Raw genomic sequence first — 72,089 nt, forward strand, 5'->3', positions numbered from 1 at the left:
TGGTCAAATTTAAAAAAATTAATTCGCCACGGCGATCTCTTCGTCTTGATCATCCATTTTTCCCACTGATACCAAAACAAAAAGCTGAACGTCCAGAAGCCACCTGCAGAGGGCGCTCTGGAATTCCGCTCTAGAATTCCGCGTTGTCTTTTCTGCTCTCAAAACCACCCGTTGCGCGGAAATACGACTGAATCGGAAATTCCGTTTATGCCGACGCTTTCGGTTTTCCGCGCATGTGGAGCCCAGGCCTTAGAAAAGCATTAAGGTTCCTGCTATTATGTTAAACCTGCGTTAGGCTTCTCTGAAGGTGCCAGAATCATAACTGCCTTTAACCTTTTGAATTCTTCAAAAATATTCCAGGTTAATTTCAGGAAGGTTAATAAATTTAAGCGGAAAACAATTATATTCTTTATTTTGTTCCCCAAGAGATTTTTAATATCATTAATTCTTGCAAAGATACGTTCGCAACAGAAAATTACAGTGACAATTGCATCGACAGGCATTGCTGCTACTACTTTTAGATGGTAGACGAACAGCACATTCAACTTTAAAGTGGCCTATTAGATATTCATAACAAACAAAACGCAATGTGTAACATTAAAGAAAAAAAACGTGGTATGGCTGTAGTGTTGCAAGAGAGTGAAATTATAATTTGGAATAAGTGTACTATGGCTCATGAGTAAAAGCATTCATTCGAAGCACATCCTAGGATTGTGCAAGATTTGAACTGCAACGATAAACTTTTAGGCGAAATCATTTGAATACTGTCTGGGGACTTCCGGCAGACATTACCAGTTATTCCGATGAAATCAACTCATGTTTAAAACAATCGTTTTTATAGCGTAATGTCGAGATAATGCGATTGCACATGCGAGTATGAACGCAAAATAATCTAATCGCATAAGTATTTTCTAAGCAATTGCTGAGTATTGGAAACGGTGCAATTGAACTGTATCAAAATATACAGTACAACAAATAGCCAGACAATTTCTACACTGCCTTTGAGACGAAAAGTGAACTAATTGAAAGTCTATTCCCAGATAAATTTAATTTTTTAAAAATCATAATTGCCTCTGTAATCGCGCCGGTTTTGTAGCAGTTTTGTTTTCGGTAAACATTCCCGAACAGACAGGAATATTTGTGGATCGTCAATTGTCGACTGTCAAATACATATCCTGATGTATGTCGCAAATTGTATTTATTGGTCGCACAAAGTCATTGGGAGTTGACACTTTCTAATGCAGGTTTGATATAAGGAGAAACAGTATTCGTCAACTGTTTAAAACAATTTTGTTGACATACTATCCAACACAATCATTATTTTTTAAGGAGAAACTATATAACTTTCACTTTTGAAGACGTATTTCATAAAGTTTAGCAAACACACAAATGCCAAATCCAGATTTTACACCAGAGATGAATATGAAGCTTTAGTTTTAACTGAAGGTTTTTGCATTTCAATTTCAAATTTGCCACTTAGTTATTATGATATGCCGTCACTTGATAATTGGGCCACCGACTTAGTTAACACTGATTTGCAACGTATAACAACAGAGCAATGACGCTGTCTTAGCTACAATTATTGCGAATAATGAGCCATTACTGACGGCTGGAAGAAAAAGGTCCCCATTGATGCTGAACAAGCCTATACAGTTGTCGATTAAAACAAAGCAGTAAACATTCCAACTGAATTTTTAAATTCCCTGGATACACCAGGAATGCGACTACACGATTTCTGGTTGAAAATAGGCTCAACAATTTATTCTTTTTCGCGATTTAAACCCACCTAAGTTACGCAACGGAACACTTTTCTTCATCAAAAGTCAACAATTTTATCGGGAAAGTTTAAAGGAGAAATGTTTGTGTTGCCACGTAATCCATAATAGCGTCAAAATATTCAAACCCATTTGAAAGGCTTCAATTTTTGATTCGTTTAGCTTTTGCAAAGACCATAAATAGATTCCAAGAACAAACAATGTCTTCTTTCGGTTTGGACTTGAAACATAAATATTTCTCTTATGGGCAACCATATCTCGCCTACTCACACGTGGAAATTTATCATACTTTTCGTATTAGCAAAAGACTGGTTAAGCAAGAACATTGTGCACAACTTAGTGCTTGGACAGTTTTCAGTTTTCAAATAATAGAAACAATAGTTCGAAGTCAATGTTATCAACTTCATTGAAAAAATTTAATTTTTATATTTTTTTAATTTAGTTAGTGTATTTTGTAAAGAAGTTATTGATTACAAACTATAGAGAAAGCTGAGGTGAATAAAATGTAGTGTAGAATCTAAAAGTGTATGGTGGTTTACGCTTTGTTTCTACATTCGGTTATTTTACAATTAGTTTAGATATTTACTATCACTTTAAATTTATTTTTGTTTTGTTTTTTGCGGAAGTCATACTTACAAAATTTACTAAGCGTAAGTATAGTGCTTTTTACATAGAAAATTTAGTTAGTACTTACTGAATTCAATAAGTAAGTACTTACCGAATTCAATAAGTACTTTCTTCAACCTGCACTGTCAAAAAAAAAAAAAAAAAAAAAAAAAAAAAAAAAAAATCCGAAACGTTTCTGAGTAAAACTTTTCGATACTTGCTTGCAGTTCTGGCTAAGCTTTGTCTATGTTCGCATTACTGCTTATAGAAGTTCCTTAATAAATCAGAACGGTGCTAAGCTTTTTTTGTATCCCTTCCTAAGTTTACACTAATGTTCCAGAAACACGATTAGCTTCAAACGGGAGGATCTTCGAATTTTTCAAGAGGCTTCCGAGATGATTTCAGGAAGGTTATTAACTTTTATCGGAAAACTTTCCGGGTTTTGGCATGAGATGTTACTGGAAGAAATTTGCCACATCAGCTGCCCATAATTTTCCAGTAACATTTAGGAATCGTTTTTACATTGAATTACGCCCATTATCAATCTCATATGTTTTAAAATCTGCTATACTATTTTAAGCTCTATTAAAAATATTTATTTGATTCTATCAAAATAATGAGTAAAAGTTTATTTTAATCCAACTTCTCTGCCACAGCAACGCGTGGCTGGGTCAGCTAGTCTATATATATAAAAATCTCGTGTCACGATGTTTGTTCGGGGTAAACTCCGAAACTACTCAACCGATTTTTCTCAAATTTCATATCAATGTGTCATTTGGTCCAACTTAAAAGATAGGATAGTTTTTATATTTTTTTACTGCAAATTTCATATTAATTATGCAATAATAGTATGAATTAATTGTTTAGTTCTAAAAATTCTTAATAGATGGCGGTGTAGGTTAATTAATCGATATAACTCTAACATCGTATGACTTACTGCTAAAAACACCATGATAAAAAAAGCTCAGAGATGTTGCTTAGAATTTCCATATAACGTTTCGGGATATTACAGGTTATTATTTACTTCCTGAGAAAATCAACTATATTTTTCAAAATGTTTCCTTGAATTGCTACAAATTGCAGATTTCACACCGTTGTGAAAAGTATTTTTCTCCACCAGTATCAAGATTAACTAAACGTATTTAATAGGTGTATCGGTTTCGGATTGATTGCGGTTTGTCCAGATTGACTCAACACCCAATGAGTGCAAAAAGTCATTTGGATCACGAAGCTTTGCAAGAGTTGCAGTGGCAATGCGTGTATTAATGCTTTGAGAGCTTTCTTAGAAAAGCAGGAAGGTTCCAGGCTATTATATTAATCTTGCGTTAGGCTTCTCTGCAGGTGCCAGAATCATAACTGCCCTTTTAACCAAGAAGACTACTGAATTCTTCAAAATTATTCCAGGTTTCTTTCAGGAAAGTTAATGAGTTTAAGCGGAAAACAATTATTTTCTTTATTTTGTTCCCCAGGAAATTTTTAATATCATTAATTCTTGCAAAGATACATTCGCAACAGAAAATTGCAGTGACAATTGCATCGTCAGGCATTGCTGCTACTTTTTTTAGATGGTACACGAACAGCACATTCAGCTTTAAAGTTGCCTATTAGATATTCATAACAAACAAAACACAATGTGTATAATAAAGAAAAAAAAGACGTGGTATGGCTGTAGTGTTGCAAGAGAGTGAAATTATAATTTGGGATGAGTGTACTATGTCTCATGAGTAAAAGCATTCATTCGAAGCACATCATAGGATTATGCAAGATTTGAATGGCAACGATAAACTTTTAGGCGAAATTGTCTGAATACTGTCTGGGGACTTCCGGCAGACATTACCAGTTATTCCGATGAAATCAACGCATGTTTAAAAAAAACGTTTTTTATAGCGTAATGACGAGATAATGCGATTGGCCATGAACATGCGAGTATAAACGCAAAATAACCTAATCGCATAAGTATTTTCTAAGCAATTGCTGAGTATTGGAAACGGTGAAATTGAGCTGTATCAAAATATACAGTACAACAAATAGCCAGACAATTTCTGCACTGCCGTTGAGACGAAAAGTGAACTAATTGAGAGTCCATTTCCAGATAAATTTAATTTTTTAAAAATCATAATTGCCTCTGTAATCGCGCTGGTTTTGTAGCAGTTTTGTTTTTGGTAAACATTCCCGAACAGACAGGAATATTTATGGATCGTCAATTGTCGACTGTCAAATACATATCCTGATGCACGTCGCAAGTTGTATTTATTGGTAGCACAAAGGGAGTTGACACTTTCTAATGCAGGTTTGACATAAGGAGAAACAGGATTCGTCAACTGTTTAAAACAATTTTGACGACATACTATCCAACACAATCATTATTTTTTAAGGAGAAACTATATTACTTTCACGTTTGAAGACGTACTTCATAAAGTTTAACAAACACACGAATGTCCAAATCCAGATTTTACACCAGAGATGAATATGAAGCTTTAGTTTTAACTGGAGGTTTTTGCGTTTCAATTTCAAATTTACAACTTAGTTATTATGATATGCCGTCACTTGATAGTTGGGCCACCGACTTAGTTAACACTGATTTGCAACGTATAACAACAGAGCAATGACTCTGTCTTAGCTACAATTATTGCGAATAATGAGCCATTACTGACGGCTTTAAAAAAAAAAGCTTTCCATTGATGCTGAACAAGTTGTCGATGAAAACAAAGCAGTAAACACAACAAATGAATTTTTAAATTCCCTGGATACACCAGGAATGCGTCTACACGATTTCCGGTTGAAAATTGGCTCAACAATTTATTCTTTTTCGCGATTTAAACCCACCTAAATTACGCAACGGTACACGTTTCTACATAAAGTCAACAATATTTGTCGGAAAAGTTTAAAGGAGAAATGTTTGTGTTGCCACGTAATCCATTATTAGCGTCATAATTTTCAAACACATTTGAAAGGCTTCAATTTTTGATTCGTTTAGCTTTTGCAAAGACCATAAATAGATTTAAAGAACAAAAAATGTCTTCTTTCGGTTTGTTCTTGAAACATAAATATTTCTCTTATGGGCAACGAATTATTGCCTACTCACACGTGGAAAGTTATCATACTTTTCGTATTAGCAAAAGACTGGTTGATCAAGAACATTGTGCACAACTTAGGGCTTAGACAGTTTTTAGTTTTCAAATAATAGAAACAATAGTTCGAAGTCAATGTTATCTACTTCATTGAAAAAATTTAATTTTTATACATTTTTAATTTAGTTAGTGTATTTTGTAAAGAAGTTATTGATTAGAAACTATAGAGAAAGCTAATGTGAATAAAATGTAGTGTAGAATCTAAAAGTGTATGGTGGTTTACGCTTAGTTTCTACATTCGGTTATTTTACAATCAGTTTCGGTATTTACTATCACTTTCATTTTTTTTTTTTTTTTTTTTTTTTGCGGAAGTTATACTTACAAAATTTACTAAGCGTAAGTATAGTGCTTTTTCCATAGAAAATTTAGTTAGTACTTATTGAATTCAATAAGTACTTTCTTCAGCCTGCACGGTAAAAAAAAAAAAAAAAAAAAATCCGAAACGTTACTGAGTAAAAAATTTCGATAATTGCTTGCAGTTCTGGCTAAGCTTTGGCTATGTTTGCATTACTGCTTATAGAAGTTTCTTAATAAATCAGAAAGGTGCTAAGCTTTTTTTTTGTATCCCTTCCTAAGTTTACATTTAAAGTTCCAGAAACACGACTAAGTTCAAACGGGAAGATCTTCGAATTTTTCAAGAGGCTTCCGAGATGATTTCAGGAAGGTTATTAACTTTTATCGGAAAACTTTCCGGGTTTTGGCTTGACATGATATTGGCAGAAATTGGCCACATCAGCTGCCCATAATTTTCCAGGAACATTTAGGAATCGTTTTTAAATTGAATAACGCCCATTATCAATCTCATATGTTATAAAATCGGCTATACTATTTTAAGCTCTATTAAAAATATTTATTTGATTCTATCAAAATAATGAGTTCAAGTTTATTTTAATCCAACTTCTTTGCCACAGCAAAGCGTGGCTGGGTCAGCTAGTATATATATATATATTTGATGCTATGCAAACATGTAAGCTAAACACATTTATCTAGTATAGATTAAAAACATGTTTAAAATCCTTTTAGTCGTCCTGTAGAAACTACATAGGGTATAAAAGTATAATGGATACAAACGTCAGTTGTACAGTAAGCGATGCTTCTAATAAATTCTTCGTAATGTCTTTAAGCTTTAAGCAACGACGCATTAAGCACGTTTTGAATATAAAACGATCCCGTTCGCTATATTAATTTAGTCTGAATTATTAAAACCTTTTAAGCAGTAATTGCGAAAGTTAACTCGAAAGAAGATTCTAGTTAAACGAAAAACACGGAAGAAAAAAAATGCTCAATTAATTTTCAATATTAGCGTCTGGAATTAATAATGGCTTACGTTCCTTAAAAAATGAAACTAGGATCCCCAATTAAACAAATACTTATTTTGAAGATAATTAATGGGTCAGACTGTTATGACGTCCTTGCAAAACTGTTTAATGAACAACAAAAATGGGATTTTGATGTTGTAAAAGAAGAATTACAGTAATCCCATGTACTTTCTCGAAAAAATACTTTCTTCGTTCGAAAAAATTTCACCAACAATTGATATTGATTTTTCAAGTAAATAGTTAGGAAAGGACTTTTTAGGTCAAGTTATTAATAATTATACAAGCACGCCATAAACACATTTACTTCTTCATATTAACTAGATTTCAGGTACGAAAAATCAAATGTTGACAAAAATGCTTTTTAATGGAACAATAGAAAAATTTGACTAGTTGTTTGAAATAATTGAGTGATTTTATGAAATAGAGAATTGGACCTAAGACTTGGAACTCGTCAATCACGAATGATCATAAAACAAGAAAGTCAGAACTTTTACTTGTGTACCACACCGTAAAAACGATTCAGAAAAGTTCCTAGAAAATAATAGGCAGCTGATGTGCTCATTTTCAACTAGCAGCATACCTTACGAAAACCAGTAACCTTTCTGAAATATTGGGAAATATCCCCTGTTAAAGCCAGTCGTGATCCTTCTGAAAAATTAAATAAGTTTAATGTATTTAATTAGAGCTTTCCTGATTTACCAAGAAAGTTCCAGAAGCGTTAGAGCAACCACGGCCAAAGCTACGCAAAAATTGCAAACAAGAACCAAGCGGATTCCTTGCCTGCAATTCCTGCCTCGCAAAACTGCCGCGATCCGGTGACTTATTTGCTCTCATTGGGATCTTAGTCAATCCAGATAGACCGTAATCAGATTGCAGCCGATACACTTAATAACACGCTTAGTCAATCTTTAAACTGGTAGCAAAAAATATTTTTCACTACAGTGCAAAGTCTAAATTTGTGCATATTTTAGCAATTCAGGAAACGCTTTTGCGAACATGATTTTGCGGGGAAATAGGTGAAAACCTCTGAAACCCCGAAACGTTCCATGGAAACAACCAGTTACGTTTCGGGATTTCTTTTACAGTGCAGGATTAAAGACAATGTAGGCTAAACATACTGCATATTTCAATTGTAAGCACGGAGCAAACAGGGGGGGAGGGGGAGGGTCTGTTCATTTTTTGCCCATGCTAAAAGACAAAAACGGAAAAACATTCATTGGAAAGTGCCTCCCCCTGCCCTTTGTCTGGTTTCTGCTTACAATTGATACATGAAGTGTGTTTTATTGTTTTTGGTTCTAGAAAATTACTTTTGTTTAAGATTCATCAATGTATGACAAATCCCAAGTCTCGGGTCCATTTTTTTCATTAAAATTGCTGATTTTGATAATTTAAAAAAAAAATTCTTTAATTAACGTATCGCTGTAACGTCAGGTTTTTGTGTTGCGCAATAATAATGCGTTCTTTTAATTACTACATTTTACTTCTTCATATATATATTTTTTCTATATTCTATTTTCTTCTTGAAAAAAAAATACAAATTATGGCATAAACATAATAATTTTGCAGCTCCATTTCCAAAATTTTGACTTATTTCATCGGAAGGGTCCGCTTTCCAGAAAAATGATTTTTAGCTTAAAACCTTCTTGCGGCTTTTTACCGCTAAATTCTTCTTCTTCTACTTTTTTTTCGGCACTACAGCCTAGGGCAGGCCAAGACCGTCTCAATTAGTTTCCTCCATCCCGCCCTGTCAGAAAGATTTCCTCCATCCACTGAGGCCAACAGTTTTTAAGTCTTACTTACCGAAGATTTACTGTTAAATTACTAACTTCAAAATTTTGATCAGTGCTTTTAGCTCTTAGTTGAAAAGAGGATCCCGTGTAGCTCCAAAACAGGTGAATGCAATATCTTTCTGATATTTTTGCTATAAAGTGGTTACTGATGCGCAGCTACATTGAAATTGTTAGTCGCACAATATCCACATGTGAAGTTTTCAGTAATGTAGAATCTCTATCTCCGATTACGACTTTTATTTGTGTTTAATATTTCCGCAAAAGTCGCTATCATGCCAGGGCTGCTAAGCCGGATTAAAACCGAGTCTGACTCCGATACCTAAAGTTTTTAAGCCTCCGATTTCCACTCCCGACTCTAACTTCTTTGCCCCAAAATCACACCAACTGCGACTCTGATTAGTAGTCCTGACAGAGTTATGGACTTCGAGGCAAAATGACTCCCTCCAACTCCTGGACTTGTAAAGGCTCGGATTCCGGCTTCTTCACTCCAAAATCATTCCGACTCCAGCCATCACTACCTACAAGAAGGCCTCATCAGTGGTTACCTCAAATTAAAGCCTGGATCGAGGGCTTTACCTCAAATGAGCGATGACGTACTAGAAAAATCCTTATTGGGCTGTTTATCTACAAGGGGGCTGTTTAGCTTACTCAAAAATCCTTATTGAGCTGTTTAGCGCTCTCAGCACTCGCCAAAGCGAGTGTCAATATCGAATTAAGTTTCGAATTCATTGACATTTTTTTTTCACTAATGCTACTGTACATCAGAGTTCACTCTGGATTTAGTAAAACTCCTTTTTATAGTTAAATTAATTATGCATACATAAAAGCATTTCAGAAATATTGCACTGTAATGAAGAATAAAGAAGAAATGAAAGTCTTTGATCTTCCATGATCATCTATAATGGATATAATTTACAACATAAAAAGAGGTAAGAAATTTTGCTTTCTTTTTCAAGCCATCAATGGCTCGTTCTTTCTCGCAAATTGCATTTTAGCAATGAAAGAAATGTTTAAAGAACTTTAAAATTTTAGATACTTTGTAACATTTTGCATAAAAGAAATTCTGATCACTAAATTTTTTGTTGTCATTTCAATAACTTTAATAGAATGCAGCTAGTAAATTCACGAAAATTTGTAAGAATAAAGCTAAAAACTTATTTTAATTAATTGGGAAAGGTGAAATTTATGTCGCTAAGGAAGAAAAAACAAGAAGAAAACATTTGACTCACAACTAGAAATAAAAATACTCGGAAAAAAACCGGAAAATTTCCGAAAAAAAAAAACGGGAAAAAACCGTTTTTTTTTTCGAAGAAGTAAATTTTCACTTCGGAAAAATTGAAAAAAAAATTTTTTTTCAACTTTTCAAGGTTTTAATTGAAATTTTCAGCAAAAAGTGATTAGAAATTTTTTCCACTTAAATTCTGATGCAATTTCCTCCCCCCCCGTTTTATGTTAAAATACTGTCTAACCTTAATGCAAGTTTTTGTATGATAATATAATCTGCATATAGATCAAAAAACTTTTAATAATACTTTTTGCAATACAGCTTAAACCAATAACCTCAGTGAAGAATTTATTTTCCTTCTTCATGAAACAAACAAGCATAACATCAACCATAAAACTATGTTTCTGCTGACTGTGCGAATAAAATGTACAGGGTGCGGCAAAAAAAAAAAAAAAAAAAAAAAAAAAAACTCGGGCAAGGAATTTTCCATGAAACTTTATTAAAAATGAATAAATTGACAAAACACAAAAAATAATAATATGAGTAGACCTTTAGCAATCAATAAATTTAATTGGTTTCAAACTAGCAGCTTTTTGCAGTAATAGAGATGCAACTGCTTATTGAATTTTTCATTCAAGAGCCACAAGTCCTTTAATCAATCCTATTCCCTATAAAGCAATTGGTTTAGAGAGTTTACGTGTAGTTTAGGGTAGACCTTCGACTGCTAAATAGGCCATACAGTGTAATAAATGGGATTGAGGTCTAGCAAGTAGAGCGTCCACTCAAAAGTAGACGCTCTACTTGCGTATCTGTATCATGTCAAAAAAAAAAAAAAATGCTTGCACCACTCTCGTCTTTTTTCCCATATGAATCGGTGTGAAGTTCAAGGAAAATGACCAGTTTACATTGCTTAAATGCTCTTAGGCCAACAGAAGTACAATAACTTCTAAAATGTCCTTTTGGTTCACTTTTTGATTCTTTTTACGGCCCTCATACACAAAAAACTACAAATTTTTTTTCGCTTGTGCTGATTCCATCACAGATCAAGCCTGACTTCAGATTTTGGCGTTATTTAACATTTTTTAAGGTTCTTGGCTACAGACCAATTCTTATTGTTCTGGGGGCTATGAGTTGGTTGAATACTATCTCTTTCAGCGTGACCTTGCGGCCGGTCTCAAACGTTTTTGGCATCTTTGGAGTAATACAAATGCCTAAACTTTTTGGAATTCGTAAAACTTCTGTTTGAGCTGTTTTTCCCCTTAGTCGCACTTATCGATCACAAATTCCCATCTTACGAAAGACTGCTCTCGTGGAAACCCAAAGGTTTCATTGAACTCCCTTTTGGATGAACTGACGATTAACTCAAATGTTCTGTTCATTTTGTCAACTTTCGGGACATCGACGATCATTTTCAAGCCATTCGAAACGACATACCGTTTCAAATACTGTTTGCCGGGGCACAACAAGCAAACGAACTGTTGTTCTACTTGGTTAAAAAACTTAAAATAGCAGGTATTTTATTTAAAATTGTAAGAAAACCAAAAAACAATACATAAACTAGGAAATATATTGTAAACTATTCTCTAATTAAGTGAGAGACAAAAATGAATTAGGCACTTATTAAAATGAAATTACCTTTCTTCCATTCGATGATACAATTTTCATCCGATATTTTTTTTGCCACACCCTGTATACTGCCGTGCTAAGCAAAAAAGTGGTATTTGAAGCTGGGCTCAAGCTGAGATATAGTGTTTTAAAGTTTGGCTCTTCCATATATTTGATTCAGATTTCTTTCTTTTTTCTTTTTTTATGTTCTTTATAAAATGACCCTAAAACATTTTATTAATTATGTAAGTTACGAAACAGAGAACAACTTGGTTCTAATAACTCAGTTTTGTTCAAAAGTGCTGGTATGACTACTTTTACTACTGTGCTTAGCACGGCCATATGAATAAACTGAAACTCCAGTTTAAGTTTCAGTTCAGCTTAAGAAAAACCAATTTAGTTTTGATTTGGACTTAGACTGGGTTGGAAAAAATTCAAAAATCAATAGTCTTTATTTTCAGACATTAACATTGTATTATTTTTCTTTCAAAAAAAAAAAGTTTGAAAGTCGAGAATTTCAATTAATATTTCAATTTTCAAAGGCAATCTAAAATGTAAAATGTAATTTTTATGATTAGACACACATTACCCAATATTAATGAATGAACGACGACTGGACTTATTTCTGGTGTTTTGACCATGAAAGCTCTCAGTTATAAAACAAAAAGGTTTTTTTCTAATTAATCTTACCTTTATGTGTATTTCTGTCCAGCAGAAAAAGAAGATGTGTGGATAGCATATATTTTTTAATGCTTAACCCTTTATATGTTCCAAGAAACACAGAGCTATTAAGAAACTCTAATTTTTTTCATAAAAAATCAAAATTTCCATTTTTTTCAAATTTTCCCGAACAAAACACGTAAAAAACCGGTTTTTTTCCGCCACTTCAAAATTTCCGGAAATTTTACATCTCTGCTCACAACTGACCATTCTTTTAATATTGCTTTCTGTTTTGCATGATATTCATTTGATTACGTTGTGTTCTGGATAGTGAAGCATGATTTACATAATTCCCATGTATATTTTCATATTTATGCAGAACGCATTTCATATTCAATTGTAAATATTTTTAGAATACTTTATTGTGATAGCCATAGTGCAAACGCTTCTACAATAGTGGATGGAAAAATTGAAAGATGGTTGTTCCTGTTTAAATATTAGTCTATGATAGTTAAAATTTGATTGTTTCATTTATGTTTACTTCGTTATGATATTGATAATTAAGACATTATTTTTCGAATCTAATAAGACTCCTTAAAAATCATTTGGATATGATACAGCGTATTGAACATTTTGGTTACAGTAATTCTTGTTATTACCTACGTTCTTTCTTGTATATTTGCTCAATTAAAAGAAAAAAAAGTGCGTTAACTTAGAAAATAAACATTTGATTTCTCCTTTTTTATCAATGTTAATATCGTTCCTCTGAGCAACAGTAGGATACCTTAGTGTTATTCATGGGATCAGATGTCTTACGGTTGCTCTGTGGCGACGATATGTTTTGGGAACTACTGTTCTCAAAATGATAGCTTTTTTATGTTCAGAGACATAAATTCATCGGGAAATTTAGTTTGAGTCAGCCTCTTTCGGTCACGTGACGAAACCAGTGATCTGTCTTTCTATATAGGAGGTGGTGCTCCAGTTCTTTTCCCGCAAAATCAGTCTGACGCCGACTCCGATTCAGCAGCCCTGCTTTTGCTGCACCACGTTTCGTTTCTGACTCACATTCTATAGCATTTTTTTTATTTAGCAGCAAGGTTAGTCATCTACCAAGTAGTTCACATGTTTCTCTATTCACACAGCATATTAGCTAAACATCATTACCATTTTAAAGCATATTCTAACCTATACTTGGGGAAAACCTGGCCTAGTAGCATTGTAAAGGCTATACAGATCCAAATCACAGCATTACGACGCTTAAGGTTTGCCCCAAATAAATTGTTTAATTTGTATCATTCATACACTAAAAATCTGAAGACACTTTTTGAACCCTGTTCTTGTTTTAGAAAACTTTGAGGCACACCATTTGTACCTGTTTTCAGAACACTTCTGAGAACATTCATTTGGTTCAGAACACTTTTGAAACGTTGAGAACATTTTTTTAACACCAACACGTGCTACTTCTTTAAGAATACTTCGTAACACACTTTTTACAGTACTTATGGAACACTGTTTGTTTATACCGGTAGTTTTTGTTCTTAATTATACAGCATCGTCCGAGTGCAGCTATCTACCACCTCCGGCAGATGTAGAACCCCTTGAAAGGGACAGGCCGACTTATCCGACATTTTGGTTCCAAGACGTCTGTGGATCCAACCTTGTTTCTTTTGTTTATAGTTACGTTATAATATTCGCTGGTTGCTATGTCGTAAAACAGTTGATGATAAGTTGAGTAAAATGTCGCTTAACACATTTTCAATCATTAAATTTGTCGGTCGTTATCTACACGGTCTTTTTCCAGTACACATTGGAAACACATTCGGATCACTTTAATGCAGAAAAAGGGTTCCAATTCCCTGAATATGCTCCGAAATGAGTTCCGAATGCGTTCCATACAAAAAAAAAAAAAAAAAAAAAAGAAATGTGATTTGAACGTTTCCAAGTCAGAGTAGTTTTTAATTTTAACCTTGCGAACACATTTGAGAACAGATTGGGTAAATCTAGAAAGATAATTTAATTCTCAAATTCAACAACAATGTATTGGGAAATGTTTACTGCGTAATCAACCTCCTTTTCACAAATTGTTTGTTTTCAATTTATATTCTTTGAATCTTCTTCATTTACAGAACCAAAAATTCAAACATCCATCAAGCAACACATTCTATAGCTTGGACACCAGTTTTCTGCAACGAAGCTTTGTACAAATACTAATTTTGCCTCCTGACAACTTTGGAACCAAAATGTCGGATAAGTCAGCTCCCCTTATATAGTAATCTTAGGCCGATGGATCGTCGTCGACCATAAAAGAAAATCCCTTCTTGGGCACCATTAATGGCACAAACAGACGACAAATCGTTGCAAGAAAATTGTCAGTAGTATTATATCAAGAGATTATATTAGATGGTAATTAAGCTGTTGAAATTATACTTGTACGAAGAAAGCAATGATGTCACTAGTCTACCCGAACGTGTTCTAAATCTTCTCTTAAAATATGCCCCCAATCTGTTTTCAAATATGTTCCCACGTTTTAAATATAAAATATCCTGAACCGGGTCACTCTGAACACACTTTTGTGCACATTCAGGAAACTGGAACAATTTTCTGAATCAAAGTGTTTCAAACGTGTTTTCAACGTGCACTAGCAATTTGTAGCGCAGTTCTGACATCAATGTTGTGGTTGTTGTTGTCTTGTGCCAGCTAGGTTGGCAATTTGAGGTGCGGTGTTACACTTTTCCAACTATACCATAACTTGGTGTGAAGTCCGACTTCCACAGCACACACATGCCATAATGACCCGTTTATACGTTGGTAACCATTCACAGCACAACAACTCATTCATACAAAGAAAGGAGAAGGACAGAAGCGAGAAAGTACATCCATACTCGAGCCGGGATTTGAACCCAGGACTTCCCCATCGCGGTAAGACTTCTCTGACCACTAGAAAAGCCGGCTGTTATTGAAATTAATTTTAGCCATAGATATTCCCAAAAACTGGTACAGTGTTTAAACAAATGTTACATAGAGAGTATTATCTACGTCTTCACAGAATAACTGAGTTCTTTTATATTCCTCAACCTGCTAAGAACTTTAAATCAACTTTTTATTTAACTGAAACATTTATTTTGAAAACACGTATTTCAGAGTGAAAGAAAGGTAGTGTAGGTTTTATGTTTACGTGTTTGTTATTAAATGGCATCATTAAAAATACATTTAATATAAACTAAGTTAAAATATATTTCATGTACTTTCATTTTATTTGCAAGCATCAGTTTTGTTTTGATGTCTTTACATCGATTCTTCTGATAAAACTCTAAAAATAACGTAAAAGTAGTCTGCGTCGTAAAATTTCACAGCGAAATTTCTAAGCCAATATACTTATACTCATGAAATCTTGTTTCCTGCAAAAGTTTATGATTGCTGTAGGAAGAGTAATTACGGCGCTAATAATTTCGCCTGCGACCATAAAGTTCGCACTGAAATTTGAGTTAGATAAAAAATATATTTTATGATTTTTTAAATTTATTAATAGTAAAGTTTTACCGCCAATTCTTGACAAATTGCACCAAATATATTTTTTTTCAGTTTTCAAATTTGTACGCATATTAAGTTTTTTACACATTTTCAATCATTAAATTTGTCGGTCTTTATCTACACGGTCATTTCCCAGTACACATTGGAAACACATTCGGATCACTTTAATGCAGAAAAAGGGTTCCAGTTCCCTGAATATGCTCCGAAATGAGTTCCAAATGCGTTCCGTTACAAAAAAAAAAAGAAATGTGATTTGAACGTTTCCAAGTTAGGGTAGTTGTTAAATTTAAACTTGCGAACACATTTGAGAACAGATTGGGTACCACAATCGATAACAGATGAGAGACACAACTGAGAACAGATTAGATGCTACATTTGGGATCGGAAACACATTTAAAAACAAATAGGGTGTTCCAAATATGACTGACACATTTTAAAAATCAATAAAAGTTCAACGGGCAGCGATAGAAATATACCGTTTGCTGCATTATGCTTAGGACAACAGTAAATGTTCAGACAGACAAACTTTCAAAATTAGTTAATGTTCTTCAACAGATGGCACTGCAGGAATTCAGAGGAGGCTGCAGGTGTGTCTATCTGAAAATTTACTGTTTTTCCAAACATATTACAAACAAACAGTGGATTTCTGTCGCTGCCGCTTTTTATTGATTTTTCAAATATATTGGTCATTTCGGCGATCTTTCAAGCTGCGCTTTCTTTTATACCTTTTAAACTACCCGTAGCGCCATCTGTTGAGGAACATCGTAACTAATTTTGAAAGTTTGCCCTTCTGAAAATTTACTATTGTTCCAAGCATAATGCAAACAAACGGAATATTTCTATCGCTACTCGTTTAATTTTTATTGATTTTTTAAATGTATCAGTCATTTTCGGATCACCCTGTATTAGGAACACACTTTCACACCCTTGTCGAAATCATCGCTTTCTTTCGTGCCAGCATGATTTTAGCATCTTTCTTTAATTACCAGTCGATAGAATCCCTCAATGTGCTAATAGTAGATGGCTTGTTGCTACGAATCGGCTGATGATTAAAGTTGGCCTTATGAAAAAAAAAAAAAAAAAAAAAAAAAAAAAAAGAAAAAAAAAAAACATATGTAATAAAAGACTAGGCAATGGATTGTCCCGCATTTGACGTCTGCAACGCGAGATTGCTGTGAACTTTACAGCAAAAACCATTGAAATATGTAAGATCTTTGGAAAAAGATGAATGTTCCATAAATGATTTTGAAATGTACCAAAATGTGTGCTGCTTACTGTTCTAAAAAGGGGGGTGGGTTTCAGCGCTCAAAAAATGGTCTCAAATGCATTCCAAAGTGTTAACAAAGAATGCTGAAACGAATAAGTGATCTGAAAAATGGTCTCAGAAGTCCTTTAAAAAATGTTCCAAAAAATGTGCCTTAAAGTGTTCTAAAAAAGGAGCACAAGTGCTCACAAAGTATTCAAAATATTTCCAAATTGAAGTGTATCTATTGAGGATGTAGGCCTTTTCTGGGATAATTCCAATCTTTGTGTTTCGAACAATTTTCCTCTTACAAACTTGGCAATTTCATCTCTCCAACGACTCAGTGGGCTCTTCCTCGGCATTTTCTTATTTCTCGGTATCCGAAATTGAATTTTAGAAGTCAATCTTTTTAATTTTTTTTCTGGATAAGTGACCAGCCCAGTTTTTCTTTCAAATTCTTTACACTACAAATCAAATCAGATGCTTTGGTTTGACACTAATTCACGTGTTTCGCTTTCTGCTCCTTCAGGAAAATCCTGACATGTATTTCGTAATACATCTCTGGAGTTTCGAAGCGATTGCTCAGCTTTTCTGCTTAATGACTACGTTTCCGAAGCACAAGCTAATTCAGAAAAGTTCTCGGGGGGCCATGGTATCGCGATCAGTTAGGCATCGGCTCGGAGGAAGGTCGCGAGTTCTATACCGGCTGGTTGAAGATCCTCTGTGTAAGATGATGGTGACTGGTGCACAAAAAATCCGTTGTGCACTGTAAAAAAAAAACTGTAAATTTTGCAGAATAAATCCGTATTTTTTACAGAAAAAAACTGTTCGTAATAAAATACAGGATTTCTCTGTTTTTTTGAATCTGTAACCGGTTATAAGCGTTAACTGTTACCATCGCCTCACCGAGTACTTTGTTTTTCTTTGAAATTTCGCCCGCCTGTTTGGATTTTGGTTCTCGTACTCGAGTTTTTTGATCTTATATTTATTTAAAGCGAGTAAGTCTTAAATCGTTTGCAACTTCCATTTCATTGCATCCTAATCAATATTTTATTATTATGTTTTTTTTCCGAATATGCATCTGTTACAGAGGCATATTCGGAAATTTACCCTTGTATACATGTATTTCGTAGTAGTATAGTAAATATTGAAATGTATTTATGAAAGTATAGTTTCATTTTTTAATCTTCCTAAAATAATAAATCAGCTTGAATAAATAATTAAAAATATGGAAGATTTCTGTAAAATAAACGGAAGAAAACTGGCGTCCTGGCTGACAGTTTTTTTCCGTAAATTTTACAGATTTCTTTTTACAGTGTGGTCACAAAGTCTATCAAGTTTCCATTCCAAACCAACATCTCTGAGACGACTGAACCGGGAGTTTTTCGACTTCTGGTTTGGATCAAAATTACTGAAATGTTGATAAATAATCCATCCATCTATCGTGTGCTGTCTGAGCTAAATTGGAATTTTACTTCTGTGGTTCTGAATTTGGTTTAAGCAACTAAAAAATACAGAGTTCAGAAAATTTTCTTACACAAATAAATTGGGTAGCCATTTTTAATTAAGTGCTATTTCTTTCGAATTCTGCCCAAGCATACTTCACATTGTTGTTAAGTTTTTTACGATAATTCTGTAAAAAATCCAAGAACTTTGCAAAATTCTGAAAAAAAAAGGTATTATTTAGGTATTTTGATCAATAGTTTTCTAATATTTTCCTATACGTACCCCTTCATCAATAATTGATCGAAATATGGGGGGAAAATAATCGAAAATTGTTTTTTGAACAAGTTATTTATTGATTTTATATTTAATTTCACTATAAATTTGGTATTAAATTTGTTTTCCAAACAAATATGATCCGTAGTTTGAACACTTAAATGTGTTCCAAAAACACAAAAACTAAAATACTATTGAGAGATAAATAGAGTTCCATGCTTGTCATCAGCCATAGCTGAAGTGTGAAGAAACATCATCTTTTTCTTTTACTAGCCTAAGCACTTCACGCAATACCGCTTGAATAGAGTCATGGACTAGGCTCGAACGAATTAGTTGTGCAAAGGTTATTATTTGCATTTTTAGGGAGTCTAATGATGAAATCGCGAGAGAAAGTTGGTTAATGATAAAATTTTTAAAGTTTCTTCGTAATCTGTCTTCGCAATTTTATGCCCATGGCACCGCTAATGAACTTCAGTTTAAAGACAGCCAATACGAGAGAGAGAATTCGTATAAAAAGAACAGTGGGCAATTTGTAGTTAGAAGGAAAAAGCCGTTGGTGTTTTTAGAGGACTAACTCGCGTATCGAGGTAAAGAAATTCCCAGGGATAAAAACACAACGCTGTTCTCTTCCCTCTCTCCCACTATATATATATATATATATATATATATATATATATATATATATATATATATATATATATATATATATATATATATATATATATATATATATATAATATAGTACATTTTCTAAACTCATAATCCTTAAATCTTATTTTTAGTGCATATTTAGTTTAATTGTTATTATGTGCATTGTCACAATGATAAGAAATTTCTTTTTATTTTAGTGATATTTTCCCATACATAGTCAATATTCATTCGTTAATTTTCATTTTTAACATTATGTATGTTTTTCATTTACGGTTCTTTTAACGAGCCCTCAGTAGGAGTGTTTTTACTTTTAGGTCGGGTAGAAACAGAAGCTAGAACAAATGCAATTTCATCAAGTGATGCATTTTAAGAATTAAGTAACTTAAACATTTATGCCCAATATTTTCTTCTACATTACAAAAAGTATTTTCAATAACACAATATTCATTTGCAATGCAACGTCTTTCATAACAACTCGCTAATTGAAATAAGACTCTCGAGACTGTTTTTACTACATATTTGATACAAGTCTCATTTACTACTTTTATTAACTAAACCAAACTCGTTTTCAGTTAAAACACCCATTAACATAGCTATATATATATCAAACCTTAATGTTTTTAAAGGATGCTAAAAGATAATTAAATTAAATATTTCTTTATCACACATTAATTACTTCTCTTTCAAAAACAATTCGTTTTCTCTCAAATTGTTTACCGAAGAAAACCATTTGTTTAAATCATTTATTACCTATCTGAAGGGCTAGTTCCGTCACGCAATCATGCAATTACGTAAAGAAATTTTAGCAAAAGAAAATTTTATTTACTTTTTTCTTCTGCAGATAAAAACAGAAACGAAAAAATATTTTTTACAAGTTGCATAGTAAAAATGCCGGCAGTGTATTTTTACGTGATTGCAGGATTGACCATGTAGCACAGTGGTGCCCAACATATGACCGGGGGAGGGAGGGAGGGGGTAGACATGGCCCATGAAGTCCCGTGGCCCGTTCTTATGTTCAATGTAAAGAATCTAAAAATATATTCTGGAACCTTCCAAAGCAACAGTTAGGCTTTAATTGGCATTACGAATGATTGTTGCTAATTTGAAGACATAGAATTAGAAATTTGTTTCTAAAAAAGAGTTAGAAATTTCGTATCAATAACATAATCATATACTAAGTATAACAATAAGTTTTTGATTAATAATTTTCTTTCATTTTCGGCGTGTTTGTGTGCATAAAAGAATGTTTAAAAAAAAGGTTGAATTATATTTTAATTTTATATGTTTTGAGGGTCGCAAGATTGATCATAGAATAAGGTGGGACCCTCGGGTAGAAAAAAGGTTGGACTACTGATGAAGAATATTCTAAATAATGACTACCTTTTCTGCTACCTTTTGTAGTAGAAAGTTGCATTTACTTATTGCTTATGAACTCATTCAGCATAGTTCTTGGAATATATAAAGTAATCTCAATTACAACGAATTTTTTTCTACCGATAAATCTGTGAACATTGATGGATTATAAATAATCGGCGACATCACCGATAAATCGGTGCAGCCCTAATGTCAGCCCTTTTTTTTTGAGAACTCATGTTTTTTTGTTTTGATAGACACTTACATATCCACTTAAATATCAAAAATAAATGAATAAATGGTTAAAAAATTAAAAAAGAGATCGATCTAATGCAGTTTAGGGTTTTCAAAATACTCATGTTAGAGACTAGGGAGCAGAAATAGTGCGACTCTGACGCACCTCGTAGGTTTTTGCGAAAGTCTGTAGATTATTTTTTTGCTGGGGGTAGGAAAATATCTAATTTTTTTAAAAGAAAAATAAGTCCTAAAATTTTAGTGAACCAAGACTCGCATCGTATTCTCTGGGAAATAATCCACAAGTAACATGTAATTGTCGTTTTTAAATTTAGCATTTTAGTTTTGTACATTTCTAGGTGCTAATTTAGATTTACAACTAATAAAGAATCAGTTTGTTCTACTGACTAGCTTCAAGTTTTTAATCTGAGTAAGAAAGTGCCGAAAAAAGTTCTGGTGCTGACTTTGAAGATATCTTTAAAAATATCTCTTATGGAATCTACCATATTTTGCTATTTTTTTAAAACTTTCCTTTTAAAAACCACTTTTTTAATTGCGTCATTATCAGAGAATATAAATTCATTATGACCAACTGAAGTATCCTGCTTACAGACCCTAAACATGATAAGGCTGTTATTAAAAACGCAAGAGATAAATAGCGACTGATAATACTTCCCCAAAACAAACAAAATAATTAATAGCCAACAATGGCATTATCTAGAGTAATTCCTTGAACATTCCACACGCAAACGAGCAGGAATGCATATTTATGATTCATCGACAAAGAACGCTCCCTCCAAATTGCCCCAAAAGGGCCCATTCGCTCTTGGTACCACTATTTTTTCCATCCAACAAGTTGAGCTATAAATAGGTATCTAGGAAACACAACGCTACACAAGTGTTATTGCTTACCGCCTTGCTTCTTTGCAGTTTCCAAAGCTTCTAAGTATGTCCATGTGAAAGGAATCGTATATAATGAGATAAGACGCTAAGACACTTGACACGGTTGTGGCTGCTGAGTTATGTTTCAAACATTTCTTCATATTTCTGGCGGATACGAGTTATTTTTTTGTTCGGAAAGAGTATAAATATCGCTCCTGCTTTTGTGTCGATGCTCTCAGGGGTTGTGCGTTTTTTGCAATAAGGGGCAAAAAGAGGAAGAACTAAAAAAAAGTTTGAATAGCAGAAGATAAAGGAATAGCTATGGTATGTTGTATACATGCCAAAGTGCGAAAGATAATTAGTTTTGAAAGTTGCCTGCTTTGGAAATAGGAACTTTTCTCTATTTTGACATATTTTCTCGGAACGTGAAGTAAAAAAAGAAGGTAAAATGCGTAGAAATCTGAACGAAAAACACAATGGTAATAATCAAGACTATGCTTTGTACATTGGAAACACGTTTGGAACACTTTAATTCAGAAAAAGTGTTCCTGTGGCCTTGAATGTGCGCTAAATTATGTTCTGAACGGGCTCCAAATCTGTTGCGAACGTGTCCTGATCCGGATATTTTTAAAATTTAACATTGGAGGCACATTTGGCTACACGTTTGAGGAAGGATATTAGTTAATTATAATCTTGGGGACACATGTTGAGCACAGACTAGGGGCCCATTTCAGAATAGATCGGAAACACATTTGGGGCACGGTTGAGGAAGGATATTAGTTAATTTTAATTTAGGAGATACATGTTTAGCCCAGACTAGAGGCTTACTTAAGAATAGATTGGAAGCACATTTGTGGCACATTTGGAGAAGGATAGTAGTTGATTTTAATTTTGGGGATACATGTTGAGTACAGACTATGCACCGATATCAGAACAGATCGGAAACACATTTGGGTCACATTTGAGAAGGATATTAGTTAATTTTAATCGAGGGGACACGGGTTTAGCACAGACTATGAACATATTTTAGAATAGATTGGAAGCATATTTGTGGCACATTTGAGGAAGGATATTAGTTAATTTTAATCTTGGGGACATGTTGAGTACCGATTAGGCACTCATTTGTGAACTTTTGTGAAATGATCACTTTCTGCCGTACAAACATAATGATAAGTTGTACCCCGTAGGGGTACAACTATGAGCCACCGGGGAAAAATTCTCCTTCCTCTTCTTTCCAACTTAGATTTTTTTTAAATATTTCATTTGAAAGACGAGATGTATAGCTACCATTGCTAAAGTCCTGAAATTTCTAAATCAAAGACGTACATGGAATTTGCATTAAAAACATCGAAAAGTGGCCCATAGTTGGACCATTTTACGGTAGTGTTCCATAAGTGTTGTATATTACAAGGTGCTCTAAGAAATATGACACGTGTTAGAGTTCAAAAAAATTTCTCAAATGTGTTTCCAAAAGTTTTTTATAATGTGCTAAACCAAGTAAATGTTCCAAAAAGTGTGCTTCGAAGTGTTTAAGAAAAGGGAACAGGTGTTCGTCTTTAAAAAGTGCCTGAAGATTTGCAGTTTATCGGTCGCCACTCACCCAGTGACGACTAAACAAAATGAGGCGACTGCAAATGCTAGTATTATTCAACATCCGGTCATCATGTTCCCCAACTCAATCACGATTTAATTGGCATTAATGCAGTTAATTCATTACATTAACCTTTATTTGAAGTGACATTTTTTGTGTTTCGTAGGCTATTTGCTGTCTAGTTACTGTTTTATTTTGGTATGCAAAAAAAATATGACGACTAAAAAAAAGGATGAAGACTTATAAAATTGTTTCTACTCCGTTACTAGAGACCAATAAAAATTCCCAATCTTGATATTTACCAAATATCTGAAAAATTTGCTAAAAACGAAAAACAGGTTCAAAAAACCTTTCAAAAATTCATTTGTTTTTTAAATATAAAAAATTTGAAGTAGTGTTAATACCGGGAAGAGGTGCATTTGTATATATGCTCCGCCAATAGATTTTGGGGGAACATTATGATTCGAACGAAGTTTCACTATGATTTCCAAGTATCAATTTTGGCAACATAGAAATCCCAGCTAGGGCCCTTGCGTGTTCAAATGTGTATATGTTTAGTAAAAACATTTTTGTCGCCATTTAAAGCTACATAAATCCTTAGAAACTCAATAAAAGCTTCTCAAAAACGCACTATTTATTTTTACTCCTATCTATTTATAAAATAAAATAAATAATAATAATAAAAGAGTTTCTAAACAAAAACCAGTCATGCGAGTATTTTGATTGAAAAATATTTTATTTTTTGGTAAAATTTTCATGAATGAGCTGTTAAAAAAAATTAATTTAAAAATTAAAAATTTCAAAATAAATAAATAAATAAATAAAAATGAAAATAAAAAAATAAAAACAAATATGTTTGTATAGTAAAATAAATATTTATTTAATGTACTGAAGTAGAAGAAAATATGCTACCTTTTCAGTTTCTTGTAGCTAGTAAAGGAACTATTGTACCTCGGAAGAAATTTCAATTCAGGTTTCATCTTAAATTTTTATTTTTAGCTGATAGGAATAACTTTTTATTAACTTTTTCTTGATGTTTGTAAATAGCATTTGAGTAACCGAAAATATCCATTTCAACCATCCCCCTCTCATCCTCGAGTCCTTTTTGACAAGATTTGTCTGAACTTTTTTTTATGGAAAAGTGATAATAATTGTAATGTAAATGAAAGAGTAGAAAATCATCCTCTAAAATTAGGAAAACTTTTAAAAACAGGTGATGTATCTGCTTGTCAGTACCTTTCTCCTGTCCTTTTTTTTTTTTTTTTGAAAACAACGATTCAGCGCGAAATGTATTTCCAAAAACATCTGATTAATGATAGTTGAATTACTTTTGCTTTTTATTTTCGTTGTTTTTGAACAAAAGAAATTTAAATAATCTTATACTAAAATCACTCCAAGCATTCTCCCCATTGTCATTCAAAACGTAGAAGTAATTATTTTTTTAATCTTTTTTATACTCAAAAGCTAAAATTTAAATAAGAGTTGTGTCGCTCAATAATTTTATACAATTATATTCAATGGAGGGAAACATTTCTGGCGTACAAAGGCAGGCGTTGCAAGTTTTAGAATTCGACAATAAAGACATATTTAGTATTTACTTTCTTGTGGTCATGACAACGGACGCTTGGAGCTTTTAGTAATTTTTATACTATAAAGTTTGATTTAGGATACGGCTATCAACCCTATCACTCTCAAAACGTTGTCTGGGATATCAACAGATTCACCCAAAAGAACAGTTAACACCCATCTATGGCAATTGGTGAACGTGGAGTCAGGTATAAGAGCAAATCGGTGTCAGAACGCATTCTCTTCTTATTTTACCACCCACACGCAGCTGACTACATACGTATCTAATCGAACATCCATAGCTGGCGGAAGGTGGGAATTTACCAGTACCCAGGCCATGCCACGTGGAGGCATCCACCATTATGGCATACTTACGATAAGGTGTCAACTTCAACAGTATATCTGATATAGCAAAATATTGGTGCGATGATTCACTAAGAAACTTGATTTTCGGAACCAGAAAAGTTCTTGTGACGAAACTTTTTGTAAGTAACATTACATCATGTACAGCGAGATTCCAGCTGAACTTCGTCCTGCTTTTTTGACACTGACTTTACATGGTGTTATTGACTATAAATGGGATAAATTGACTCGACTAAATCCTTTTTTATATTTGTTTTACTTTTTAGAAGTGTTATGGTTTCTAATACTCTGTATAGCATTCGTAGTTCTATATGCTTTCTCTGCTTTTTATGATCCGCAGAGTTCCACTTCGACGTATTTTTACGCTATGTCAATGTCGCCTCTTCGCATTCTTATGTGTGTCCGCATGCGAGAACTGAAGAAACTGTTAAAAAAAATCTTGAACCTTTATCAGATTCTCTCACCGTCGGAGAATCTAAAAATTAAACGAAAAATACGTATCTTCGTTATTATTCTCAATGTAATGACAGTGATTAGAACCAGTTTACACGCATTTCAGGTTTTTCCACACGTAATTCAAGCGTTGTTTGTGTACCAATTTTTAATTGATATACAGGAAGTGTTTGTCATGATCTTCTGCTGTGTATGCATCGTTTTCAAACTTATTTTAGAAAACTATGCAGTACTTGTACATAAGCATAGGCTAATACGTACACGAAAACCAAACCTAGATGATTTACTTCTTATTCATAACGAAATTACAGAAACATTTTTCTCTGCAAGAAATGAATTTGAATATCCAGTGTCTTTAGTTCTTGTAACGAGTTTCTTTGAAGCTTTTTGGAAATTACTTAGGATTGTATATGATACGATGGAGATAAGTACTTTAGAAAGAATACTTGTCGTTGTACCTTTTCTTCGGTTAATGGTGATGCACTGTTGGATCTCATTACTGACCGATGCAGCTGAAGAAGTCAAAATTGCTGTCCATTCCTTGCCGGTAACGAAAAAGAGTACGACTAAAGTTTTACGCTTGTGTGAAAAAGTACATAATCGGCGAATAGAATTCCGTATTTTAGGTACTCTGTCACTCACGAGAAATTTTTTTTGGACTAGTTTTTGTATATTATTTTCTTACGGGATAACGATCGCTACCTTTGGTGAAAGAACATGCGAAGCCCCACAAAAAGACATGAATGACGAAGTAGAATATCTTGCTAATATCACAAGGAAGATTTTTTTTTCATGAGAAAGAGAAAAAAAAAAAGTCCTAAAATTGGTATTTAATATGAAATAAATTGGTTCATCAACAAACTAGTTTAGTGTAGAGACATCATGAAGATTTCTTTTATAATTTGTATATGTATGCTCTTGCAAGTCGGCTAACGTGTACCTCAACTGAAACAATTGCACTGTAAAAAAAATTCTGAAACGTTACTGAGTATTTCCGTGTAACGTTTCGGGATTTCAATGGTTTTTATCCACTTCTTGGAAATATCAAGTTTCATCGTCAAAAAGTTTCCTGAATTGCTACAAGTTGTCCAAATGCAGACTTCTCTTTTTTGTAAAAAATATATTTAGCTCCTAGTTTAAAGATTAACTGAGAGTATTTATAAGGTGTATCGGCTTACAATAAAATACTGCTCGATCATGCTGATTAAACTCCCAAAGGGAGCAAATAAGTATGGACTATGTAGCTTTGCAAGAAAATTGCAATCAAGTGAGATACTTGATACTTCCTTGCAATTCTGACTTAACTTTGGCCATGTTTGCAATACTGCTAATGGAACTATCTGGATGAATCAGGAAGGTGCCAAGCTCTTATATTATCCCTACCTAAGATTGCTTCAGAAACATGACTAACTTTAAACGGGAAGTTTCTGGATTTTTCAGGAAGATTACTGAATTTTAGCGGAAAACATTCCTGGTTTTTGCGAGATATGTTGCTGGCAGAAATTGGGTACATCAGCTGCCTATTATTTTACAGGAACGTTTCTGAATCGTTTTTACAGTGTGGTAAAAAAACCCAATCAGCATTTTCTCGCCCTAAAGTCCACCTGTATAACAAATTTTTATTTGAAACCTTGCACTTTTATTTGAAATGTGATTGTCAGGATAAATAAGAAAAAGTTCAATTGCGCTATCCGGTTTGAAATAATCGGTGCAAAAAGTCAATTAGTGCTTCTTGGGGTTCTCATGAGCAGCGAATTTAAGTGCATGACTAACTTGTTGATATTGCAGCCAGAACTAATAAGAAAGCATTTTTACAGTAGTTTTTGCCGTCAAGAAACTTTCATCTATATTTTTCTCCTTTATACAAGACAATTTTCCAATATTAGCGAAAATTTTCGTTACGTAGTTTTTGCTACAAGATTTAACGTTTTCATATTTTGAAGAAACACCCAACACTAAAAAATTCAACGCTACATTCATAACGAGCTTAAAATAACCACTGCTTTCGGCATACGAATAACCACGGAGTCATCTTGAGAGGGCTGGTTGTCGTTTTCAATGATTTCTGATTGTATTAGCAGGCATTGCTTACAGAAAGTTTTATTGTTTTATGTAGCATACGTGATTTTAATGACAGCGACTGCATTTAAACATTCAACCAAAATCAGACTGAATGCTATTAGATTAGACTGACGATGTTATAATGTTCTTTATTGTGCTCAAATACCACTGTAGGTTTTCAAAACTTTTAAATAAAAGTAGAACAATATGTAAAGATTAAGCGAATTTGTTCTGTCAAAATGTTTACGCGATTGCATAATGCAGAGCGTGCCATAAAACACGATCCTTTTCCAGGAAAACACTACAGTAGTGATTTCTTTTACAAGTTTATTGTTGCAAAATTTCTAAATAGTAATTATTTTTATGTTCTTATGCGCTTAATTTGCCTAAACTTGGCATTTATTTCATTGATTTTCATTTAAAATTACCTTAGTTCTTGCACTTTTTTCTGTATGTTGAATTTTCCGCTAAGAACCATTTAACATTGCGCTTTGGGAACGAGATAAATTTAAAATATGTCGCCAAGATTGGCAGCATTTGGCAATTTCTCGCCAATTTCGGCGTCAAAAATAAATAGCCAAAAATGATGCCAATTGGGCGATATATTTTAAATTTCTCACTTGTCACAGTATGATGAAATTCACTCCTAAGAAGAAAGAATTGCCATTGCTTCCCGGAAACTAGGTGGTAAAATACAGTGTGTTCCGTTTTAACCTGAAAGACCTTTATTTTCCCAATCTTTAGTCCTAGACGTATTCTTCCAATTGCAAAAATGTTCTAAATCAAATGTGGAGTTAAGATATCGAATTTTTGAAGTAAAAGTAAAAATAACTCAAAAAATACAAAACGTAACTTTTTATACGGGCCCCAGTTCCTCGAACTCATACTTAGGAAAATAATTTGAAAAGAGGAAAAATACGGCGCGACTGGACAAGATCCCATCTTACGGATCCACCAAATCTTACGCTTTTTGACTTCTTCCCTCGGGTTTGCATCAAGCCCTTGTGTACAGGGCTAAAAGCACAAGAATGCAGCAGCTGTGTACAAGAAGTGTGGAAGAAGGGAACAGCATCACAGTTGGTCATCTAAAGAATGTTTCATTCCTTACGGGAAGGTGGCCTCTGTTGTGTGTCATCATACAGGGTTAACGTTTTGAACTTTATATTAAACTAATACACTATAAAAAAGATTCAGAAACGTTCCTGGAAAATAGCGGGCAGCTAATGTGCCCAATTTCTGTCAGTAACATATCTTGAAAAAGCCAGGAAAGTATTCCGTTAAAATTTAGTAATCTTTCTGAAATTATCCTGGAAGCTTCCTGAAAAACTCAGAAATCTTCCCGTTGTGTGTTTCTGGAAGCCAGTTGTGTGTATCTGGCAGGTATAATATTACACCTTCCTGATTTATCAAGAGAGTTCCGAAATCAGTTTTGAAAGCATGGCCAAAGCTGAAACAGAAGTGTAAGAGAGAATCAAGAATCAACTCTCCTGCAATTCTTGCAAAGCTACGCAGATTATGGACTTATCCGCTCCCTTTGGGAGCTTAATCAGTCTGGACGGGCTGTAAATTAACTGAGACCGATACTCTTTATAAATATGCTCAGTTAATCTTTAAACTGGGAGCTAAAAATATTTTTTCACAACAATGAGAAGTCTGCATTCGTGTAACTTGTGGCAATTCAGGAAACTTTTCGACAAAGATCCTTGATTTTTCCAGGAAGCGGATAAAAACCGTTGAAATTCCGAAACGTTACACGGAAATAATCAGTAACGTTTCAGAATTTTTTTACATTGTATGTAGTATGTATTTTTTCTGTTTTATGTATTTATTCGTTTTTTTTTTAAACAAACATGCTGATCACGAAAATGGATTGTTAATTTTTGATCACCCTGTATAAGTACTAGAACATGACTGCGTAGTCTAAAAGGTGAGATTTCTGAAATAAAACGTATTATATCTCAAAAGAAGTAGCCTTATTTTGAATCCTCTGCAGCAGAGTAGATATTTTGATGTTATATATTACTGTGAAAGACCAAAACCTGGTTTAATGTCAAGATTTGCCGGTGACAGTACACATTCACATCGCAAAAGTATTGGTGAAAACCAGAATAATTTTGGTGAATTACCGTTGAATTTTAACATCCTCCAATTTGATCTTTCGTAGTAATATATATGTATATGTATCAAGCATGGCATGTGTCTCCTTAAAAACGTCATAACTGTTGAACTTTCGAACTTCAATGAACTTGGCATATTTTCTCCATGTGCATATTTGTTCAGTTTACCAAATGCACGAATTCCATTAATTGCATCGTCTAGCCCGCTTCTTGAAACAGTACAAAGCATCCGGCATTTAATCTTTTCATCGATATTTCAATTTCTTCCAAAATCTCCAAATGATATTAATTATTCCGCGTTAAATGTTTGAAGGAATAAACCTTTCTTGTAAAACTGTTTCTCTTAAGACTCCAAACAGTAGCGATTGTACATCTCATAGAGAAAGAGACGAGCGCTTTTGCGCTGTTGATGTCGTTTGGAGCTCGGTAATTGCAATTAAAGCTTCAGCAAATTAATGGGAGGAAGTCACTTTTGCCTTTTAATCATTGCACGGAGGAAAGGGATTTATAGTTAAAGAGAATGGACTTTCTGTTCTGGTAATTGCTCTTGCTATTATGCGGAAAAGAACTATCAAAGACTTAGAAGAGATAAACTGCTGAAATCTTATCTGGTTCTTCAGGGTGCTTTTTGAGTAAGTTGATTGTTTTTTAATAGGCGCAAATTCTGTAGCAGCAGATGGTTTGACCTTTTACGCCTGCAAAACTTTTTTGAAGTTATTGCCAAGATTTAAGAAAAAGACTTACATTAGACGTTATTTAAAATGGCTCAGTACAGTCTATTATTGTGTGACTAAGGGTTCATTAGTTCATCTCATCAAGTAGCTGAAGATCAGAAAAAAATTACACATTTGATAATGTAAATGTTTTTATGTGTTTATGTGATTAATTTTTCTAATTTTGCTTAATTTGACATTCATTCTGGTAATTTTTATTTAAAATTACCTAAGCTGTTACCATGTTTTGATTAAATTGGTTTAGTTTTTTCTGTTTGGAAAGAATCTTGTGATTCACTTTAAACTATTTTTCCGATAACTTAGAAGCTTGAAGTTTTGAACATTGTTTAGAATCGGTTGAAAATGCATGAAAATTACTTTAAAACGGTCCCAAGTGTTCGAAATTTAATTCTAATTACATAAAATTGCATTGTAAACGCTCTTCTCTATACGAAAGAAATACTGTATCATTTTGTGTTTGATATCATTGGAAAGTCCGTATGAAACTACCCTCATTTTTTTCTTTAATATATATTTTACTATCAGAACGTTTGGAATTACTACTTTAAAATGTTTCGAAGCGAAATTATTTGAAGGCTATACTTCATTAAATACAATATATTGTATTGAATAACTGTCTCAAACGACGAGTTTTCAATGTAGCAAAATAAGCGTCACCTATTTTAAAACATTTTCTGTACTTAATTTGGCGATGCAAACCTGCCTTAAGAAACCTAGTAGCTCAGTGGTAGAGCTTTGGCTTGACGCCACCGTCCCACGTTCGATTCTCTGTTTGGGCATGGGCAACTCAGCCTTTCACTCCTTCAGTGGTTTGATAAAATGAGGGGTTAAAACCCAGGGGGTTTGCGTTCCCTTAAGCACCAAATCTATACATCTGTCTATGGTATTTCTTTTAGGTTAGCAATTTATGGGTCATTCTTCAAAAAGTGTGACTTTTCTGTCACATGCTTTTTACCAGTAAAAACTTTAAAGAACAATTCATTTAGCAATGATTTTTAATTTCATCAAAAATATATCTATTTAAACCAGCCAACATTTTTTTTATTAATAATTTTTATTTTAGTATATTTTTGGTTCACAACATGTGAATTCTCACATTCGTGGCATGTCACACACCTTGTGTGACTGTTTATGTTGCTTGATAACTTGTTTAATTAAAAGCATATGCTTATTTATTTATTACTCCTTTCACAAGTGTCTCAAATACTGATTGATTAAGTATATTTAATTTTTTAAAATTGTGTTTTAGTTCGTTTTAGTAGGACAAAGAGTCATGTCACACAATAAATTCTCACCTCTGTTTCCTAAACACAAAATGCCCTTCCTCATTAACACGTAGCAGTAATGACAGCAAATTTTATTTTCCATGATACAAGGGAGCCCCCTCGTTTATTTTCAGCCATAGTTGAAGTTGTGAGATTTTTGTCGGAAAGCAAGAAGATAGATTTTGCTTTAAAAACTTAGTGTGGCTATTCTGACTTCTCACCTCCGTGAACCTAATTTCAGGGATGTAAATTAATGTAAAAAAAGAAGTGAACATGTTTTCATATGCTTAACATGTGCAGACTGTAGCAACGAAGAAAAAAAATTGCCTGAAAAATTTATCTACTAGTCCTATAATAATGGAAAATTCCTCACCTCCGTGAATCTCACCTCCGTGACAGACCTCATCAATGTCAATATTTCTGAGGTGAAAATAAATGATGGAGGGGAAATGCATCAATTATAGGCATTCTACCAAAATTATAAATGGCCAGTATATCCTCAAATTTACTATATACTATTTTTTAACATACATTTGAAACTACTATTTAAGCCGTACTTTAATTAAGAGAGCTGAATATTATATTCCCACTAATCATTAAATTAGCTGATTGTTTGCACAATCAAAAAAATTACTACTTTGATATTAAATTGGCTTCAGTTTTTAAGCAATAAAAGTTTTTTTCTTTTTTTTTTACTTCCGTGAACAAGGCATTTTTTTTTTTATTTTTTTTTAAATTTATGAGTAAAATAATTGGAACTTAGTTGGGCCATTGTTTATAGTTACTTCTAGTCGGTAACACTTTCATGTAAGAATGAAAAAAAAAAAAAAAAAAAAAAGAAAACAAAAAGTTTAGAAAATGAAAAAGATTTGCTTTCAAAAGTTACGTTTTCTGGAGAGTGACCCTTAAATGTAAGAAAGTTTAGATTAATAATTTCATATTATACACATTTTTGAACAGTAGTAATAGTTTTAAAACAATTGATTTCGAAGATTATTAATCTACAAATGCTGATTTAAGGGATGATATTGTTTAAACTACATTTTCAGGTGCTTTTAAAAAAGTAAAAAAGTAATATTTTTATGAATCAAATTTCAAAGATTAGTGCCTTTAAAAGACAATTTTTCTACACACTCAAACCTGTTTTTTTGTGGTCCTTGTTTGTGCGATTTTTTTGTGCTGATTTTTTTTACTTCCTATTACCAAAAAGGAAGTATTGTATTCGCGAAAAAATTTTCACTCAAAACTCGACCTTAATTTCCATTTTAGTCACCCCCGAGTGAATTTTGAGTTTTTTTTTTCGACTCGACCATACGTGGATAAGTGCCTAAGAACATATAAACACGCAAAATATCCATTTTGACGATTCCCGAATAAATTACAACGAGTTTTTCGTGACGTCTGTATGTACGTATGTGCGTATGAGCGTATGTATGTCGCATAACTCAAGAAGTGTATGTCCTAGAAAGCTGAAATTTTGTACGTAGACTCCTAGTGGGGTCTAGTTGTGCACCTCCCCTTTTGGTTTCATTCGGTTGCTTCTAAGGGGGGATTTTGCCCCCTTTTGGGGAGAAACCATTGCTAATTTCGATGTAAACTCAAGTGGTGGTGTAATTTCGCGGACACTTTTGTCGCCAACTTGGAGACTAATTTGGCAATTTTTTTTTAAAATCTGGTTTTAATTTGGCCATTGTTGGTGATATTTAGAGAGTAAACTATTGAACTACATTAAAATTGCCAATAATGGGAAAATGACAGTAAATTGGAGTAAAAGGAAGTCATGTGATGCACACATCAGCTCGTTTTTTTCGTCCGGTACATGAAAATTTCAATCAGATTGGGACTTAATTGGCCATTATTTATAAAATGAGTGCGAGGAAGTATCTTTGAGTGACGACGGGGGCATCCCGATGGGAAGTCACTGTGACCTCCTAAAAGATTTCTTATTCGGGAAATTTTGTCCGACTATTCGGCAAAATTATTATCATTTGGTTTATTTTGATTTCGTTAAGGATAAGTTGTGGGTTATTTTCTTCATGTGTCTTTTTTATGCGGTCCCTATCCACCGCATAAAAACAGGTTTTGGTGTCATATATTATGAATAAACGTGCGAGACTACCTATTTGTTTTATCTAAGCTATGATATTCCAAGCAGGGTTTCTCTTTTCAGAATACGATTTTTTTTTCAAATATAACATGAAATTATTTAATAATCAGCATGAAAAAATTATGATAATTTTTTTCAAACTTCCCTAAAACTCTTTTTTTTAGTAATAAGACTCTTCCCAGACCTTGATACTGTAAAAAGAGGTGGAAAAATATACTGTAATTTCCAATATTGAAATTTCTAAAACATTTTCTGACTAAGGCTTTTTTCTTCAATATGAAATTTGAAATTCAAAAACATCGTCCGGAGTCCGAAAAGGAATATGAAAATCCAAAATTTCTTTCAATAATTTAAAAGTCAATCTATAGAGAAAATTGTTCCGCGAATAAAATTTTATTTTCTAAAAGCGTATTCTGGTGACTAAAGAGTAGGAAAAAAAAACGCCTAAAATATTCGTTTCTTATAAATTCTCAGTTTGTTTCTTATATATTTCTCAGTCGTGAATTAAAATTTGAACTATTATTATTATTATTATTATTATTATTATTATTATTATTATTATTATTATTATTATTATTATTATTATTATTATTATTATTATTATTATTATGATCATCATCATCATCATCATCATCATCATCATCATCATCATCATCATCATTAATTTTCTCCTGCTTCTTCTTATGAATATTATCCTTATTAATTTTATTATTATTATTATTATCATTTTGAAACTTTTTTTTTTTAAATTTGGAACTTTTATGCTCTACAATTGGTTATTCCGTGTTTCTAAAAGTTACAACTTTGCCTGAACTTCGTTCTACCTCTTCAAATTTTTAATTTACACTAATTTTCTTCCGAACAGAGCACGCAAAAGTGGTAAACATTTAAAAGTCGTTCCATAGTGCATAAATATATCTTAAAAAAAAAAAAAATTACGCAATAAGAATTGTTACATTAAAAAACAAATAAAAATTGAAACATTTTAAAAAATCCTTAAAAAAAAAAACTACCAGGATATCGCTCTCTACCAATCACAAAGACAACACATTTCAGAAACATCAAGCAAAGTAACAATTATGAGCAATCTTGGTTTGATATTAATAATAACAATATGAACTGTAATACAATTTACTTTTATACATTAGTTACATTACTGCAACTAAGTATAACCTGTGACCAAACATTTTGAATTTCCTTTCTGTTTTTAACGAATTTTAAGCAATTATGTGCTTGGGGGGAATAAAAGTGTGCCTGTATAGGAGAAAAATCATCCAACCGCAGACGTTGCTTTGAGATTTCAGTGGATATGTTAGTTTCTTTGTACTACTTGAACGCCAAAGGTAAAAATACCTTGCCGGTTTTCATTATTTGTAAGGAAAGCGAAAGCTGTGTGCCGCACTGCCAATGGAGTTACTAAACGTGATTATCTCTAGTGTCTTTTTATATCTTTTATTCAAAAGTTTCAAAGTTTTGTAGGGTTTTTGAGACATTTTTCGTCCACAAATGCTTATATTTTCTATTTTTACTCATAATGCTTCAAATTCGTGAGACTCATTTTTTGGAGAGGGGAGGGGGTCTTAACGTGTAAAATCAAGTGTTTAATTTATTTTTTTTATTCGGTCTTTTATTAATAAACAAATTTGAACTTTAATTCGAAGTTTAAATCTTTTTTTTATTTGATAGAAAATATTTTTCCGATTTGATTTCGACAGACTATTATGACTTTTTAATTAGTTGTAAACATAGTTTTTAAAGATACAAATAAAACTTTTCCCACTGTCTCAATTTATTGTCAAAATATGTTATTGTTTCACCTTTATTAAGTCACTTTAATATGTTTTTGCACATAAATTAACGAAATTATTTTTTAAATTCAATGCTTAACTAAATTGATTCTTACTGTTCAATAGAATTTAAAATTCTGTTTGAGCATGTTACATCTATTTAAATAAAAAATTTTAACAATATAATTATAAAATGTTTACTTTTTTTAAGCATTCTTTCAGACGATGAAAGTCAAACTCTACAAGTAAGAGATTTTATCTTAATTGAATTGCCTCCGATTTTAACTGAAATCATTAGGGGAAAATTTCGATACTTTCAGGAGTGGCGAAAAAAGTTTTTATGAGCCGTTAAAAGGTCATTAGATTAGGAAGATAATGTACCATTTTTTAATTTTGCTTTTTAGTGCAGGATTGGTTTTCCTTTTTTGTAAACTGATGTTGAAATAAACTGACAAGTAAATCTGGTTTATGGTTAAAACTTGAAATAAACACTTAGACTGGGAATTAATTCTAGAATGAATCAAACTCTTTTAAGCGTTTTTTGAATTAAAATAAATTTATAAATACGCAATGTATAAGAAGAAGGATAAAGGTTGGATTACAGAAGGTGTAAAAAGAGTAAATGAAAAAAAAAAAGAAAAAGAAAAAACGATTACAATTGAACAAGAAAAGATGAAGTTCAATGTTTCGTTTTACAAAAATTTTTAGAACAGACAGTTTTTTTTTTCATTTTAGTTTTCAATTTTTTTTGAATCTGAAAACATTTTTTCATATTAAGAGCAAGCAAAATACTTTTTGATGTAGTTATTGATAGTTTGTTTTACACTCTTGTTTCCTTTTGAACTATTTGGTTAAGTTGGAATTATATAACTTGCAATAACACTTATTGCAAGATATACGCTTAGCTATTGCAATGAAACACAAAAGTTAATCAGTATCTTTTTTTCGTCAACTCTCTTTAAAATCTTAAGCATCTATTCTTACGGACTTCCGGTTATCAAATTTTTATTTCAGTCGACAGTTTTTAAAGAAATCTTTGTAGAAAAATAATGTTAATAATAATAATAGTAAAAAAAAAACATATCCAGGGCTATAAAATAGAAAAGCAGGGATTTTGTCCTGCAAAGCTTTATATCTTACCCATAAACGAGTACTAAATTAAGATTTTGTTGCCTAAGAAGTCACAATGAACGAACAGATAAAAACGAACGAATCCTTATAATGAATGGGTGAGAACGATCTCCTAAAAATGAACGACCGTTCTTTTGAATGGTGAACTGTATATTGATGCACTTGTAATAAGATAGTGCTTTCTTTAAAACTCAAGAAAAATAATCTTCAAATTTTTAACCGACTAGGTTACTGATATTTTTGTTGTTGCTTTTTCGTTAGATATGATCTATTGGAGTGTATAGAATTTTTTGCATCTGAATCTAAATAGAATATTTTTTTGGTTAAATTTTTATAAGCATATTTTCTTACTTGTAGGTAACATTATCATTCGAATTTTCGTGGATATGTTTTGCAGAGAGATTAACTGCAACATTTTTAAATGAACAAAGTCGTTCAAATGAACGAGTTCAGGGAACGGGCCAAAAGAATGAGGGATCCTCTGCTGAAGACATCATTAAAAAGAACGATTTTGCTAGAACTGAGAAGTCTACAGTTGATGTCAAAAAGTGTCTCCTGCACATAGCAGATAAACTTCATTCAAAAAATAAAAATGAAAAATAGATTTAACTTTTTTTTGCTTAGAAAATCGCACAAGTAAAGCAGGAGAACTTAGGGCAAAGTGAAATAGCGGGGCAAAGTGAAATGGTGAAATATTTCCTCTGCTTTTAGCTCCATCTATCTGGTATTTTTAAAACTATATAGTACCATATGTAGTCTATTCCAGAAAGGAAAAAAATGCCACCGAAGGCTAAAGCATTTGTTATCATAGGCAATTTTTAAAAACTGATACTCATTTTGTATTATTTTGCTGTAAGTCAAAAATTATTTTTGTTACAATAAAATGATAAAGTTATTGTTATTAACATTTTAAATATTATAATTGAGATGTTATTATATTCAATGCGGTATTAATTTAGTTCATATTAAGTTTATTTCTATTTTAAATAAATTGTACAATTTGTCAAGTGCATACGGGGCAAAGTGGATGGGACAGTGAAATATTTTGTTTCATTGACTTACTCAATCATTTAATATAAATTACTTACGTTTTCATTTATTAATTAATTCATTTACATTCTTTCATTTAGTATTTCACTTATTTATTCATTCATTCACTTATTTTCTTATTCATTCATAATTTTACTCGCTCATTTATTTTTCTTCATAAATTAATTGATTTATTCATTTAATTATTCGTTTAAAGTTTCATTATCTTTTTGTTTATTCATTCAACATTTTATTTACTGATTCTTTTTATCAAAATATGTTTCATAATCGAATAAAAAATATTTCATTTTTCACTTTGCCCCATAAAAAAATAAGTGAAAATTTTCCACATTTCTTTGAAGACTCAAATTTACTGCCAAAAATAAAAAATACTGTTTCAACGCAAGTTTTATTATAAAATGCAATGTTCTTTCTTTATGTACTTAAATTTTGAAAACAAATTTCCGATTGGTTCACTTTGAAAAAACTCAGCCATCTTAACACTTTGCCCCACATTCCCCCACTTTCACTTGGTCAGCAAATTTTTAACTTATAGTCTAAATAATTTGTTTACATATTATATGGAAATAAATGAAAGACATTAGTCAAATTTGCCCCACACGTGAACGTGGAGTAACTATCAAAATTAGTCAAGTAGTTGTTTTATTGCCATAAAACAAGTTGACAGCAAATTTTTCCGTATTTTCCTTCAACTGCTGAATGGATCCTTTGTGGTAACTGCTTTATAATTTCTTCCCAGCCCCTTTTGCATAAACATCCTGAATCGTCTTTTTCTCAACACGTATTCGCCCTTGAACTACATCTTCACAGCCTGAAAGAGAGGGCGCTCCCTTTGCTCTCGCCTCGTCTGGTTGCCATTCCTGAAATTCAAAATTAATGACTACAAGTCGCGAGCTTCCGGTTATGGCGTAAAATGTTTCAAGGGCATTAATAATCATCATCGGCCAGTTTGAGGGATATTTAATGCATCGGATGACTGCTCTTGAATGTGTTGTGCGGGATTATAGGATCTGCCGCTTAACAGCTTGAGAAATTGAGAGCGAATGGTAAATTATTTGAGGAGTTTCTTTTCATGCGCAACGTTTCATACATTTGAATTTTGTTGCAGTAAGGTGCTTAATAAAATCAAAAAGAAGGATTAAGAAGTCATATTTTAGTATTGATTTTGGGGTTATAAGTAAAAATTGTGAATGTGTTAACATTGTCCAAGAAACTGAAAGTTTTAAATGCTTTTCATGTCATAATTTAGTAATGATTTTGGGGTAGTAAGTAAAAATTGTGAATGTGGTAAGATTGTCCAAGAAACTGAAAGTTTTAAATTATTTTCATGTCCCAGAAACTGAAAATTTTGAATTATTTTCGTTATTTTTTTCCTTTATTTGAATAAAATGGTTTAAATCTATCTGATATGATCATTTTTTTTGTCGCACCTAAGCGGAACTAAAAAGATGAATGCAATATGTTTCGCATATATGTTTTACGCAAACACAAAAATTAACACAAAACACAATATATATATATATATATATATATATATATATATATATATATATATATATATATATATATATATATATATATATATATATATATATATATATATCTATATATATATATATTGTGTTTTGAATGAGCCGTGACTCGCATAACACGGTACAACACAGATTCAATATTACACGGTACGAAACTGGAATTTAATGCATCATGGTTTTGATATAACACGAATGTTATATTTAAAAAAGATGGAATTTAATTTTTGTTTAATACATTCTGCTAATGGTTGATAACTGTAATAAGTTTTCACTTAGTTTTTATAAAACATGGTTTCGATATAACAGTTAGTTTGTAGAAATGGGGGTGTGCACCTCGAAGCGATTTTTCGAATATTCGATTTCTATTCTCTCGATTCTTTTTCTATTTCAATTTTAAGAAATCTTTCCGGAGCAAAATTGTAATATGATGGATAAGTAAATTACGAAATTATCATGACGTGGAATGGGAGAGCGAATGAACATTGTCAATTGGTGGGAAATTCGTCATCCATTATTTGTAAATGTACAGGCGAACCCAATGACCATTTAATTTTCAACTACGGGCAAAGTCGTGCGGGTACCACTAGTAGTAAATAAAACATGAGCTTTTTGATGATAAATTAGCGAGACTTCGTCCTTAGTCGAATTGCGATGAGCAAAACAATATTGTACTTGTAACAAGCATATATTTACCTGCATGTCGATCAAGGATGATTCATTGCGACGTGCACTCTATTAAACACCAATACACTACTACATACACACTGCTATGTAAACAGTGCTTTAGAATAGTGCAGTATGCGTTAGATTGAATCACTTATAGTCTAGAATGTTACTGCAACTTGATATATTTGGTTGAACAGTGCTCATATCTCCGTTCGGAAAGTGTTCAACTTTCAGTCCCATTTTGATATCTTGCTAGTGGGAAAAACATATTCGGTCGTATCAGATTGCATAATGTACTCGATAAAGCGCTACACAATAAATTTTTCATTCAAGAATGTAAACAATCGAACATTCCTTAATATTTAGAACATTTTACCGAAATTTACTTTTCAAAATCCCATTAAAAATTGTTTTATTCAGTATGTAAATAGAAAAAGTAGTAGCTATAACACTTGTACAGTTACTAAAGGTATTTTAGCTATGTGGTGTATATTTTTTACCACATCTTAATTTTTAGTGAGCAGTGGCCTCCGCTTGCATGAATTACGTTTGTTATAAACAGTTTTGATTCAATAATGTGGCTGATTCAATGAAGCGGCTAATTCAATAAAGCTGGATTTTGTTCTGTTTTTGACTCTTTGATTCAATAAAGCGGTTGATTCAACTCACCACTGATTCAATTAACCGGCGTCCACTGTATTTGGCTTCGAAGGAAATTCGAGGAGACCCAATGCTGCAGTCTGTGGTGAAGGTTTTGATTTCAATTTCCGTTTTCTTGTTTTACAAAATGAGTTGATAATTCTTAACACAGCTAATTGTATAATTCAGGGGTTCCCGAGAATTTTCGATTCGCGATAACCTTTGCAGAATTAGAATCTTCTCTCGGTGCCCTAACCTCTCCACTAATTTACTATATATTGATACAATATGCAAAGAACACCTTGAGAGACCCTTACCGCCTCTTTGCGGCATACCAGGGTGCCTATGCACCCACTTTGGGAACCCCTGGTATTAAAGTACAATATATCTAAAACTGCTATTATTGAATTAATTTTGAATTTTGATTTGAAGTTGTTGAAATCTTTCGTCCTGTATTATATATTCTATTCAATATATTAAATTACAGAAATATTGTGCTGATGCAAAATGAAAATTGAAAGTTGTCAAATATTATTAAACAAAACATTTTATTAAACAAAACATTTTACGTTATATTTCTCACTTGGCTAAAAGTTACACTATGTGACTTTGTAACTTTGAACTAGAGTTATCAAGCTATTTCAAAGCTTTTTATAACTATTTTAGGAAACATTTTTGGGTTCTCTTAGATAGTTTAGGAGTTTTTCGTTTCTTTCATACCAATACAGAGAGTAATACTACAATTATGAGAGAAGTATATTGCCATGCTAAGCGCAAAAGTCGTATCTGCAGCTGAGCTCAAAACGGGAAATTGCAGTTTTAAATTTTGCGTCTCATGTACTTGATTCTGATGCAACTTTTTCTTAATTTCTCAACGGATGACTATAAAACTTTGTATTTAGGTGAAATATGTGACAAAGAACCACCTCGTGATCGTGATTCAATTTTGATAAAAAATGTAAAGATGACTTTTGTGATTTGCACAGCAGTATAGGGAAAGAGCCAACGTTTTATCGCACAAAATAACAGATCACTGCTGACACGTGTTTTGGGGTTTCAAGGAACCCTTTTTTCAATGCAAAATAGTGAACTTTTGGATCTCAAGATATTCGTTATAAACAACGAGAATGAACAGCAGTTAGCTTAAATAGAAAAAAACTAACATTATTAACAAAACAAGCAAGACAAAAAAGAACTCACCCGAAATTTATTGCATGATTTCTTTGTAGAAAGAACTGTTAAGCTATAAATCCCGTAATAATAAATTCTACTGTCGAAATAAAACCGCTGATTAACAAATTAGCAATAAATATCATGTTAGAAAACATTTATAACGCATCATCGTTACGTTATGTAAAAAGCAGAAGAAACATAATACCGAAAAATGTTTTGAAAATAAAGAACTATATGTAAACTATGTCTACAAAGTAAAACAAGAAATATTCATAAAATTTTCTTTTCCTTAAACAATTTGAATATTTCGTAATGATAGTAGGAGTAAAATGAACCTCATTTTATATGCTTTAAAGCATATAAAATGCAAGCAATCTACTGGCAAGAAAAACTTGATAATCTTACTATTTTCTGTGCTTCATTTCACAAATAAATAGTCGAACAGACTTTCATAAACGTGGCCCAAAAGTAATCCAAAATCTTTTGAAAAAACATAAAACCTCTTTTATTTAGACTCTAAAACTCAACGCAACAATACATTCCATCTCTTCATTCCGCTAACGCATTTTTTTTTCTTTGGCCAAGCACTATCTTCCAGACTTTTATTTTACGATTTTAACTCACACATAAAGCTAAAGCCAACTTCATATGGCGCTGTTCCTTAGAAACTTTTAAACCGATTTTAAACATTCTTCGTCTAGTACTATCTCGGGATTTAGCGAAGATCTGGACGCAAATCACGTCAAGGAGTTGAACGTGCCTTCTCAAATCTCATTAGATGATGAGATTTCATTTTTCCTGTTTTCAGCTCAAAGAATTGAAATTGCTTGGGTTTTGTTCTTTTTCTCCTCCTTTAATCTCAGACGAGAGCAATGTTTTCTTTGGAATTAATGGGATTTCTGGAATTTTACTTTTGGTTCTTCGAAGAGTTTTACGTTTTTAGATGAAACGTTTTGCCCCAAAAGTATGCAATAAATTATTTTCATTAATTTTCTAAAATTCTTCCGGGAGAGAAATTTAATTCATTTCATTACTAAAAGCATTCAGTGGAATATAACTGATAACTACTTTGCTGTACATTAAGAGAAATCGAATGCGGTAGCTTTGTTTTTGTTGTAAAGTTCTTTTTTTTGCTTGAAAGAAGAGGATTTCAAAACCCTAATTAATTTGATTGCATAAATGAACTAAAATGCTTTGTGCTAAAATATTAGCGAAATCAGTGATTACAAAACTGTATGTCGTGACTCCCGGGGAGTCTCTGAGTCTTCATTTCGGCAGCTTAATTTTTTTCAGCAGTCTGCGACACAGATTAAAAACCTGTAAGATGAATAGGCACTAGATAATCAGGAAATCTAAATAAGCATCGAGAAAGACTAAAAAAATAAATTAAAGTTAAAAACTACAAGAACATACCGTCGGTTTAGAGGAAAAACTGACTAACAGCACTTTGATTAATTTTCAGAAATGTGGAAAAAATGTGAAAAATAGTTATTAAAAAACAACTATGGACAAATTTTTGTTGCAATTTTTTTTGGTGTTCAGGTTTTGTTTTAAGCTTGCACTATAGTAATTTTGGATTAATCATCCCAGCTTTTAGTAACAAAATGTGCTAACACCTCAACATCAACTTAAACTGTAGTTGGTGAGTTTTTCCTCTAAACTGAAAGTACTCCCAGAAAGTAAAAACAAATTTTTGCTCGCTGAAATGTAAAATCCTTTTTCTTGAAAAAAATTTTACATTTTTTTTTTCATCCCAATTAAGAAATAATCTGCAGACTTTCTAGAGAATCTGCAAAGTACTTCGCAGCTTCACGCTGTTTTCGCTACAGGGGTCTTCACAAGGAGCACTGAAAATTTGCAGCAGCTTCAGTAATAATAAGAGGCTTATTAATTATCAAGATTTCTAGTGTTTCGTGGAATACCCTTCCCTTCAATATGAACAAAATCTAATACAATACAGGTACACCACTTTAAATAATTTTTTTCTATTGGTTTTGATAAGTTATGTTTAACTTAGGGAAGAGCTTCATGGGGAAAACCTTAAGTTTTCAAAAAGTGACGTGATACAAAAAAGTTTTGTGACAAAGAATATAAATGCATCACATCGCAAGATTTTAGAGAGCAAAAGACGCGCAAAAAGATGGAACCATGCATAAAGCAGGGGACTAAACGAACGTGTCATGGTGCAAAATTAAACATTGAAATATTTAGAGATTGCACTCAATACACGAGACAGCCCGGTTATCACAGCCAGAGACTGCAGTTTCGTTCTTATTAGGACTTGTCAGTCTGGATTAGCGAATTACCGAGGTGGAGGTAGATGTCATCTTCTCATTAAAGCTGAAAGTTTCAACAATCTGGTAGACAAAGTAAATTTATCTCACCAGCGAGTGTCCATAACATGGTTTGATTCGACTCGTGAATTGAAGGCAAAGCTTCACTGTAAAAAAATTCCGAAACGTTACTGGATATTTCCGTGTTACGTTTCGTGATTTCAATGGTTTTTATCCACTTCCTGGAAAAAACAAGTATCATTGTCAAAAAGTTTCCTGAATTGCTACAAGTCGCACGAATGCAGACTTTTCACCGTAGTGAAAATATTTTTAGTTCCCAGTTTAAAGAATAACTGAACGTATTTATAAAGTGCATCGGCTTCAGTTCAGGCACGGCCCGTCCATGCTAACTAAGCTCCCAAAGGGAGCGAATAAGTGTGGACTATGTTGCTTTGCAAGAATTGCAGGCGAGTAAAATTTTCGTTACTTGCCAGCAATTCTTGCTAAGCTTTGGCCAAGTTTGCAATGATGCTCTTGGGACTTCCTTGATGAATCAGGAAGATGCCGAGCTATTATATTATACCTTCTTAAGTTTACTCGAATTTTTCAGAGACACGACTGGCTTTTAACGGGAATATTTCTGAATATTTTAGGAAGTTTCTAGGATAATTTCAGGATGGTTACTGAATTTCAACGAAAAACATTCCTGGATTTTGCAAGATATGTTACTGGCAGAAATTGGGCACATCAGCTGCCCATTATTTCCCAGGAACGTTCCTGAATCGTGTTTACAGTGTTGGGTATATATCGTTATATATCAGTAAATCACCGGCCCTAAGCCAGGGCAAAGGCAGAACTAACTTACTGCTAAATATTTAGAGAACGCTTTTAGAGGTTGTTTTCTCTTTTTTTGAAGGCTTCATTGAGGGGGTTCGCCATCGTGGCTAATGTGTGTACGAAGTTTATAGCGATTACCATCGCTCATTGAGCCTTACTACATGAGGCTTAGGAAACACTCTTATTTAGAAAAATGCTTTCATTTCAGTCAACTATCTACAATTCAAAAGCAAGTTATACAACGTTTTAAATGCACTAACTTTCAAAACATCATAAACACTTGTTTCAGAGGGCTGCACGAACACCTTTTATAGAACTTGCATTTTCTGATTAGAATTTTTATTTTGAATTTATATATATTTACATGGATTTTTGTTTTCAATGCAAAAAAAAAAAAAAAGAAAAAAAAAAGAAGACTCATCTAAATTGTGGAATGAAAGATAAAAAAGGTTAATTCATTTCTTTTTTTAACTAAGAAAGCAAATGAAACGTTTGAAATATCTAAGTGACGAAAGAAATATTTTGAAGAATTTTCCAGTGTCAGCGTAGTAAAATGTTCTAAGATATTAACTTAAAATAATGTAATACACATTTTCAGTTTTAAAACTCATCATTCATCCGCCTTTTTTTGGCACTTCTGACACGTTATAAAAATTCATGAAAGGCAAATTGAGCAGCGCATTGCCTAGTTTTGAACCTCGTTATATATTCCCTATTTTTCTTTTTTAACGACTTTTAAAAAATCATCATTAAATAACAAATTCTCTTAACATAAATTAAGGATAAAAAAGTAAAGAAAGACTTATACACTATACGAGAATTTAAAACAATATGAAAAGCGTGTCAGTTTTGTTTAACATATTAGCATATTCTAACTGTATTATGTGAATATTAAAGGGATACGGAATTGGTTGCATATTTTACTTTATATAAAAATTTTCGCTTTTTGCGTACGTACTGCTTTTAAAAATTGTTAGTTTCTACTGTAATCTAAGGGCTTTAATACGCATTTTTATGTTTCAACAAGAATAACTCATGAACCAAAAAACACGCAAACCCAGCACACATACTGCTATATGCATGTACCGTGGACGTTTTGGTTTTGGACATTCTGTCCGACATTCGGTTCTCGTATCCAGAGACTGCAGCTTCGTAATTGTTGCGATCTCATTAGTGTGGAATAGTAAAAAACCGAACTGGATACAGAACTCATTGAAGCTGAGAGTGCCAACAAACGGGTAGCAAAAGTAAATATAGCTCACGAGTGGGAGCCCACAGTCATTATGCTGTTCAACTCGAAAATGTAATGCAAAGCTGGGGTATTTATCAGTGAGTTACTGCCCCGAAGCCTGGGCTGAGACCCCCAGAACTACATGCCATATACCAGACAGCCCGGTTATCCCATCCAGAGACTGCAGTTTCGTCGTTGTTGTGGACTCATTAGCCTGGAATAGTGGATAGTCGAGTGCAAGGCAGATGTCAATACATTGAAGCTGAGAGCGCCAAGAGGCTGGTATCTAAAGAATGTTTATCTCACCAGCGAGAGCCCGCGGAAAAAAGGAAAAAAAAAAGAGTCAAACATAAAATCAGAATTGTTGCCACTTTACTAAAAAATATATTGCCTAATTGAAAAGTCAGTTTTAAATATTAATTATAATAGCAACGAAAGCATAAGTACGCCGGTAAAACAATGAATTTGGAAATTAGAGCCTTTTTTTCCGTAGATTGTTGATTTTCCTGCATCTGAATTTCATACGTGTCGGCATATATTACGTAAGGTAGGTGCAGGTATTAAGGCCTGTCGACTAATAAGACCTAACAACAAAAATACAATATAAAATCTTCGTATCCTTTCAAGGACGCACTCGTAGGTAGCTAACAGTCATAGATAGCACTTCATACTGGTCGCGACATTTTGCTCACTTGTTGCGACCACAGCGACGACGTTAGCGCGGAGCGGTTGTGCAATACGAATAATAAAAAATGTCCGACTGAATGTTAAATGATTTTTGTAATATTAGATTTTTAGATATAGTTTTGTTCTCCAGTTTTCTGCTCTTAATGCCTCTATCGATCTTTGATGCCTGAATTATACATATAAACCAATTATTGTACTTTTGGGTTCTTCTTTGTCCACGATGTCAGCGGCTAATAAGGCCTACAAAATTTGATCGTAGTCCTAATTATACCCCCTTTTTTGCAACAATGTTTGTCAGTTTTACATCGTATTTTAAATCTTTCTCAATATACAATGGATATTTATAAGAAGTAACGACTATTTACTAATGGGTTCAGTGTTATAGTAGTACCTCAAGCAGACTTTCTGAAAAGTTTTACCACATGATTTACGGTTCTAGTTCGGACGATGAAAAAGACAATGTGGGGCTTGCTCCATTAAAAAGTAAAGCATTTCAGGAGCTTATGCCTACACCAGAGAAAATTACGAAAAAAAAAAAAAATGTTAGAAGAAAAGTCGTTAATTAATAGAGAACCCTGGTCATCAAAGGACTTGTTTGACAGAAACAAGAAACAGAAGAAAATGAAAAAGACGTAAACCCTCAATGTATAAATGATAACAGAGAAAACGATGCTACTTGGTACTGTCACACATTTCTGAGAAGATAAGAGAGATGAATAACATGAGACTATACCTAAAATGCGGCAAGTGATATCATAAGGAATGCGTCGGTGTCGTCTATGACAAAGATAATTTTCAGTGCCTTGACGGTTCTTAAAACAAAGATTTTTTTGGGGGTAATTTCTTGACGGCTTTAAGCATGATTAATACATATATATTGCAGTTCATTTCAATAATCAATGTTAGAAGCTTATTTTGACTATTTAAGAGTGTTAAAGTTTTCAGGCCATATTATCCTGTCATGGTATAATAAGGCCTAATGATAAGTTTTTTAAAAAAATGTTTTATTTCATGCTTGTTTTCTGCAAAACTGGTGATTTTTTTGTTAGTTTCTTGCAGCAATTGATCTGTATTTTTAATTAATATTACAATTTGTTGTTTCAGATACACAGTTTTTGTTTTATTTCAAATCTCTCTTAGGTAGGCGTTATTACCCGCACCTACCTTACATAATGGGGTTGATCCTTCAGTAAAAAGAACTACTTTTAGTCACTGAAATTGATAAAATAAGCAAAAAAAAAAAAAGAGCCAAAAAAAGTTTTATTTTCCCAACAGTTATTTTTTATATATTTTAAATAACCGATTTTGGAAGAAAGGTGTGGTTTTTATGACGTCATAAGTGATGTACTTTGCGCGCTAATCCATTGGTAAAGCTAAATGTTTACGCTATGCTGTAAACCGCGGGTCCAGGGCATGATAATTTACGCTAATAGCATCAATGAATGACATTTCATCAGTTGTGATGTCATGTGCATCAGCGTAAAAAATGAATTTCAACCAAGCACCGATTGAATTAATTATTAAAAAACATTAAACCTTGTCAGACTATTTAAAAAAAAAAGTTAAATCCTATGTTTTTAAGCATACTGTTTCAGAAAAAAAAATGCTTCTAAAATTTGGGAAACAACCCAATTATGACTGTTATTTAGGTTTGAAGGTAATTGTACATTCAAGAGTGTCTTGGAAGGATTAAGGAAGTCTAAAAAATAGATAAAATACAAATTAAACTATTAATACGTAGTTTGAATATTCTGTTATTCTATTTTAAAAAGCAGTAAAAAACCTCTATAGTCTAAAAAAAAAAGGAAAACAAAATGGCGTATTCCTTTGTTAATAACTACAATTCTCTTTCTAACAGTATAAATTGATTAAATTGCTAGAGTTGTTAACAATTTCAAATAGTGTAAATAACAAAGTTTGTTAAATTTTAATAGTTGAGTTTGGGAGGTGTATTTTTCTGTTAGTAAATATTTACAATACTAGAAATACTGGCCAAACTATGGGTTAGTCAAATAGAGTTTAAAAATAAAAATAAGAATTAGACTTTAAATCAACAAATAGTTAGTGTGGAAATACATATTTTCAAAATTTGGAATGTTTTCATCAAAGAGAATTGGTGCCTTTCAAACGGCGAAAATCAATGAAAGGATGGAGTTTTCAATATTTTAATTAAACTATTATAATTTTACATCTATAATGTAACAAGACGATTTGAAAGGATCTGATGAACGTTGTAAAAAAGGGCTTAAATTTTTCATCTTCGTTATTTTTATTATTATTTTTAGTTTTGGGTTAGTTGTTCTGTATTTTCTAAAATGGAACGTTTTTGCTAAGTGATAGTATTTATGTCATAAAACTTGAACGGGGTCATAAAATTTCATGCATCGAAGGACGTTACATTTTTTGTGTTCTATTTGATGATCTTGATAAAATTACTAGGGATTGGTTTTACTATATTTTGAAAAGATAAACTATCAAAATAAAAAAGAGCAAAAAACGTCGTTTTCTTTCTTTGCTTTTTTCCCCCAAGAATGAAACATTTTTAATCATTATTTTTTTAAGGAAAAGAATTATTGTCAATGGAAAAATGGCAAATCTCTAAGGTTGAACAAAATCATATTATGAGTATAAACAATCCTTGAAAAAATAGTGGTAAGTAAAAAATATGAAAAGGAAAATAAATAAAATCCGTACTTATGTTTTTAAATGCAAATTAAAAAATATATATTTAATACATTTTTGCATTTCATGTGAAAGTTTTTTTTTGTTTTATTACTAACTAATGGAACCCCGCACGGCTTTGCCTGTAGTAGAAAATTAAAAGGTCTTTTGTTTCGCCTATATATTTACAAATCATGTATGGCGAATTTCTCGCCAATCGGCCTGCCAATGTTACAGTTCCACGTTATGATAAATTGTTAGTTTACTCGTCCATCTTATGATAATTTTGCTCTGGAAAAGTTCTTAAAATTGGAATAGAAAAAGAAACAAAATCGAATTTTCCAAAAATCGCTTCTAGGTGCACGCCCCCATGCTACAAACTAACTTTGTGCGAAATTTCATGTAAATCGACCGAACGGTCTAGGCACTATGCTCGTCACAGAGATCCACACATCCAGACAGAGATACTTTCAGCTTTATTATTAGCAAAGATTTATATTACGTTAAATAACATGCGTATGAGATAAGTCAAATTTATTGCATAAAAATTCTTTTAAAAAATACCAAGTCCTTCTTGCTACATTTGCTTTATGTTACCAAAATGTATGTATGAGCTACTCAAAATCTACAAAAAAAAAAAAAAAAAAAAAAAAAAAAAAAGAGAGACAATGCATGACATTACATGAAACAGTTAATATCGTTTACTTAACTTTTTATTAATGAAGTCATTTACATTTCTTCACTAAACAACTCACTTATATATTTATTCATTCATTCATTTATTTTCATACTCTCCCTCACTGTTTTATTTACTGATTGATTTTTTTCTCATACATTAATTTTTACATTCTTTTATTGTTCCATGTGTTACGCACAAAGTCATACATTATGTTATCTACTCAATAATTTAATAAAAAATATTTCAAATAATGAAATAGAAAATATGTTAAATACACCAGCCAGCTCAGTCATTTCCAGCCGAGGACTGCAGTTTCGTGCTTATTAGCACTCATCAGCCCGGCATAGGAAAGCGAGTGAGCTGGAGATGGAAAACCTCTTAAGGAAACCAAGAGTGCGAAACAAACTGGTAGCTAATATAGAATTAGCAGACCAGACGAGTGACCGAAGCAATGGTTCGGTTCAACTCGAAAATTGAACGCGAGGCAAGGTATATTTAGCAAATTACCGCCCATTAGCCAGGGCTAAAGCAGAAATACGTGAAATACACCGTGTGTATTTCACGTATTTCTGCTCTGGTTTTGTGTGTGTACATGTACAAAGACATCAAAACTCCCGTAGAATGTTCAGGAAACTTGACTAGCGTTACAAGATAATACCTTTGAAAATACATTTCTTTACTTTGCAAAAGTCTGTGTTTTGAAATTCAGTTCTGAGTTAAGTAGTAAAATTTTCATAATACACTTATTTCTACCTCGTTTTTGGGGCTTCGTTTGCGTTAAAACTTTCTCTTAAACCGCATTTAACTTTTAACAAAAGTTTCTTTGTTCAGTTTTTGCTTTTTGCCGTTTCTTAATAGATTGTTGGTCCTATTTAACTTTTAGTAAATCCCTTGCAGGATTTGAATCTTGGCCATTTAATTGGTCCATTGTTTTTCTGCCGCTACTCACTTAGTTCAATATATTTTTACTTGTCATACGTTGCGCACTTTCAACGCCTGTGAGAATATCAAATACAAAAAGCGAATACTTGAACACAAATCTGTAAAATAAAAAATGTTTAACTTTTTTTCCACAAAAATCTCGAAACTCATTAATTGCGTGAGTAAGTCTTATTTCTGAAAGTATACTTTCAAAGCAATACATTTCCATAGTAGAAGCAATTTATATAATCATCAATGACTGTCAAAGATATTTTGTCTAGTTTTTCAAACTTTCTCTTTTTCTTCACATTCGAGTGTAGAACCCACACTGCAGAGTGCCAACGCAACTAATTACCTGTATCAAGTACCATACCAAGGAAAAATTGCCCTTTTTTAATAGAAATGCTTATATCAATCACTCCTTAAAAACTGCCTCAGTCTAATAAATGAAAATGTAAAAAAAATAAATAAATAAACAAATAAGTAAAGAAACCGTGTAAAGGCAATCGAAACGAACGAAAACCCGGATAATTTGCTTGACATGGCTAATCAGCAAAACACATTTTTTAATAAGCAAACTTATATTTTATTACATGAAAAAACGATCTTTAGTAACAAAATGAGGTCGTCTCCAAAATTTTAAAAAGTATTTTTTCTGAAAGAGCATGCTTAAAAAGATAGGATCTGACCATTTTTTAAATAATTTGACCAAGTTTAATATTTATAAAAAAATACTTTAATCGGTGCGCTTTCATTGTTTACGCTTCTGTCTGTGATACCATCAATGATGAACTGACATTCACTGTTGCCATTCTCAGAGCGCAATATTTAATTCTTCTTTACTCACATCTGTTGGCAACGATATGGTTGATAGCAAGCGTAGAGAACTCTATTTAATTCGCTTCTTGATTATCATAACAAGGAAAGGCGGCAAACAGATGAGTCAAAAGTACATCTTTTGTGACGTCATTTATTTTCAAAATCGGATACTTAAAAAAAATAAAAAATAAAAATCAAGCGTTGGGAAAATGAAAGTTTTTTCTCGCTCTATGTTATTAGTATTATTATTATTTTTTGCTTATCTATCTATCAATTTCAGGGAGTAAAAGTAGTGCTTTTGATTAAGGGAAACCACCTCATTACCTGATATTATTTCTCGCAAATACTTTATTACTTATAGTTTATCTGCTGTGGTGTTGGACTGGCGCTCCAAAATATGGCATACTGTTTGTTAGATAAGTACTATATGCTATTCTACCGTATGCAGGTAAACGGCAGTATCTGCAAAAACGTGTTTTCGAGATATTTGAAGATACGCGTTTTGGATTACATACTAACATAGGGAAGTGTTTTAATAAGACTTTTTTTCGCGCATTTTTTTTCAGCGGAAACCGAATACGCAGGCTTGTACAATAAAGCTAACTTGCAACAGGTGACAAAAAAAAAAAAAAAAAAAAAAAAAAAAAAAAAAAAAACCGCTGTTACTGCTTTTTACCTGTTCACTATTGTACGTTCTACGCAGGAAATGTATGGAGTAAAAACCACCTTTTTGGCATATTTGTAATTCCGTTCTTGCTGCCATAATTTATATTTATTAAGTAACTATATCTTTTTTTTAGTTCCAGAAACTGATCTGGATGAACCGGAGATCCGGATAAATGGAGGCTGTATAAACAAGGAGCTACTGTTATTGTAAATTAATTACTGTTTTTTGATTCACGTTAACTTATTTTATTGCATTTAATTGGAAGCAATTGGTCCACAAAACTTCAAATAAGTTGATCTAATTCAAGTTGTGAAATTAGAATAATATTCCATTGATTAGAAAAAAATTAGTTAATGATGTGAGTTTCATGGCGGAACAGTTTTTGATGCAGCAGAGATTATGCATCTTCATTATAATATGAATAATCGATTAATCTCATTGTAAACAGGAAGCAGGAAGTTGTTAAGCTCTTAATCAGAGAAAAATAAGCTCATTTTGGACAAAAGCTTCTACTAAGATGGATAAATAATTACAGAGCCTTAAATGTGTTTTTAACTCATTTAAGGAGCATGTTTTGGAGTAATGGCGGACGGTTTAAAGGATCGTTATTTCGAATGATAAAATATTCCGCAATGAGATCATTAATCAAAGAAAATTTAAGAATAATTTGTTAAGCAAATGATGTTAATGTCACGTGAAAGTTTTGTTTAAATTAAATTACCTGACCTCATGGTTTTTATCATTTGATTTGTCAGTGCTACACTGTAAAAACGATTCAGAAACGTTCCTGGAAAATAATGGGCAACTGATGTGCCCAATTTCTGCCAGTAACATACCTTGCAAAAAACAGGAAAGTTTTCCACTAAAAACCAGTAACCTTTCTGAAATTATCCTTGAATCTTTCTGAAGATTATGTAGAGCTCCCCGGTTAAAGCCAGTTGAGATCCTTCAAGGGAAATTCGGTAGGTTTAATACAATTCATTATAAACCTTCCAAAAAGTTCCAGAAAATCAATGGAACCACGGCCAAACCGTTATGGCATAACTGCAAGCAAGAACCAGGCATCTCCTTTGCCTACATTTAAGACACTTAATAAATACACTTAGTTAATCTTTAATCTGGTAATTAAAATATTTTTTCTACCACTGAGGAGTCTGCGTACGTGCAACTTGAAACAATTCAAGAAACTTTTTTACAAAGATACTTGATTTTACGAGGAAGTAGGTGAAAACCCGTGAAATCCTGCAATGTTCAACGGAAATAATCAGTAACGTTTCGATTTTTTTTTTACAGTGATATGTTGAAATTGCGGATGGAGATAGTCACTCCATCTTGATCTATCCAGAAAAAGATGGGGAACGTATTAGATTAATGGAAGACTAAAAATGGAAAACGCAGTAAGTGCCAAATTATAAATCTTACAGGGCATCGAAAATGAGATTCAAGGCGGATTGTGGCACTTACTGAGTTTTCCAATTTTTTTAATATAGATTTGAACCAACCATGATAGTAACCTTCAATAACATTCAATGGCACTTACTGCGCTCTCCGACGCACGGGCATTTTTCTTGCTCCACTGGCGGATCCTTACAACGTTATTTTAACTACTTTTAGGAGGGATTGGCATATACATCGTTTACCACAGTGAAATTTTTGGCATTTACTTCATTTTGACGATTTTTTTTTTTTGCACTTAATGCGTTTTCCAATTTTAATCTTCAATATTGGTAGAACCTTTTCTGCCTCCATTAAGGATATGCAAATACAAACTCGGCCAGAATGATTAATTGACCGAGGGCTCTCCATAAATCAGGTAGTGCAAGTCAAAGGGATGCAAGTGGCAAAATTAAAAAAATGGAGATAACCAGTACAAATGGTAGGTGAACCCCTCCTCTGTCTAGGGCTAGAGATAGTACTAGTAGCCATGGCAGGTGCTGCTGTAAAGCATGATTTAGAAAATAAATTCAATCAAAGCCTGCCTAGGACGTAATCTTGATTCGCGTTTCACTCAAAACTTGAAAATGTCCACTTGCGTCCCTTTGCTTCTTACTGACTCACAAATGATGTCTCACTTATTTTTCAATATTTTTGACCCCCTTCTCCTTTCATCACAAAGTGTCACACTTCAACTTTCCCTCTTTGTCACATGCCAAGGTATTTTTCATTAGGATTTTTTAATAAAAAAACGTGATGTCACACTTCTTTTGATCACCTCCCTCTCCCTTGTCACAAACTGTCACATTTTCATGAACCCCTCCCAAAGCTTGGCATCTTTCTAAGACAGCCCTGCAGAGCCATGAGTTACCTTAAAGCTTTCTGCAGAGCTTTGATAATTGATGGATTTGGAGAATAAGTCTAGATTTAAAACTCAGATAATAATTTTTGAATCTGGTTAATTAATTGCTGTACGGATTTGGTATCCCAGCTATTGATAGAATGACTTTATTTAGTCCTTCTATTTTTTCTTGGGTAAATCTGGTTAATTAATTGCTGTACGGATTTGGTATCCCAGCTATTGATAGAAAGACTTTATTTAGTCCTATTTTTTCTTGGGTAAATCTGTTTAATTAATTGCTGTACGGATTTGGTATCCCCGCTATTGATAGAAAGACTTTATTTAGTCCTTCTATTTTTTCTTGGGTAAATCTGGTTAATTAATTGCTGTACGGATTTGGTATCCCAGCTATTGATATAAAGACTTTATTTAGTCCTTCTATTTTTTCTTGGGTAAATCTGGTTAGTTAATTGCTGCACGGATTTGGTATCCCAGCTATTGATAGAAAGACTTTATTTAGTCCTCCTATTTTTCCTTGGGTAAGTTTTTGAGTAAGTTCCCCTGAAAGTTTTCCCATTGACTCTGAACGATATGGCTGCTCTGGCTACCATTTAGGGGCTTTATACACCCAAACCTGTTTCTGTGCGGTGAATAGGGATCGCATTAAAAAAATCGACCGTTTTAAAGATTACTTCGTCCATTTTAAAAATAACTTTGTTCGTTTCACGAATAATTTCGTTAATTGAGTCTCAGTCTAATTAAAATTTTTCATATTCCGCAAAAAAAAAAAAAAAAAAAAAAAAAAAAACAGGTTTGTATGTACTCCTTATTAAATTGAGTTCATATGCATAGTAATGATTCTGACGTCTTTAAAGATGTCGGTAAGCATATGTATTAAAAATCTTTCTAACTACGTCAAGATATGGGGAATTCTATAATTTCTACAACCACTGCTGCTTAAAAGCACAGAAGTAATTTCTGCACTTTTTATCAAAATAGAGTTACGGTCCACAGATGGTTCTTTGTCACATATTCTCACATAAACACAATGTTTTATGGTCATTTGAAGGCGGAAATAATTTAATTTATTTCTGAAAAATTGTATCAGGACGAAAAACATGGAGGCGCAAAACTTTAAACCGTAATTTCTCTTTTGAACTCGGCTGCACTTTTGCGCTTAGCACTGCAGAAAAGGGAAGTGGCTGCTGTATCTTTGGATCTTGACAAAATTACTGAAGGATGTGTGTCTGTAATTGTTATCCTAATTAATTCTCTGGCTTCCATCAATTAACTCTCGAACTGAGTAATATAAAAGGTGTGTACCACTGTAAGGTGCATATTTATTTTCATTTAGGAGGACGAAATAATTTTTTGGGTATAAATCTTCTTAAAATGTTATAGAGGCGTTGATCAATCTGGACCAGCTTTAAACCTTCCTACACTGTAAAAAAAATGCCGAAACGTTACTGGTTATTTCCTTGGAACGTTTTGGGATTTCAAAGGCTTTCACCTATTTTCCCTTAAAATCAAGTATTTTTGCAAAAAAGTTTTCTGCATTGCTACAAGTTACACGATACCAGACTTTTCACTGGTGTGAAATATATTTTTAGTTACCAGTTTAAAGATTGAATGAGCGTGTTTGTTTAGTGTATCGGCGTACGCTTGATTACGGCTCGTCCAGATTGGGCCAAACCCCTACTGAGAGCGAATAAATCACTGGATAGCTGCAGCTTCGCATTGCAAAATTTGCAATTCTCTGTTAGCGTTGGCCATGGATGCTAGAATAGGAGGAAGGTTAAGGCAGGAAGGTTCTAATCAATTGCATTAAACCTACTTAATTTATTATGAAGGTTCCCGAGACATGACTGGCTTTAACCAGAGAGATTTTCCAATTCTGAAAATATTCGTAGTTTTTGAAAGTTATGTTACTAGCAGAAATTGGGCGCATCAGCTGCCTATTATTTCTCAGGAACGTTTCTGAATCGTTTTTACAGTGTACAGTTACAAGGCAAGTTAAGTCAAATATTTCCAAAACAATTGCACGGGGAATTTACGAAAGATTAATACTGAGGCACCTTCATTTATGATGCTTGTACCTTAGCTTTTGGCGTAGCTTAAAATTTCTTACTCACGATTGGATATGACCTATTTCGGTAATTACGTTGTTTTGTTTTATCGGATTATTTGTAATGACTAAGACTGAAAATCTGCACTTAACGTATGACGTTGCAGATTACAAATTTTGAGGATCTTGACTTTTTGTATCATTCAAGCATGTGTTGAGTTGACCAACAGAAATTGATGGTTAAAAATATAAGTTCCGCGTAGGATGAATAATATTGAAAATTAAAGGATTCCGTTTACTTTACTAATTTATTCAGATGCGTTTTTTAGTTCAAAAAAGCTTCTTTTTGCAGGTTAGAAAGATATAAATACAAAAACAGAAGCAGTCATGTTTATATCTAACAGTTCTTGAAGTAAATTGATAATGGAAGTAGATCACTGCCAGCTCAATCATTTCCAGCCGAAGACAGTTTTGTGCTAATTAGCACTAATCAGCTCGGCATAGGAAAGTGCAGTTTCGTGCTAATTAGCACTCATCAGCCCGGCATAGGTAGTAGATTATTTCCCATGACATCTTTCATACAGGTTCGCTACGATATCGCATATTTCAAAAATTTAACAGAAAATTTTTCATTTGAAATATGGGGAGTGCTTTACTTTACATGAAAGGATTGACAATGACTTTAAAATACTAAGTTCTTTTTTGTTTAATTTTGTAATATGAGGCAGTGAGAAGCAAAGGGGTGTAAAACTTCGTGTAAAACGTGTTTAAAATTCAGATCCTAAGTAGACTTTCATTGATTTTTCTTTCTAAATAATTCTGTGCTAAGTCATGCTTTTCTCTCATTCATGCACCCACCAGAGCTACTAGTAACTTATCTTGCCCTAAAAAGAGGAGAGGTTCTCCTACCATTTGTACAGATTGCCTCCAAATTTTGTATTTTTGCACTTATATCCCTTTGCTTCTCACTGCCTCAAATTACTACTACATAAAAAATTATTCTGCAGTAGAAATATTTGTCTTTTCATGATTTTCAGCATAGATATAAGCGGGGAGAGTAATGTCAATTTATTAGCTCTCCTTTTTTTCATTTGAGCACAGAAGAACTCCAAGTATCCTATAAAATAACCTAAGTTCTCTATTTTGAAACATTCTGCCTCTAGACACAAAAACGATGGTAAAAAATAGTTCGACATTTTTCAATTCATTCATTACCTCGATCCATTGTGTCTGTAAACTATCAAAACACTGCTATAGGTTTAACCTAATATTCTATGTAAACTTTAATACTCTTGGAACAATCGAAATTCTTCAAAATAGAAATTCTTGTAAAGAAACAAATTGCTAGTTCTAATTGTTTTTAAAACTTTAAATAGCCATGCATAAATCTCAATTCATGCCTTTCTCCTTCAAGCATAACAGTTAAAAAGATCGTTATGTAGTAAAGTGTTACGGTGCAGTTATTTGTATGCAAATGGAAAGTTCGCACTCGCTTGCAAGAAGAAATAAGTGGGAGGGAATTTAGATGGTAATAAACTATTCCTACTCACTCCTAATTCTTTTAATGAGATTTTTGAAGAACAACAGCAAGTAGTCTAAAAGAATTTTCAACTTTGTCTTTATATGCTCTTTAATGAAATTGATTGTTAAAATGCAAATTTACTTCGTACAATGTTTGAATATTCTAAATGAAACCATTTTTAGCATATATTTACGTTTAATTTTTTCATTACTTGAATCAAACCTAGGTTTTTCTTCAATTCGTCATGCATATTAATATTTTGTTAAGGTTCTTTTGAAACAGGGGTTCTCAACCTTTCAAGCCTTCCTCCCTTTCAAGGCGTCACCAACCCCCCGCCCCACATATAGTCATTCGATTATTACAATCAGAAGTTGAAGATGAATTTGCCAAGATAAAGGGTGTGTTTTTTAGAGGTATAGAACTTTAGAACTTTAAGTTGGCAACACTGTTTGATATGTGTGCCATTTTGATAGCTGTTACTTGTTTTGTATTCAGTACGGTTTGCCGTTTCATCATGAATAGACAAGAAGGCGGTGCAACATGCCACACAGCGCGTGTCACAATTGATTTATGGAAAGAAACGTTTGGTGAACGAATAATTTCGCGTAATTGACCCGTGAATTGGCCTGCAAGATCATGCGATTTAACACCGCTGGACTATTTTTTGTGGGGCTATGTGGAGTCCGTGTTCTGCACCGATAAGCCACAGACGATTGACGCCTTGGAAGAGAACATTCGCTATCTTATTACTAACGTACGGCCTCTATTGCTGCAAAAAGTGAGGAAATTGGACTTTCCAATTGGACTTTCTCCGAGCCAGCCGAGGTGGCCATATGCTAGAAATCATATTTAAATAAAAATGGTAAAGAATCATCTTTCGAATAAAGCAACATTCATGGCAATTAACAACATTAAACTGTGTTTTATTTGAACCTAAAGTTCTCTAACTCTTAAAAAACTCCCTAACTCCCTTTAATTTAAGTGAAGCTTATTATTAAATGAAAATAAAGATAACTTCATATACGAAGTTGTATATCACTGCGCAATTTTTATTTTCAGTGTATTGCTATTAGAGAGTATGAAATCAAAAAACAAAATACAAATTTACTCGAAACAATCTGGGATATAGGTGAGGCTGTCACGTAGTACTAATCGTCTCCCGAAATTTCGCATAAACAAGGCAGTAGCTTTCAACATTCGGATTTGTACATTCGTTATTGCTGATTTTTACTGTATCATTTTATTCCGGAAGGTTTTGATAGTTGAGAAATTGACGATCTTTATCCTGCGTCAAGTTTTTGGCACCAATATTTATTTGCCCGAAATTATTACCCTTTGCATACGAAAATATCAATTTGCTTAGAGTTACCAAAAATCAACAAGGATACCAAAATAAAACTATTCAAGCAAAGAGTTTAATGACTGTTCCAATTTCACAAGTATCGAAACATCTCCTTTTATTTATTTATTCTGAGAATAATATAAAATAAAAATAAATTAGGAAAAAATATTATTGTTTTGTATTGTAAGTACCTCAGAGCAGGAATTAGTAAATGTAGGGAACAAGCCCAGTCATTGGCTTAGCAAACGCTGAAGCAAAGACCCCAAGTCACGTGACTCAACAGCGAGGAAAGGTTGACACGTTTTGTGTGAAACTAGCGAAAGAAACCTGAATCCTTCCAATGCTTTGTTTTAAAATCCATCACATGCCTTGGGGGGTCGTTGTTTCATGAATGAAAGTCTTCACTCCCTCTATTTTATCTTCTCTCAATGGTAATTACACATAAAACAGTGTGTCCATAGATTTACATTGAATGAATGTATAAGAATAGGACTAAAATGTTAGAAACATGAACACATTCATATATGTTGTCCTAAAAATTTTCAGTTTTGATTACAGTGGAATTTTAACCGTTGGGCGAACACTAGTGTATAGTAAATGCAATATTTATTTGACTTATTGATCGTTGAATCCTTTACAATTTCATCGTGCCCCAACCAACATACCTTTGAGAAATTATAAGAAAGCATATTGGGACGGAAATAAAACGTTTTCGCAATTCCGCAATGAGTTAAATTATATTTTCTCCAACCGTGATTTTTATTATCTTTTAATAACCGCCTTTCATCGAAAACTTTAGCTGTTATCTTCCTCGTTTTCCTATCGAATGAGAAAATTAATTTCTTGATCACCCCTTTGACGAGCCCAATAGTAATGTTTCTCTTGCTTAAATTGCACTTCATCTTCTTCACCTTTTTGAAAATGACGGCGGTCATTTTTCTTTTCGAAAATAAATGTCCTTATAACTATTTATACGAATTAAAAATTGCCATCTGTCAGTTTTATAAATTAAACACCACTTTTTGTTCAAATTTTTTGAAGACAAATTGCTTTACTTGTGCATTACGAAATAGCTTTTTGTCACACCTTTCCGCAAGAAAGATTTCTTGTTATCTGTTGTAGATTTTTTTATTTAAATTTCTATTATTCCACCCTTAAGAGACCCCTTAATAGATGAAATAATTAAAAAAAATCAATTGGCATGGCTTCTTTTGATTTTTAAATTACTTCTAAGTAAAATAATTAAAGTTACATTAAAAAATATTTTTGACTAGTTAGTGAAATTAAACGAATGAACCTCGAACCATTAAAACAAAAATAAAGAAAAAAATTCAAAATAAACTAAATTAATAAATGGTCTGAATTTGATTTCCTCACTATTCTTTTATTGAAAAACTCTTTCCTTTTGTGGTTAGATTTTGAAAATAATAGAACCTCATACTATATCAAAATCGTACTACACGTTGTAACTCTTATTCAGTGATCTTTACTCTTTTAAACTTCTGCATTTTTTTCATTTAGCCATTTTTTATCAATATCTACTAAAGTTATAAGAGTGACATGTTTTAAAATTAATTTTTTAAAAGCTGCATCGGAAAAAATATTATATTCTTCAAATGTTAAATCTACAGTACATTTGAAAAAGAAAAGAATTTTTTTTTTCCATTTTTTGGTAAATAATAGCATAAAATATATTTTGCTACAATTATTCAAAAATTAAATTTTTTCTTTACGTTGAGCATTTGTATTTCTTTTGTTTTCTCAACTTCTTGTAGTTAAGAAAAAAAAGACAATTGTTAAAAATAATAATGATAGAGTAAAAAAAAAACTCCAACATAATTAACCTTAACTGAAAATAATTAGTTGTAATTTCACGAAATATGACTTAAATCTAAACTTCCTTTCGTCAAATTTTGTCTAATTTTGTCAAATTCTCTCTATTTTGTTTGTCACGCCTTTTTCTTCTGTAATATTTTTTACCTATAAAAATTGTGCATGCAAATACACTGTGCTCAAAAATAATAACATGCCTGCAATTAATTGAAATCATTCTCTTAATCTGGGTCAGCCAAATTCCGGGAACCAGGTCGCCAAAGGGACGAAAAAGAATACCTTGGCAACTAGTTCTTTCAAAACAACAATCTTTCAGAAACTCTGTACACTGAATGTTTCTATAAACTCGACGAAAATAATTTTTTCTCTGTGTGTTTTCTTGCTGAAAAAATGTTTTCTTGCTCATTCAAAGGCACTATTGTATCGTATTTTTGTTCGTTAATAAACTTTAAAATTATTCATGTTCAATACAGTTTTTAGGTCCTAGACGCTAATTAAATCATCACTTTTCTTTACACTTAAAAATACTAGGAAAATATGTAAAAAGATATTCATTCAAGGAGTATTGTTTCTAACGTTCATATTTGGGTACGCGCACCCATTTTTTGTGGTAATTCAAAAACTTTGATTATTTTCTAGACGGGAAAGAAAGTAGTGTGGGGTCCACACCAGATGCCTTTGCTGTAGTTTTAGTAGCTTTTTCTGTAGTTCTGTAGCTTTTTCTGTCGTTACAGCTTTTTCTGCAGTTTCTGTAGTCCATATTCTTTTTCTGTAGTAGCAATGCAGAACAACACTGCATTTAATAAATATGGTAGTAGTGCTGTAATAAGGCCATTCTACGGAAAACTTTAATTTTGTCCCGTACGCTACGCCTCATATATTTGATTAAAATAATAATTTAAAAGAATAGCGTAAGTCCGGAAATCTCGCCCCACCTGAGCAGAAACTTTATTTAAAAAAAATACATTGATAAAAAATAAAAATTAATACCACCGGTCTTTTTTAATATAGGTCCAGATAATGTATAAAATTTGTTATGACCAAAATATGCGAATTAAATTCTTTATTGGAAAAAGACAAAACAAAATTGCTACTTCAGGGCATATTACCTTGACAGTCAGGCGCTCCACCACATCAGGTTAAATGCCCCACTTGAGGTAAAATTGCCAAACTTCGTATAACAAGTAAAAAGTATTAACAGTTAACTAAATGAGTGCAAATTAATAAGAACCATAATACGAACAACGTAATAATTGCTTATTTACGCAAAAATAAAATTCTTAATGCATTTTATTTATGCGTTATAATGTTTGCAACATAAAAGAAATTTAGAAATTAGGTTAAAAAAAATATTGTAATTTTTAACATATTTCGACACTTTCAAATTTTTTAAAACTCAGTTCTAGATTTTTTAAATTTAATCTGATCTCGTGACGTTTATTACGCGCAATAATGCCAAATATTGGCCTCACTCGCAATTCTCAAATTTACGTTACTAACATTGTTCATATTAACAATGATAAATGAACTGAAAATACTGTGTCCGACTTACGTACATTCAAATTACACGCTGCTCTTTCGGTCCCGTTTATAGCATTATTGTTTTACTAGTCGACCCGTGCGGAACTCCGCACTGTGCTTCGAATCGCTTTATAAGGCATTTCTTTCTTTAAAATTTTCAAAGGAAGAACATTATGAAGAAGAACCGAAAAAAAGTAAGCGCAGAAGAGAATGCATGTAATTTAAAGACATCAGTAACAAAACCTCGTTAAATACAACGTTGTGATAATTTGATCATCGCTCACCTTTTGGCCGTACATATTTTTAATTCAAACATAAATATCATTAAAAGTGTGACTGAGTAGTGACTCGTGAAAAAGCAATAATTGTGCATGTGAAAAAACAGGTTGTGGCAAATACAATCCTGCCCATGTGAGCATCTGACGGGAAAAAAAGAAACATTAAAGAGATATTTATTGGCGCGGATTCGAATTGGCGCCATTCTGATTAACAGCCCGACACCACAACAAACCTAGCAACCTAGCAATGGCGCCTTCCTTTTCGAAAGTTATTCATTGAAGGAATGCGTAGTAAAAAACAGCAAAAAAGCTTTTTGCCAAAAAAAAAAAAAAAATAATAATAATAAGATCATGCTTCTATGTTTTGTCATTACCCAGCATGATACGATTTAAAATTTTTCGTAAAGCATGGAATTTGATTAAAGAATGACGAAGATCTTACGTAGCGATTGAAACAAACATTCTAGAGAAGTAATAAATTAGATTGAAAATAAGTGCTTTTATCTTTGAATATTATGAAGAAAAACCGAAAAAAGTAAACGGAAAAAAGTAAGCGCACAAGAGAAGGCATGTAATTTGAAGACATCAGTAACAAAATCTCGTTAAATACAACGTTGTGATAATCTGATCATCGCTCCCCTTTTGCATGTATTTGGTTGTATGTATTTTCAATGCAAATATAAATATCAATAAAAGTGTGGCTGAGTGACACGTGAAAAATCAGTAATTTTGCATGTGAAAAAACAGGTTGTGGCAAATACAGTCCAGCCCATGTGAGCATCTGACGGAAAAAGAAGAAACATTAAAGATATTTAGTGGCACGGATTCAAACTGGCGCCATTCTGATTAACAGTACGATGCTCCAACAAACCTAGCAACTGTGCCTTCCTTTTCGAATGCTATTCATTGAACGAATGCGTAATAAAACACAGTAAAAAAGTTTTTCGCCGAAAAAAATATAATAAGATCATGCGTCTATCTTTTTTCATTAGCCAGCATGATACGATTTAAAATTATTCGTAAAACATGGAATTTGATTAAAGAATGAGGAAGACCTCACGTAGCGATTGAAACAAAAATTCTAGAGAAGCAATAAATTGGGTTGAAAAAATAAGTGTTTTTATTTTTGAATATTCAACAATTTCCCATAATAGGCTTATTTAACCTGTACGGCTTAAAAGCCCGTACTTCTTTTTCTTTTAATCGAACACTTAAAATTCAAAACCAAAACCAGTTGAACTGATTCCGTTTTAAGTGTAATTTTTCGAACGTAGACAAAATGTGTTTTTTTTTCAGCCCAAAGCAGAGGAGTAGAAAATGACTTCTTACTAATGAAGTTGATAATAATTTTAATGTTTTATATCGTATTCGAATAAATAATTAAAGATTTACTGGTTGAAACTCGTAGTTTTAATTTGGCATAGTATTTTTTCATTTGTGCAAAAGTTCGAACACTGCTATTAAAAAAATCTACATTTCAGCATACAATGAAAATGTTTCTCTGTACAAAAATGACTTCCTTTAGGTAAATCTAATACTTTTTTTATGCTTATATTATGCTGAGTGATCTGAATGTACTCAGAGCTTTAAAAAAAGGAAGAATACCCTTCGATTAACAGTCAACTTATCTTAATGACAACTGTAGCTTGCATAATGGAGTCGAAACACCAAGTAGCATTCCCACTTCATTTATTTTTTTTACGTGTGTATGTTATGAGTACATGTAATGCGTAATACTAATATAAATTTGATATTATGTCGAAGAGCCCAAGCTGGCCCGAAGTTCATATAGTTTATAGCCGAACGCTCTACTGAAAAAAACTTATCAATTTAACCAAATAACTAATTCCGGTGCTTTTAAACTTTATTAAAATATGAACACACACACACACCCAGGTTTTTTTTTTTTTTTTTTTTTGCCGAAAGCGACGTAAAAAATTGGAAAACTGCATTAGAACTTTGCAAAAAAAAAAAAAAAAATGCATAAGAACTACAGGCTGCATCAAGGTTTTCAAACAGCAAGGGGTGTTTTCGAAAACTTGAATTTTCGACCGTAAGTCTATTTTTCATCATTAGCCAGCCTGATAAGTTTTAAAATGAGAAGGGAACAATATAGAAGATAAGATATTGAAGAGAAATGTTTTTATTGTTGAAAATTTTTACAATTCGTTACCGCAGGCAGCTTGAACCGTTATGACTTAGATGGCAGCACATGTTCATCATTTAACAGCACGGTTAAAATACAAAATAAATTGAACTATGCTCTATTTTAAGCGTAGCTTTTCGAATGTAGTAAAAATGTGATAAGCTATTTTTTTTTGCAAAAAGTAGAAAAAATATATATTTTACCCTTTAAATTGAGGTAGTATATTTTTTATTTGTACAAAGAGTCAAAAACTCATTAGAAGAATATATATTTCAATACATGATTTATTATTTTTTTCTGAACAAAAAACAATTCTATTATAGTCTGAAATCTTAAACCTGTTACTTATATTTTCGCTTACATTATGCTTTAATTTTCTTACCAGAGCCAAAGCTTTAAAAAAAAAAAAAAAAAAAAACGTACAATTCAGAACAAAGTCGCATCAAGTTTTCATAACAGCAAGTAGCATTTCCTTCTCATTTATTCTATTCCCTCACATTCGTTATTCACTTCATTAAGTGTTCATGCAATACGCGATATTTCTCTAGTTTTTTGATGCAGATTGTCCGGACGTGGGCCCGAACGCTCATTCTCCTGGTTACGAGGAGAACGCGCTGCCAATCAAGCTATTCAGCTCTGTCGGTCATAGTGCAAGTTAAAGTTATAAGTTTAACCGAAAACCTCATTCTGGTTCTTTAAAACTGGTTTTTCGGCTGAAAAAAACAATTTTTAGACTGTGGGTCTATTTTTCGTCAGTTGCCAGCACCATAAGCTTTAAAATAAAGTGTAAATCAAAGAAATCGATCAAGAATTGAGGAAAATCTGGCGTAGAAACCAAAAACAGGCTACAGAAATAATATATAAGGATTTTTCGGCTGAAAAAAACAATTTTTAGACCGTGGGTCTATTTTTCGTCAGTAGCCAGCACCATAAGCTTTAAAATAAAGTGTAAATCAAAGAAATCGATCAAGAATTGAGGAAAATCTGGCGTAGAAACCAAAAACAGGCTACAGAAATAATATATAAGGATACATCTGAAAAGTAAGAATAATGTTGCGGCCCAATGGTTCCCCGCAAAACAGCCTACGGTTTTAGGTGCAAAAAAAATTCTGAAATAAAATGGTATGGATAAAAAGCATTAAATCGGCTAGAAATAAGTTAGTTGATTGAGAAAAAACGAAAGTAATTAATTTTATTAACAATGAAAAGAAGTAGTATTTTAAATATTCATTAAGAAAATTGGATTACTAAAGTCGCTCATATATTATTCATTAAGTGTTTGAACACAATGTGGACGATAATATTGTCGATGTTTTAAAGGGAGGGGGGATCATGTCCCCATAACCCTCCCCTTGTATTTGCGGCAATACTTGTGGGTTGCGACCCACAGGTATTTTGATACCGATAATTTGAAGCAACATTGTTAGCAGTTAAATAAGCCGAATGTTGTGAACAGAAAAAAAAAATGTTAACCTCAGAAAATAATTCTCCAATCCAGAAAAAATGTCGTCTTAGCTTTCAGTTTTTCAAACATTTTGTAAGCTTTTTTTTTCCAATGTTGTGACTAAATGTCCTTATATATATATATATATATATATATATATATATATATTTGTTACTTAGTCACGTTGGAAAACCAACCCCGGGCCACGTTTTCTAACACATAAAATTGGGTCGGGCCAAGTTTTCCGATTAGTTTAAATGTCAAAAATAAAGGTAAAATAAACATGGAGTGTAACGTAAAATTTATATTTTAATTCATTGGTAAGTACAATAAGTACATTCTTAATAATTTATTACATTAAAATGTATTATAGCAATAATCAATCTTAAATATCACTGTGACAGTTAATGCAAACAAAAAACGAAGAGTCTTCTTTTTTGACGCACGCTACGTGAGCCCATTTCTTGCAAAGAATACACTGGATCCACTTTCTTTTGGCTTTGACTTAGAAAAGGTGTCAAATCAATATAGGCAAACACAGTCTTCATCTTCTTCCTCACTTGATACATTGGCATATTTAGTTTTATTTTTCTTAAGATGATGAAATGTCTTCTTCTCTCTTTTTTCATCAACAAATATCTGAGGATTCACAGTTTGCTTTCCTTGTTAATTTTTCAAAATGACCGTGTTGGACTTTTTCTTTTTTCTGCTTCTTGCTCTGTTTGAAGAGCGGTTTTGATAGGAGTATCCGTTAGAATATGGCGGATTTTCGTTTTTTCCTCCCCTTGCCTGTGCCTTTCCTCGGGGCAACCTTTACAAATGGTCTGATTTCTTCGGGGGGCTGGAAAATACCGTTGAGGCAAAGAACCAGCTACCAGCGAGCGAGATGGTTTTGGGTTAGGTTCACCTTGGATGCAGAAGGAACACCTTCTGGTAGCCCTAATTGTGGTTGATATGGTTCGTTGAGAATAATTGAAAAGGAACTGGCTGGACGATTGTCAAAAGTGTTAGTAGTTGGGCATACATTGTATACTTCATCTGGAGCCGATCTGTCTGTGAGCAGATGGGGACACGCCTTCAGTTGAGACCATTTCAACTGCAGGAACTCCTGCTGTCGGAACATCAACTTGTGTCATTTGGGTTGTAGAAACTTCGGATTGAGGTACTTCGGCCTGTGGCATTCCGACTTGAGGGCCATCAGCTTGAGGCACTTCGGCTTTTGGTAATTCGGTTTAAGGCATTTCGTCTTGCGGAACTTCGGCCTGAGGCACTTCGACTTGAGGTGCTTTAGTTGGAGCCAACTGAACGTTAATGAACTTTTGGCGGTAGTTATTTAATGTTCTCGTATTTATATTAATCTACAGAAGCTTTACTAACAATACATCCATTTCTTATTCCTGCAAGCGCTGCATTCATTTGCGCTTGTGTGTAGTTAGTTCCCTCGCTTCTTACGGTAATTGCACACTATTTTCAGTCCATCTGATATAACACGTTGGAGAATGAAATTCAGTTTCAGATATGACTTCAGATACTATTAAAAAAATCAGATCATTTAGGTAGTTATCCAAAATTTAATTTTAAATATTTATAATTGTGGTTTTATGAAGCAATTATAAACAGTATTGGCTAAAAATATAAAGTTAAACGGCAAAAAAAAAAAAAAAAACATTCATGGAGAGCCCGGGGCACATTTTCCAATTAGAAAATGTGCCCCGTATTGAATTGGAATACGTGCCCCAACGCCATATTTGATTTTTTTTTTGTAAGATTTAACTATGAAAATGAAAACTATTTGCCAAAGCAATCATGCCATCAGAACCGTAATGAAATATAGTTTAAAGTTAAGTCTTGACAATGAAACAAAGACAGTATTATACATTTTTTTAAATGAAAAGTAAATGCTTGCAAAAGAAAAACGGCAAAAGTTGATGTCTCATCAAGACAAAGCCAGCTGATGAACTGAGGATCACGTGGAAGGCGTTCGCAGTGCTGCAGTTTCACACTGTGCGGTAAGCGTCCCGCACAGCGCCCGCGTTATATAATGTATATATATATATATATATACATTCATTTAAAACTAAAAACTTCCTAAAGCTGACACGATTGAGATCTTATAGTTTTCTGGCAATAGAAAATAAATAAAGGTGATTCTTGGATTTATATCAACACAATTCAATAATATTCAATGTGGGTCACATTACCCTGTCGATTCATCAGTTGGGCAAATAATCTGTAATCAGGTGGAGCATATTACCTTTTTGTCAAGGTTAATCGCTCCACCACCTCTTGTTCAAACATCAATCCATTTTTGCTGCAATCAACGGTAAGAGCCTTCTTTATTATGATCTCTTACTGTATAAACAGATAATTTAACAGAATATTGGAACGCTAGTTACTTTAATAGAAGTTCTTAAAAGTACTAACTTAGATCAAGCGTAAAAAAATGTCGCTCTTATCTTTCACCTTGCTATAACGCTGTAATTACTCTAAAAAATGGCTATAGTGAATGCATAAAACTTCTTTATACACGAATTCTCTTAAAAATTTCGACACGGGCGTACCCTATTTTTGAAATCGAGAAATACAGTTACTGGGGCAACTTATCAGACGGGCCATGATACCCCCATTTACTCTAATGATAACAATGTTACTTAACAAATTGCAAACGAATGTGCAATTCCTGAAGCTAAAGTTTCGTCATTGCTTTTTAAAAAAATTGTTTTTTAATGAAATATATGAACCGTCAGGTGCGGGGCAAAATCACTACTTTTTCATGGAATGTCCCAGTACATAATTTTTTTTAATGTTTTAAACTATTATTTCTCAATGAATGTGATATGTTTCCTTTACATTCAAACCTTTGCTCTCAAATTCTTTACTTTATTTTAACATTAATAAATTAATATAGCAACAATATTAACTAATTCATAAGTAAGTTACAAAAGGCGACTTTGGATGTCTCGCACGTGACGCATGCAAATAAATTAAATTTTAAGCAACAAAATTGTTTAATAAAAATATAACTGTGTCAGGAGTATTTTCGATCAAATGTAAAAATTTGCTTTTCCCTGTTAAACTAAAATATTTAAAAACATGAAAAGAATTTTAACAAAATTTAAGCTTTTGTTAAACGTGAGCACGCTTAAGCACGTGACGATAGAATGGCCCCATATCGCAGCAGTGATATTGCGTTTACTCTTCAAATAAAACTGTTTCACCAAAATAAAGTCTAATTACTCTTAGACTTCATTTTGGTGCACTTTGGCGTCACTAACGTCATCTTTCGTATTCCATTTTAAGTAACAGCAACAACTTTTTGTGAGCAGTTATAATTTCTCATTGCTATTGCAACACTACTAGTCGACCCGTGCGGAACTCCGCACTGTACTTCGAATCGTTTCATAAGGCATTTCGCTCTTTAAAAATTTCAAGGAAAGAATATTATGAAGAAAAATCGAAAAAAGTAAACGGAAAAAAGTAAGCGCACAAGAGAAGGCATGTAATTTGAAGACATCAGTAACAAAACCTCGTTAAATACAACGTTGTGATAATTTGATCATCGGTCCCCTTTTGGTTGTACGTACTTTCAATGAAAATATAAATATCGTTAAAAGTGTGGCTGAGTGACACGTGAAAAATCAGTAATTTTGGATGTGAAAAAAGAGGTTGTGGCAAATACAGTCTTGCCCATGTGAGCATCTGACGGAAAAAAAAGAAACATTAAAGAGATATTTAGTGGCGCGGATTCGAACTGGCGCCATTCTGATTAACAGTACGACGCTCCAACAAACCTAGCAACTGTGCCTTCCTTTTCGAATGCTATTCATTGAAGGAATGCGTAATAAACACAGTAAAAAAGTTTTTCGCCAAAAAAAATATATATATAATAAGATCATGCGTCTATGCTTTGTCATTAGCCAGCATAATACGATTTAAAATTATTAGTAAAACATGGAATTTGATTAAAGAATGACGAAGATCTCACGTAGCGATTGAAACAAACATTCTAGAGAAGTAATAAATTCGGTTAAAAAATAAGTGTTTTTATTTTTGAATATTCAACAATTTCCCATAGCAGGCTTCTTTAACCTGTACGGCTTAAAAGCCCGCACTTGTTTTTCTTTTAATCGAACACTTAAAACTCAAAACCAAAACCAGTTGAACTGAGTCCGTTTTTTAAGTGTAATTTTTCGAACGTAGACAAATGTTTTTTTTTTTTTCAGCCGAAAGCAGAAGAGTAGAAAATGATTTCTTACTAATGAAGTTGATAATAATTTTAATGTTTCATATCGTATTCGAATAAGTAATTAAAGATTTACTGGTTGAAACTCGTAGTTTTAATTTGGCGTAGTATTTTTTCATTTGTACAAAAGTTCGAGCACTGCTATTAGAAAAATCAACATTTCAGCATACAATGAAAATGTTTTTCTGCACAAAAAGAATTCCCTTGAGGTATATCTAAGACTTTTTTTTATGCTTACATTATGCTCAGTGGTCTGGACGGAATCAAAGCTTAAAAAAAAGGGGAAGAACATCCTTCGATTAGCAGTCAACTTATCTGAATGATAACTGTAGCCAAAGGAGTCGAAACACCAAATAGCATTCCCACTGCATTTATTTTATTACGTGTGTTATCTGTTGTATGTTATGAGTACATGTAATGCGTAATATTACTGTCAATTTGCTATTATGTCGGACAGCCCGAACTGGCCCGAAGTTCAAACAGTTTATAGCCGAACGCTCTACCGAGAAAAAAAAAAAAAAAAAAAACCGCAGGTAATTTTATATTTTTTTCTTGCCGAGAAGTGTTTTTATTTTTGAAAATTTTTACAATTTGTTTTCGCAGGCTGTTTGAACCCTTATTACGTAGATGGCAGCACGTATTCATCATTTAACAGCACGGTTAAAATACAAAATAATTTGAACTAA

Source organism: Uloborus diversus, chromosome 8 (assembly GCF_026930045.1).
Source record: "Uloborus diversus isolate 005 chromosome 8, Udiv.v.3.1, whole genome shotgun sequence".
Classification (NCBI taxonomy): domain Eukaryota; kingdom Metazoa; phylum Arthropoda; class Arachnida; order Araneae; family Uloboridae; genus Uloborus; species Uloborus diversus.